This window comes from Arachis ipaensis, chromosome B2 (genome assembly GCF_059453495.1).
Source record: "Arachis ipaensis isolate K30076 ecotype BB chromosome B2, ASM5945349v1, whole genome shotgun sequence".
Taxonomy (NCBI): Eukaryota; Viridiplantae; Streptophyta; class Magnoliopsida; order Fabales; family Fabaceae; genus Arachis; species Arachis ipaensis.
The window spans coordinates 19,407,462-19,479,550 of NC_142437.1; the positions used below are offsets into that span (position 1 = coordinate 19,407,462).

Consider the following 72,089-nt stretch of genomic DNA (forward strand, 5'->3'; position numbering starts at 1 on the left):
AAGGGACTTTTGTCTTGATATAGTCTTGTGGTACTATCCATTGGAACAGAGGCAGGTTTAGCACCTAATAAACCAGAATCCTCCAAAAGATCAAGACAATATTTTCTCTGAGATAAGCAAATTCCCTTCTCTGATTGAGCAACTTCAATACCCAAAAAATATTTTAATGAGCCCAAGTCTTTAATTCGGAAGTGTTGGTGTAAAATAGACTTAATGGCAGCAAGTTCAGAAATGGAATTACCAGTGAGAATAATGTCGTCAACATAGACTAAAAGGATAGAAATTTGATCACCAATGAATTTGACAAATAAACTATAATCAGATGAGGTCTGCTGATATCCATGAGATAGCAAAAGATGAGAAAGTTTGTCATACCACATACGACTAGATTGTCGTAAACCATACAGTGACTTTAGTAGCTTACAGCATTGATTCGGTTGAGGAGATATAAATCCGGGTGGTAGAGTCATATAAACATCCTCAGAAAGATCCCCATGTAAGAAAGCATTATTGACATCCAACTGATGTATAGGCCAATGCTTCATAGAGGCCAATGCCAAAACTAATCTGATAGTGGCAGGCTTGACAACAGGGGAGAAAGTTTCCAAGAAATCAACACCTTCAGTTTAAGTGAACCCTTTAGCCACAAGGCGTGCTTTATATCGATCAACTGAACCATCAGGCTTGCGTTTGATGCGATAGACCCATTTACAGCCAACCGGCTTAACCCCTGCAGGGCAATCAACAAGACGCCAAGTTTTGTTCATCTCAAGAGCATCCAACTTATCTTTCATAGCACTACGCCAATTAGAGTGTTGATTGGCGTCCTTAAAAGACTTTGGCTCAACGTTAGAATGTAGAGATAAAAGAAACTTTTTATGTGAAGATGAAAGAGAAGAAAAAGACATGACTGAAGATAAAGGATACTTGCACTTTGAGGGAGATTGATTTGTAGAGATGAGAGAGGAATTACACAAGTAATCAGAGAGATATGTTGGAGGTCGGTGAGGCCGGTCGGAATGACGAGGATGGGGTTGCTCAGGTGGTGAAGAAGATGACGGGAGATGAGAAGGTGATGGTGGACTGGTGTCTAGTGTTGAAAGTGATTCGGTAGTCGTGGGTTCAACTTGGTTAGGAAACGATAGTGAGGAAGAAGGAGAGGTTGTTGGAGAAAATAAAGAACTAGGTGGAGTTGGGTCAATGGGTATAGGTGAGGGTTCAACTGGAAGACTAACTGAATCTTGTTTTTGAGAAGGTGTGTTTGGCAATGTTGGGCTGAGTGTCTGGAATTGGACATTTTTTGTGACTAAGGACAAGATCTTTTCATAAAAAATCACGTTTCTAGAAATCTCAATTCTTTTATCTTTTAAAACATAAACAATATACCCTTTAAAACCAGATTGAAAGCCAATAAATACAGCCTTTTTGGCTCTTGGATCAAATTTTGATCTATTTGCCATTTGGGTAGAAACAAAACATAAGCATCCAAAAATTTTAATGTCATGATAATTTGGTGGATGATTGAATAAAATCTCAAATGGTGTTTTAAAATTAATTGCGGATGATGGAACTCTATTAAGTAAATAAACAGCATGTCTAACAGCATAAGATCAAAAAGATGATGGTAAATTAGATTGAAACATAAGAGCACGAGCTATATTCAAAATATGTTGATGCTTGCGTTCTACCCTTCCATTTTGTTGAGGAGTTTCAACACAACTACGTTGATGAATAATACCCTTTGAAGCATAAAAATCAGGTAAAATAAATTCTGGTCAATTATCGGAACGAATAGTTTTGACTTTAGAGTTGAATTGTGTTTCAATTAAAGTAATAAAAATTTTTTATTTGATTCTGTACTTCTCCTTTTGATTTTAATAAAGTAACCCATGTAAAGCGGCTAAAATCATCAACAATAGTAAAAAAATATTTATGATTATGAATAGAATTTTGTCGAAACGGACCCCAAATATCAAAGTGTAATAAATCAAAACTTGCATTGGCTTTGTTAAAACTTTGAGAAAATGAAAGTTTCTTTTGTTTAGAAAGAACAAGCCTCATCATGATGCATAGAGATAAAAGGAAATTGTTTATGTAAATGATTAAGTCTTTGCCCAGAAAGGTGTCCTAAACGAAAATGCCATATATTGGAAGGTGTAATGGGTGGAGATTGGATGGAATTTATGGAGTGTGTAGTGGATGAATTTTTACCGAAATTGGGTTCAAAGACATATAATCCCTCTCTCATTCTGGCCAAATCAATTGTCTCCAAATTATTGCTCTGTAGAGTGCAAGAAGAAGATGAAAAAGTGAGTTCACATATGAGTACTGAAGTAATTTTTGAAACAGAGATAATATTAAAGTTGAAATGAGGTAAATAAAGAACATTATGAAGAACCAAGGATGGTGAAAATTGAACGATGCCTTTATAAGAAACAGAAGTTCGAGAACTATTTGGTAAATGAACAATAATAGGAGAAATTTGTGTGTAAGAAATAAACCAAGACAAATTTGATGCAATGTGAAATTGTGAAAGAATAGGAAAATAAAAGAATTGTGAAAGAAAAAGATGAAGAAATTTTATTGATTGTTGATTGAATGAATTGTAAACTATGAAGGTAAAATTAAGTATATATAGAGTATTGACCTATGAAAGATAAAAGTAGATAAAAATAAGATATAGATAAAGATAAAGATAACTATAAGATAAGATAAAGACTAAATTATCATTTAATTTGTGTATTCTGTTGGGCTGAATTTGTGGGTCGTGAGACGTCTTTATTGTTGTCATGGGCTAAGGTGAAAGAGTGGTTTAATACATATATTAGGATGGAATTTTGCTATTAAACTAAATTGATAGTATTAACACTTTTTGAGAATATATAGTAAAGAAGAGTGAGGAGTTTATAAGATAAAAGATCTATTAACTTACTACCTTAAGGTTTTGAATTGAAAACTTACGAAGAGTATTTAAGGTGAAGCATCAAAAGTCTTTTCGACAAAAATTGTCTGAATGACGTGTCCCGCGATATTTTATAACGATGTGATAGACGAATACTCGTACACAAGAGGAGAATAAAATTAGTTTCACATTAAAAAAAATAAAAATTTATAAAATAAAAAATCTATTAATTTACTATCTTAAAATTTTAAATCAAATCTGATATCTTTATAAAATATTTTATATAATATTAAATAATTAGATATACATATGCATTAAAATTAAATCCATCTATATATGGCAAGTTGGCAACTCCCTCATAGGGAAAACCAATGCATTGAATCTGTTTAGAACGATTGGAGAGTGCAATAGGGGGGCCCACAGAATTTGGAATATTTTTTGGGAATCTTAATTGTTTCTTCTCCTTTAGACACATATGAAAAGCAGTAGCCTTAGGAGACAGAAATCATGAGCAGTGAGAGAGGGAAGAAGCAACACGAAAATCAAAGTGATCCATTTCATGCTCATCTGCACCATTCTTCGCATTACACATTGCCCAATAATCGTTGAACGCTTTAACTTGTACTCATTTACAACGTAACGCTTGTTTCAATGATTAGTTGACTTGCTACTATAAACACCTCGTCTTTTTCATATGATTATAACACTTAGAGATAAGAATTACTTTGAGCAATTATTTACATCAAACATATACTTATTTTAAAAGCTAGTTTAATTGTTAGTGATATATTTATTCTTATCTATAAGTTCCCGATAAACACACCACCCACCATTCATGTGTAGTTTTTTTTTTTTTTTCTATTTTAGGAATATCCGAAAACTGGAAGTAACAAAATGGGCCCAAGATACCCAATCTCAATGATTTTTCACATAATAGACCTTTAGCCCAATTAAATATATCCATGACACATATGACCAAAAATATGGAGAAAAGAAAACTCGCATCTTAAAATAAATAGTTAAATTATCCATTACCTTGTAGGCTTGTACCCAAAACAAAAATGATCGATTATCCATTACTCGCATCTTAAAGAAGTCCCTAACTATTTCAACACATTGAAAGATCCTGACCAATATATATATATATATATATATATATAAAGGTCCGCTCAATGATTAGTTTACTAATATGTATATAAAATATCCTATCTTATTAATAACTATGAGAAAAATTTAAACGCCAATAATTTTAATTTATATTGATTATGGATAAGTATGATGATGTAGATGATGGGCGGTTCACTTTTTTCAGGAATGAGAATTCACTTTCTCAACACAGAATGAAATTAATAGACAACGCTCTTGTACGCCTATAAATAGGCATGATTTAATGCAAAAGGAATACACACAGAAACAATCAATAAAATTCTCTCTTCTCTCTCTTTTATATACGCTACTATATATATATTGAGATATTAATTGTGATGAATATTAATACTAGAGTCTTCTACTTATACTTCTTTATTTCATATATATTTTTTATTTATTTATTCTACAACACGTTATCAGTACGAGATTCTGATCAAATTTTAGGAAGACTCAGGTAATAAATTTTCATTATGTCGAAGCTCTCTCATCTTGAATTTAATGCTCTTGATATATATGGAAACAACTATTTATCATGGATACTAGATACTGAAATCCATCTTGATTCAATGGATCTTGGAGATACCATTAAGGCTAAAAATAATGTATCCCAGAAGGATAAAGCCAAAGCCATGATCTTCCTTCGTCGTCATCTTGACGAAGAATTGAAAAATGAATATCTCACATTAAAAGATCCTGTAGATCTGTGGAAAGACCTTGAAGAAAGGTACAATCATCAAAAGACGATGATACTTTCTCAAGCCCGATATGAATGGACGCACTTGCGTCTACAAGATTTTAAATCCATAAATGAATATAATTCAGCAATGTTTCGAATCACCTCACGAATGAAATTATGTGGGAAAAAGATAACTGATAATGACATGTTAGAGAAAACTTTCTCGACCTTCCATGCCTCGAATGTGCTCCTACAGCAGCAGTATCAAGAAAAAGGATTTAAAAAATATTCTGAGTTAATTTCTTGCCTTATTGTTGCTGAACGCAACAATAAATTGCTTTTAAGAAATCATGAAGCGCGCCCAACTGGCACCGTCCCATTTTCTGAAGCAAATGCGGCAAATCATTACCCAAAAGAGGTAAATGGCAAGATTTGGATAACAAGAAAAATTATGGAAGGAAGAAGAATTATGTTCATAAGAAATGATCTCACTAGAAGTGGGATAAAGAAAGAAATATTGGAAAAAATAAATCAACAGAGGATAAATGTTTCTGTTGTGGTGGAAAGGGCCATTGGTCGCGTACCTGTCGTACCCAAGACATCTAGTTGATCTTTATCAAGTATCTTTGAAAAAGGATGACAAAGGAAATGAAACAAATTTTGTTTCAAATGATGTTGAAAATCTCACCACTCATTATGATGTATCTAATTTCTTTGAGGATCCTGAAAGAAATAATGGTCATTTGATCAATGATTGAATAGTTTAATATGTGTGTTTGTTAAGTATTCATGTGAATAAATAATGTAAGAAACTTCTTGTTAAGTTTTATGCATTTGAATTTCAAGTGTGATATATATGAATAATATTTGATAAAATATTTATGTTTAAGAATTTCAAAATTACTAAATGTGCCAAGATAATAATAATAAAATTTTTAGTATATACTATACTTCTTAGAAAAATATTTTCAATCAAGGAAATAATTTTATTGCGTAGATATTTCTACTCATTTTATTATTATTTGTCTTTAAAGAGAATGGTAAGGACATATAGAGAAGATATTTGCCTTGCGGATAGTACAAGTTTGCACACTATTCTCAAAAGTAATATATATTTTACCCATCTTGTGCCAAAAGAAGAATATGTTAATACTATTATTGGCTCAGACAATGTGATAGAAGGCTCCGGAAGAGTTATAATCTTATTTCCTAGAGGAACAAAATTTATAATAAATAATGCACTATTGTCTACTAAGTCCCTAAGGAACTTATTGAGTTTCAAAGATATTTGTCGAAATGGATATCATATTGAAACAATGAATGAGGGAAATCATGAGTACTTATGTGTCACAACTCATGATTTAAATAAAAAGGTTATATTAGAAAAGTTACCCTCACTTTCATCTGGGTTATATTATACCAAGATTAGTGCAATTGAATTACATGCCATTATAAACCAGAAGTTTACTAGTCCAAATGAATTTATAACTTGGCACGACCGATTGGGTCATCCGGGGAACAACCATGATGCGGAGAATTATTGAAAACTCCCATGGACATTCACTAAAGAACCAGAAGATTCTTAAATCTAGTGAATTTTGTTGTGCTGCATGTTCTCAAGGGAAGTTAATTTTAAGACCATCACCAGTAAAGATTGGATTTGAGTCTCCTGAATTCCTAGAAAGGATTCAAGGCGATATATGTAGACCTATTCATCCACCATGTGGATCTTTTAGATATTTTATGGTCCTAATAGACGCATCTTCGAGATGGTCACATGTGTGCTTATTGTCTTCTCGCAATCTGGCGTTTGCGAGATTACTGGCTCGAATTATTCTATTAAAAGCACAGTTTCCAAAAAATCCAATCAAAGAAATTTGTCTTGATAATGCTAGTGAATTTACTCTCAAGCCTTTGATGCTTATTGTATGGCTAATGGAATAAGTGTTGAACATCCAGTAGCTTATGTTCACACACAAAATGGGTTAGTAGAATCACTTATTAAGCACTTCCAATTAATTGCTAGACCCTTATTTATGAGAACAAATCTCCCAACTTCGGCTTGGGGCATGCTATTTTACATACCGCAGCACTTATTCGTTTGAGGCCAACGAGTTACCATCAGTTCTCTCCTATGCAATTAGCCTTTGGCCAGTAGCCAAATATTTTCCATTTAAGAATATTTGGGTGTGCGATATATATTCCCATTGCACCACCTTCTCGCACCAAAATGGGACTCCAAAGAAAATTGGGGATATATGTTAGATATGATTCTTCCTCCATAGTGAGGTATCTTGAGATACAAACTGGAGATGTATTTAAATTCCAGTTTGCGGATTGTCATTTTGATGAATCAAAATTCCCAAGGGGGAGAGAATAAGCTTCCTAAAAAGGAACTTAATTAGAATGCATCATCTTTGATGCATTTGGATCCTCGATCAGGGCAATGTGAACTAAAAGTTCAAAAGATTATACATTTGCAAAGAATAGCAAATGAATTGCCTGATGCATTTTCCGATAAAAAGAGGATAACCAAATTTTATATACCAGCGAAAAATGCCTCAATTCGAATTGATGCCCCAGTCGGACAAATTGCCACTGAAACAAATTCATGCCAAAAGCGTGGCAGGCCTGTCAGTTCCAAAGACAAAAATTATCGAAAAAGAAAAGAGGTAAATACTATTCCTGCTGAAAAAGACATAGTAAAGACACCTGCAGTTGTCCAAAATTCTGATATAGTTTTAACGCCAGAAGATGTTCAGGTACCTGAAAATTGTGAAAATGACGAGATTTCGATAAATTATGTCTTTACAGGAGAGAAATGGAACCGAAATAAGACAATTATCAATGAAATATTTGCATATAATGTGGCATTAAATATCATGCATGAAAGTAAGGATTTTGAGCCAAGATCAGTCGAAAAATGTCGACAAAGAAATGATTGGCCAAAATGGGAAGAAGCCATAAAGTCTAAGTTAGACTCACTTGCAAAACGTGAAGTCTTTGGACCTGTAGTTCATACACCAGAAGATATAAAACCTGTTGGATACATGTGGGTATTTGTGAGAAAACGAAATGAGAAAAATAAAGTTGTACACTATAAAGCTCGACTTGTAGCACAAGGTTTTTCACAAAGGCCCGGTATAGATTATGAAGAAACATATTCCCCTGTAGTGGATGCAATAACATTGCGTTATTTTGTTAGTTTATCCGCATATCATAAACTACATATGCATTTAATGGATGTGGTAACAACCTATTTATACGGATTATTAGATCGTGATATCTATATGAAAGTCCTTAAAGGACTAAAGATATCTAAACCATCCAATGAATATTCATAGGGATTATACTCAGTTAAATTGCAAAGATCTTTATGTGGTCTGAAGCAATCTGGACGAATGTGGTATAATCGTCTTACTGAGTATCTGGCCAAAAACGGATTCAAGAATGATGATATCTGCCCATGTGTTTTCATAAAGAAATCTCCATCTAAGATCATTATAATTGCTGTGTACGTTGATGATTTAAATATCATTGGAACTCTTGAAGAGATTCCAACAATTATAAAAACTCTTAAAGAAGAGTTTGAGATGAAAGATCTTGGAAATATTAAATTTTGTCTCGACCTGTAGATCGAGCATACAAAAAAATGGGATCTTCTTTCATCAAACAACATACACAGAAAATATCTTGAAGAGATTTTATATGGATAAGTCACATCAATTAAGTACTCCAACGATCGTAAGGTCTTTGGATGTGGAAAAGGATCAATTCCATCCTAAAGAAGAAAATGAAGATATCCTTGGTCCTGAAGTATCATATCTTAGTGCCGTTGGAGCGCTAATGTATCTTGCTAATAATCCACAACCCGATATATCATTTGCTGTGAATTTACTAGCAAGGTATAGTTCCTCTCCAACCAAAAGACATTGGAATGTAATCAAACAAATCTTTCGATATCTTCATGGAATGGTTGATATGGGATTGTTTTATTCATATGAATCCAAGTCACAATTAGTTGACTATGCAGATACTGGATACTTGTCTGATTGACATAAAGGGAGATCTTAAACAGGATACCTATTCACATATGGTGGTACAGCTATATCATGGAGGTCCACAAAACAGACAATTGCGGTAATATCCTCTAATCATGCTGAAATACTAGCGATACATGAAGCTAGTCGCGAGTCTTTTTGGCTCAAGAGTTTGATCCAATATATTCTGTCATCATGTGGACTGATTAATCATAAAATAGCTCCAACTGTCCTAATTGAAGATAATACATCATGCATTGCTCAACTTAAGGGTGGATACATCAAAGCAGATAGAACAAAGTATATTTCTCCCAAATTCTTCTTTACTCACGATCTTCAAAATCAAGGGACAATTGATATCCAACAGATCCGATCAAGTGATAATCTGACATATTTATTTACAAAGTCACTCTTAAAATCTTCCTTTGAAAGATTGGTACATAAGATTGGGATGCGCCAATTTTGAGAAATTAAATGATGTCGACAAGAGGGGGAGATTGTACTCTTTTTTCCTTGGTCAGGTTTTTTCTCATTAGATTTTTCTTGACAAGGTTTTTAATGAGGCAGTTCCGATCACAAAGGATATTGTACTCTTTTTCCTTCACTAAGGTTTTTTCCCACTAGGTTTTTCTTTAGTAAGATTTTAATGAGGCATATTCCTAAATGGTCATCCAAGGGGGAGTGTTGAGATAAGCATGATGATGTAGATGCCCATTTAATGGGTGGTTCACTCTTTTCAGGGATGAGAATTCACTTTCTCAATCCTAAATGGTCATCCAAGGAGGAGTGTTGAGATAAGCATGATGATGTAGATGCCCATTCAATGGGCGGTTCACTCTTTTCAGGGATGAGAATTCACTTTCTCAATACATAATGAAATTAATAGACAATGCTCTTGTACGCCTATAAATAGGCATGATCTGATGCAAAAAGAATACACACAGAAACAATCAATAAAATTCTCTCTTCTCTCTCTTTTATATACGCTCTATATATATATATATATATATATATATATAATTTATATTATATTGAGATATTAATTGTGGTGAATATTAATACTAGAATCTTCTACTTATACTTCCTTATTTCATATATCTTCTTTATTTATTTATTCTACAACAGATCAGTACTTTTAGTTAATAGTTTAGCATCATTTTTCTAGTCAATATTTTCTAGTAATATTGCTTTGTAACTATAATTTGTTCAAATAGTTAGTTTACTATTCCAAAGTTAGATAAAAGAAAAAAAAAAAACTAAGTCTCCAAAACTCGGAAGGGTAATGTATACTCCCTTCTAAGAAAAACTTTTTAATCTCAGACTTCGAATAAAGTTCCCTCAACTTAGCCCACTTCCATTAAGCTAACTCCCTTTGGGTCATTAATATTTTAATAATTGTGCTTAGAATGTACTCAGAAGATAAAATAAAAAAAATGAAACAAATACTCATGTGACAATAAAATGAACTAAAACTTTCTACCTCTAACATCATGTTAAACTACAGAATGTGAGTAATAATTGTTTGATCATTGAACAATTTGAATCGACTATTATTAGTGCTTATTAATCCAACTTTTTTATAAATTAAACAATAATAACAATAATAATAATATATGTAAATTTAATTAATTAATATAGTAATTATTTTGTGCTTTAATTAAAAGCTTTTTGAGTATGAATTTTAGAAATAAAAAAAAATATTTTTTATAGGTTATATATGATGAGGGTTATTTTTGAAAAAAAAAATATGAACCAAACCCTTTATATATGACTACTATATGCACCCTATTACGGACCTGACTCTCGAGTCCCGCACCTGGAACGGCCTCCGACCCGAATACCCAGGGTTGACCCCACCCCCTCTCTCTAGAAGGCCCATATCGGCCTCTACATCTTCTAACCAACATTCAAATTCAAATACCTCTCTTATCTTAACTAAATAAGATAAGATGAGATAACTTTTACTAGCTATATAAAGGGGAGTCAAAGGCCCCCTCAGGTACGTCATTCGTTCCACACATTTTATACCTCTCAGATCCATTCTGACTTGAGCGTCGGCGTGTCTTTGCAGGTACCACCCCCTATTGCTCCAATTAGATGATCCGTCAACCGCCTCGACTCGCCAGTTCCCGATCCATCTCACAACCCGTACTGGAGACTTCTTGTACATTGGCGTCGTCTGTGGGAACTGCAACGTTGTGGCAGTATGGTGGATAACCCTAAGGAGCAATCCCCAAGCCACCACCACAACTCACACACACGAAGCCCAACTCCCGAACACCGGGAGACCACCCTTCCCACCCATGGGAAGATAACAAGCGCTGTACATCGCCAACTAGCCCCACCCCAGCAACAACCAAAAGAAGACAACCGTCCACCCTCTGGAACCCCCGCCCCCGACGGCCTAGAGAAAAGGCAGTCCAAATAATCCAAGAACTGTGCCTCCGGGTGCAAGACCTCAAAGGCCGGGTTACGACCAAGGAACGGTATCACGCGGAACACGAAAGCCATGCGACTTCCAAAATCCGATGTCATCGTGAAATCAGAAACAACAGGTCACCCAAACAGCGACACAACAAGAGACACGACCGCAGCGTTTTCCGAGACCTGGAACGCCGATGTGAAGAAGACGACCGACGGCACCACCAGAAAACCAAGCGAGTGATAAACTCCAATTTTGTGGTTTATATTGTGTAGAATTTGGGGAATTTTATCAATATTTTTCACACTTATTTACAAAAATTGTATGCTTTTGTGTTCTCTTCCTAATTTTGCTCCATGATAGAAAACATGCTTCTTTTGCCTTAAAAATGCCATATTTGATCCTCTTCCATTACCATTAGATGCCGTGATATGTTTGTTGAGTGTTTCAGAGTTTATAGGATAACAATGACCTAGAAGAGAGAAAGGAAGTATGCTCAAATGGAAGGAACATGAAGAATTGAGCTTTGGAGAATTGGCTGCGACGCGCACGCGTGGCCCACGTGCACGCTGGGTGCAAGAAGCTAGTGATGGCGCGCGAGAGTGACACATTTGCGTCGATTGGCGAAATCTCCATCGACGCGTACGCATGCCTGACGCGTACGCGTGACACGCAGCACGTGACCTCATTAATGAAATCGTGGCTGGCGGTTTCTGAGGAGCTCCAGGCCCAAATTCAGCTGGATTCTGCATGGAAAAGACCCAGGAACTCTAAGGGGAAAGAGGGGGAACATTCATTGTACACTTTACACATATTTTGAGCTAGTTTTTAGGTTCTCATGTTCTAGAGAAAGAAACTCCTACTCTTCTCTAGATCTAGTTTGATTTGATCTTTCCTTGTTGAATTCTGAATTGGTTTTGCTAATTTTAGTTTTAATTGTTCAATTTGAATTCTCTAGTATAATTTTGTTTAGATCTGGTGTTTGAATTTTGATGTTCTTGTTCATTTCCCATTTTCTTCTCACTTTATGAATTTTGTAGATCTTGAATTCTTACTAGTGCATTGATGTTTTCTATGATTAATAGTGTTGTTTGAGTTGTTTCCTAGTGATAATTGTTAGTGGGTACTTGTAGTTTTCAATTAATTTGCAAATTGAATATGTCTTTTATTAATGCATACTATGTGTTTGATGAAATGTTTCCTTTGATTATGGAGTAGTTTTCTTTACTCTTGGCCTAGGCTAAGGGGATTGGGTAAATTTGAGTCATTGGGTCTAATTGATTTGGTGATTTGAGAACCCTTGGTGGCCAAGTTGATATCCATTGACACTAATCTACTACTAACCCAATTGGTAGTTGGATTAGGATTTATGAGTTGAGATTGGTCAAGCCACTTGACGTACCTTAAGCGTTTAAGTAGACATTAAACGTACTTCAAGCATAGAGGTAGACTTAGTGAGTTTGGTTCCTCATAATTATCAAGATATGGTTATTAGACAAGGATGGTGACCCCAATTCTTTTGCCTAGCCAAGAGTCCCTTTTATTATTCATATTTTAAAATCGAAAATCACAATTGCTTGATTCTTGTTATAGTTAATTGCTTAGTTTTAGAGTAGAAATAGATTACATGTTCTCTTGTTATATTGGATTTTCTCATACTTAGTTTTAGTTACTTGATTTAGTTCCTTGCACTTTAAGATTTCTTGCATGTTAAGTCTAGTGATTTAATTTCTTGCTTATGACTCCCAACCCTGGAATTCTAACCAATATCGATGCACATGTTTGCCCATTCCTTGTGAGACGATCCGAGGTTTGAATACTTCGGTTTACTTTTATTGCGTTTGAATTTTGTGACAACCATCTATTAAAATTTGGTTTGAGGATTGTTGTTGGTTAAGAACTATACTTACAATGGAATTTCATTGGGAAACTCTTTACCGACGATAATCCTTGCATCAAATTTTTGGCGCCGTTGCCGGAGAACGGTTGCAACGTATGCCTTGATATTGGTTATGTGAATATGTGAATAGTGTAGATAGTTCACCTGTTTTCAATATTTTGTTTTTAGTTTAGATTTCTTTTCACGCATGAGCCATGACTCCCAAGTTTGATGACTCGGTCTCAACCAAACTCTAGCTTATCCGAGCTTGATCTTGAGATTGAAAGATCTTTGTTACGCACTCGGCAAGCTAGGCAGCGGTTGGACTATACGGCTAGTGCTTCGGCCTCTCTTGAGGAACCCTCCGAATCACTAGACAGAACCAAGAGTGACTTGGAGTCTGCTACTTCTTATTCTTCTGTTGGCACCACTAATACATCTTTGCATCCCACCGATGATAATTTCATGGCGGAGTGAAGAGAGAACTTTTTCGTGGTCTAGAAATTTACAGATAAATCCTCGTTGTAGGTATAGCTTCTAAACCAACAAAAGTCCTTTCTTACAAAAGTTTTGGTTGTCACAAGTAACAAACCCCTTTAAAATTTATAAACCGAAGTATTCAAACCTCGGGTCGTCTTCTCAAGGAATTGCAGGGAGGTATGTTCTTATTATTGGTTATGAGTTTTGTAAATTGGGGGTTTTGAAAGTAAGGAACAAGTAATTTAAGTGACAAGTAAAATAAATAAATAACTATAAAATAAACTCTTGGCAAGGTATGAAAATTCGGAAGTCCTATCCTAGTTATTCTTATGAGAATTGAGTTTAACCTCACTTAGTTAACCAAAAGCAAAGGAAAGTCAAGTGGACTAATTAGTTAGATTCCTAAGTCCTAGCCAACTCCTAAGGAAAGACTAGAGTTAGTGGAATTCCAGTCAATTAGAGGAATTAATCAACAATCACAATAAGTTTAATAACTCAAGAGCCTCCAGTTAATCAATTAAAGCCAAGAATATAAAAAGACTAAACAAGAATCATAAATCTGAAATACCTCAATTGCATTAATAAGAGAAATTCAATCTAAACATAAGGAGTTCATAAGCCACTTTGGCAACACAAGTAATTAAAGAAAAGCATTGAAGTATCTGAAAGTAAAAGAGAAATATAAAGTAAAAGAAATATTGAACCTGAGAGGAAGTTGAAATCCTAAATCCTTTAAGAGAAATCCTAATCCTAAAACCTAAGAGAGAGGAGAGAACCTCTCCCTCTAAAAACTACATCTAAACTATGAAAAGTGAATAATCGAAGACCTCCCTTGAATGGATGCATTCCCCCACTTTATAACCTCTAATCTGTACTTTTTGGACTTGGATCTGGGCAAAAAAGGGTTTTAGAAATCGCTGGGAGCGTTTTCTGCAGTTTCTGGTGCGTGGCGTCTGTCACGCGTCCGCGTGGGTCACGTGGTCGCGTCATCTGGAGTTTTCCTTATCATGCATTCGCTTCGGTCACGCGTATGCGTCATCTGTGTTCTGCTCAAGGCACGCGTCCGCGTCAGTCACGCGTTCGCGTTACTGCCTTTTCGCACTAGGCATGCGGCCGGGTCGTCCATGCGTTCGCGTCGATGCCAGTTTCTTCAAAAACTCCATTTTGTACTTTCCTTCCATTTTTGTATGTTTCCTTTCCATCCTTTAAATCATTCCTGCCTTAGGAGATCTGAAAATACTTAACACACAAATCACGGCATCGAATGGTAATAAAAAATATTTAAAATAAATATTTTTAAAGCATAGGAAACATGTTTTTCACATATATCACATAATAAGGAAGGGAAAGTAAAACCATGCAATTTCACATGAATAAGTGGGTGAAGGATTGAATAAATCACTTGAATGGAGCACAAAATATATCATAAAATATGGGTTTATCAACCTCCCCACACTTAAACAATAGCATGTCCTCATGCTAAATCCAAGATAAAGAGTAAGGTAAAGTGGTGGAATTTCATGCAATACATTCTATTCTAAATGCAAACTACCTAAATGCATCATGCAATTCTAATTATTATTCACTTGTATATAAAGCTTACATGTAGTTAAATTAATTCATATTCTCAAGGAATCATATATGCATAGCCAAACCTTAGATAATGTTAAAGCACTTTTACAGTTGAGATGGGTAAAAATATTTCACAAACTTGCAAGACAATTAACAATTTAAGCAGAGATATATGGTGATGAGCTATTGAACCTCACTGGATTTTGTGTTTACTCTCTAGTCACTCAGTGTTTATTGGGTTAATCACTCTATTCTTTTTCTATTCTTACTTTCTATAACTTTGTTCTTCATCTAACCAATCAACAATTATAGAATACAGACATACAAAAATCATGAGGTCTTTTTTAAGGTTGTAATGGGGCCAGGGTAAAGGTAAGGGTATACGTATAAGGCTAAGTGAACTAATAAGTGAATCCTTGATTAGTCTAAGATCTTACCTAACATACATACTTTATATAATTAAACAATATATGAGCTTTTCAAAGTTCCTTAACCTAATTGCCTAAATTTTTCTACTTTGTATTGCAAACTCATGCATTAAATTTAATTTTATCCCATGTACATTGATTCTCTTTATTTTGCAATCGGAAAATTTTTATATATTCCCTTATTTAAATACTGAAAATGTAAAAATAATAAATTTTTTTTTAATCAATGCACATGGTAATTCAATTGTTTTGATTTCACATGAGCATGCTTCCCAAATTTTTGTTTTTGGAACAACTTATTCTTTTTAAATTCCTACTTTGTTTTTATCATCCCATGTTCCTATAAAATTCCATATTCTTAAATTGTACACAATATCTATCTTAAGCTAACCAAGGATTCAACTTGGGATTTTTATTTTGTTTTTCTACTTAAGGCTAGTAATGTGGTTTATAGAACAAGAGGGGATTAAAAAACTCAAAGGAGGCTAACAAGGGTGATGCACAAGGTAGGCTAATTTGGGATAAGTGAGGAAAAATTTAAATGATGGACTCAATCATCTCTTGGTATGTATCTATATTCTATATTGGACATATAGATTAAAACAAAGTAAAGAACATCAGAATGAAAAAGAAGGGTAAAACACACAGGAATGAAAATTATGGTTTGAATGTAACCATACAATTAAGCTCAAAACTCACGGGCTGTGTGTTCTCTAGCTCAATAATCATATATCAGTTATACATGTCATGCAATTAGAATTCAAGAGTTCCCATTATTCTCAATGTAAATATCAGGGTGGCTTTTAAAATCTTAGTGTTCCTCCTTGATGAAATGTTGTTAACTAACTAACATGTAATGCTATATATACAAGGTGTGTGGATTGTTTTCATTTACTAAAGTCTCTGGTTTACTCTTTTTATTTTCAATTAAACTAAACTATCATATGCTAAAGGGGTAAACTATACTAATTAATCCACATATTCTATAACTAATAAGTTTAGAATTGCAAACTAAACTAAATGTCTAAGATATAAACTAAAGTGAAAAATTCAGAAATAAAGTAAAAATATAGCAAAAGAACACTGTATAAGTACTGAAAAATAAAAATAAAGATAAAAATACAGAAAAAATAAACAAAATAAGATAAAAAAGAGTCTGTAGTGGTTCACCAAAAAGATACGCCAGGGATGGCGACCTCCCCACACTTAAAATATAGCATCGTCCTTGATGCTCACTCAAGCTGGGTGTGAAGGAGTGTCATCATTGGAAGGATGGGCTGCTGGAGTCTCTGTGGTGGCCTGAGGGTCTGAAGACAGGATAAGGGTAGGAGGATCTGTCTGCTGCAGTGGAGGTACTGACTGGAGAGGGATCTCTGGGTCTGCGGCCTGAATCTGATGTGGCTCCTCATGCTGTGGTGCAGCCTGCTTTGGTCCTGCCTGCTCAGCCTCTCTGTGTGCATGTGTTTCATCCTCATGCTCGTCCGCCTCCTCCTCAGATGGCTCTGATGGTGTGTTAGGCTCGGAGGGGATGTCGCCGCCAAAACGGATCATCAACTTGAGGTGCTCATAGCGTCGCTTGTTGCGACGCTCAGATCTCTCATATCGCCACCGGTTGCGGCGCTCCATCTGGTCCAGCTGCTGAAATAAGCGATGCACGAGGTGGTAAACGGGCTCTGAGGCAGGTGGAGGTACAGTGGTGGTAGCTGGGGCAGCAGTAGATGAAGAAGGGGCAGCTGAAGGTGTGGCTGTCTCATCAGAAGTGGTGAGGAATGGGGGTCTGTAACCCAAAGCCTGAAACTTTCTGCTGTGAGGAATAATCTTCTTGCAGTCTGCAGCAGGTGGCTTCTCATCAGCAAGCTCCCAAGGCACGTCAGTTCGACGGCCGAGCTGGGTAATCAGATAAGGAAAAGGGAGAGTGCCTCGGACATGGACCCTGGCCATGTAATACCGAATGAATCGTGGAAGATACAGGTCCTTACCCTCCATCACACACCAGATGAGGGTGATCATAGCAGCAGGCAGCTCCGTCTCGTGAGTGCTCGGCATAACAAAGTTGCTCAGGATCTGGTGCCAGAGCCGAGCCTCATCATTCAGATACATCAGCTTGATTCCCTTAGGCATTGCTGTGTTCTTTCCCATGACCCATGGGACAGTAGGATCAAAGGCTATCCTCTGTTTGACAGCATCCCAGTCAAATCTCATAAAGCGCATATCCTCTTCAGCCTTTTGGTAACCGTCAGGCTGATCTGATTTAGGCTGAAGGCGGAGGATGTCCTCAATGGCTTCCTCAGTGACCAATATCTGTTTCTCTCTGAGGTGCACTGCATCCAGGGAAGTCTTGAAATAGTTGCAGTAAAACTTTCTGACCCTGGAAGCATTGACCTCTGTCAGGTTTCTCTCCAAGAAGAACCATCCTCTCTGTTTTATCTGATCGGAGGTGTGCTGCTGTAGTTCTTCTGGAATTTTTAGAGTTCTCTCCAGGTACAGGTTCTTGGAGGTGGCAAACACTGGATACTTCAGCTTACAGTATCTATTTGCAAATTTTACCGGATCATTGGCAGGGAGGAGCTGGTCAGCCTTCTCCTGCGGGGTAAAGTGCTTTTCCCGCCAGGAGTCATCATGCATAATGTCCAGGATAGACATAGAGGATTCGCCTCTTTTCCTTTTGCCAGTGGTTGCTTTGCCCTTTCCTTTGCGTTGAGGGTCAGACATCCTGAAAAAGCAGAAATTCCAGGATATAATTGAAGAACAAAGCAGGAAAACAAGTAAGCAAATAGAATAATAACAATATAAGCACATAGTGGCAAAAGAGCAGTAGAATTATGAAATGAGTTAAGTAGATGTGCATTATGGATTGTATTTGAGTTAGAAATCTGAGATGAAAAATCACAATCCAAAATGTAATATAAGTAGAAATCATGTTAATTAGGAAAAACAATAATCATGCCTTGAGTTAGAAAGTTAAAGTAAATAGTTAAAAACCAAAAATAGAAGTTTGAAAGTTAGATCGGTTAGAATTGAAAAATAGGTGAGAAAGTGGAAATCAGTGAGTTAGGAGAAAGAAAATTAAAGTGAGTGGCATGATAAATGTTCCCTAGGTAACAAGAAATTCACAAATTTAAAGAATGAGAAACTCATATTCAAGCAAAAAATTCAGTGTATTGATGATAAGTCAGAAGGATAGAAAAGTTGCAGAACTAACATGAAATCATCAATAGTGCAAGTTATTAACTAAGGGATCAAAAGGAATAAGAATGCTAGCCCGGTTAGGCATGAATTAGTTTGGTTGTAGCCAAGTAAGGCAAAATAGTAAATTACCAAACTCAATACATGAAAATAATTTGCAGAAAATCGGGCAGCATTCCGGCTAAAATTGGATGATCCCGGGAATAAACAGCATGAAAAAGTAGTTCATATCAATTAAAATAAAGCTGCAAATAGACACAAATAATAGGAACATGAAAGAACAGTCTCAACAGCAGCATGAGCAGTAAGAACAGCATATGAACAATACGATCATCACAGCAAAATCAGAATTGCAAAATTGATAAAACAAGTAGCAAGAACAGCATAATTATCAGGCCTAAATTTACTAACCACATCCTAGCTACCTAACCACCTAGAATCCACTACAAACATGCATCTCTAACTAGCCTAATTTGAATATAATCGGAAAAATAAGCAACTAGCTATGAAGGAAAGAGAAATTGGCGTTCGGCGGAACCTGGTATGCGTTTGAGCAGAGGTGAGGGCAGAGAGAGATGGTGGTGGTGAAGCGGCGGCGCTGGGGGGCACGGCGGCGCGGTGGCGGAGCAGGGTCGGGTTGGGGGTTGGGGTTTGGGTTAGGCGAGGGGGAGAGGAAAGAAGGGGGTGAGGGTCGTGGGTTTAGGGGGGGTGGTAATAGTGGGAGGCGACGCTTGTGGCGTGGTGGTGGTTGGCTGGCCGCGGTGGGGGTGGGGGGCAGTGGTGGTTGACGGGAGGGGAGAAGAGAAAGAAAAAGAAGGGGAGAAAGAAGAGAGGGGAGTGTCGGTGGTGTGGTGCGGTGGTGGCCGGTGGTGGTGGTCGGGGCTGGGTGGTTGGGTGCAGTGGTGGTGGTTGGGGAGGGTGGGTTGCAGAGAAGAAAGGAAGAAGAAGGGGGTATGGGGGTGCGACAGGTAGGGTTTCGCGTGATAGGGTGTTAGTGATTTTGAATCCACGCGAACACATGGAGCATGCGATCGCGTGGCTAGGGTGAAATGGGATTGACGCGGTCGCGTAATTGATGTGACCGTGTGGGTTGGGTAAAAGACAAATGACACGGTCGCGTGAGGCACGCGACCGCGTCGCTGAAATTTGTGCTAGACACACACTTCCAGCGTCGTTTCAGCGCAACTCTCTGTCTTCATTTAGGGGGCCATAATATCCATGCGACGCGGACGCGTCGCTCACGCTTTCGCGTGGGATGGGTGTTTTGCAAGAGATGCGTTCGCGTCAAGGATGTGAACGCGTGGGCTGTTTTGTGCTAAACGCACACCAGCCGCACGATTCCAGCCCAACTTTCTGGGCGTTGGATCTTTACGCCGATTTCCAGATCATGCGTTCGTGTGAATGACGTGGACGCGTGGGAGGTATTTTTCGCAACTGACGCAAACGCGTTAGCGACGCGGTCGCGTGGAACAATTTGTGCCAAAGGCACGCCTCCTGCCACGCTTTTGCGTGACTTTCTGTTCACTTTCCTTTTCTTCCTAATGCACTTTGTGACGCGGACGCGTCAGCAACGCTTACGCGTCGCGTGCATTTTTTTTTTAGTAATTATGCAGTATGTAATGCTGATGCAAATGCTATGAATAATATTCAGGTTCAATGAAAATAATATAACATAAAAACAAATAACACAAAATAAAAATTGAAAAAGAAACGACCATACCATGGTGGGTTGTCTCCCACCTAGCACTTTTAGTTAAAGTCCTTAAGTTGGATATTTGATGAGCTTCCTGTTATGGTGGCTTGTGCTTAAATTCATCCAGAAATCTCCACCAATGTTTGGAATGCCAACAGCCTCCGGGGTCCCAAACTAGGCATGTGAAGCTTCTGAGCAGCTTCAAACAAATTCTCAAGCTCCCGGGGTAACGAATGTCAGAATATTTTTCAGAATCCCAAACTTTGCTTTTAAATCCGCCTTTGTCTTGATCTATATTCTTCCATCTGGGCGGTTTAGAGATTGTATTCTTACCAAGATGACCAAACGTCTTTCGAGACCCATTCGATTGAACTTGGTACCAATCCGTGCACTTCGAATTGAAGCGCGGAGCTTTATTAAACCTTGCACACCAGTTCTGAGTACGAGACATTTTCCTCTTACTCTTAAAGCTGTAGAGAGCTCTAAGCTGGCCATCTGTTTCAAGCAAACCATATTCAAGTGGAAAAGTAAAGATAAAGGTTAAGGATTGTACCCACTTGAAGCTTGTGTTAGGTGGTAATGGCCTTGGGATAGGTGTTTTCAGTGGTTTTGTAAGATCTACTCCCTTGTATTCTTCTGTGAATTCCTCCACTTCTTTGCAAAATTTTTCAACTGCAACTGCGTCCTGATCAAAGTCTTCTATGTCTTCCTCGTCACTCAAGTCATACGTTGGAGGTTGAGAGAAATCTACCGTGACGTCATCTTCATATTCACTTGGATAAGGTTCTTCATGCTCAAGGAATTCAGTTGCGGATGTGAGTTCGTGACTAGGAGAGCTTGATTCATGATCATCACTGCCTATGGAATCAACTTCTTAGTCTGTTCCGTCCAAGTTTTCACAAGGTGTATACTTTGGAGGTTGTGCACTATCCTCCTTGGCATCAAATTCGAACTTCTCAGCGGAATCCTTTACGGTTCTCGATTCCCATGGAGGTTCAGCATCTCCTAAATCTTCAACCACTTCTTCCTCTACAATTATCATGGCTTCCTCCACTTGTTCCAATATAAAGCCATGCTCCTCATTGTCCACCGAAGTTTCTAGTGTCTCCTTCATGTTACGCTCTTCTTCAGATTCTCCACATGTAGCCATGGGGTACTTTGAGTTCTCAGATGTCGGGAGGCTATTATATTTACTACCTCGGTTAAGGCAGTAGTGAATTCCAGTACGCCATTTTGCATCCTCGCTTGCCCTTGAAGAAGAACACGAAGTTTTTCATTCATTGGAGGTTAGGGTGGGTGTGAGGGTTCATTGGTTGGGAGAGAGGGTTCATAATAAGAATGTGGTGGTTCCTGGGAGTAATTTGATTGGATTTGTGGTGGATAAGAGTCATACGGTGGTGAATGGTGAAAAGGAACTTGTGAGTGTGGTGGTGGAAAGCTATGTTGAGAGGGTGGTCTATAAGCACAGGGTGGGGCTTGTTGGTAATTACAAGGGGGTCCACCATATCTATCAGCTTGGTATGCATTGTAGAGTGGTCCTTGTCCATGATATCTTGGAGGGTGTTGTTGCCTAAAGGGTTGATCAGATCCTCTTGGCTCCATCCATCTTTGACTGCTTAGACCTTGATGCATATTCCTGTTATAGCTTCCACTACTTTCAACAAATTTAGAACCAAACTCAAAGCGAGAGGGGTGAGAATTCATAGTAGCTAATAGGAATAAAAGGGAAAAACAAAAACAAATAAACAAGTAAAAGAAAAAATATTTACAATAACCAATAATAAGGCACACGTTTGCAATTCCCCGGCAACGGCGCCATTTTGAAGAGAGAACTTTTGCGTGGTCTAGAAATTCGCAGATAAATCCTCGTTGTAGGTATAGCTTCTAAACCAACAAAAGTCCTTTCTTACAAAGTTTTGGTTGTCACAAGTAACAAACCCCTTTAAAATTTATAAACCGAAGTATTCAAACCTCGGGTCGTCTTCTCAAGGAATTGCAGGGAGGTATGTTCTTATTATTGGTTATGAGTTTTGTAAATTGGGGGTTTTGAAAGTAAGGAACAAGTAATTTAAGTGACAAGTAAAATAAATAAATAACTATAAAATAAACTCTTGGCAATGTATGAAAATTCGGAAGTCCTATCCTAGTTATTCTTATGAGAATTGAGTTTAACCCCACTTAGTTAACCTAAAGCAAAGGAAAGTCAAGTGGACTAATTAGTTAGATTCCCAAGTCCTAGCCAACTCCTAAGGAAAGACTAGAGTTAGTGGAATTCCAGTTAATTAGAGGAATTAATCAACAATCACGATAAGTTTAATAACTCAAGAGCCTCCAATTAATCAATTAAAGCCAAGAATATAAAAAGGCTAAACAAGAATCATAAATCTGAAATACCTCAATTACATTAATAAGAGAAAATCAATCTAAACATAAGGAGTTCATAAGCCACTTTGGCAACACAAGTAATTAAAGAAAAGCATTGAAGTATCTGAAAGTAAAAGAAATATTGAACCTGAGAGGAAGTTGAAATCCTAAATCCTTTAAGAGGAATCCTAATCCTAAAACCTAAGAGAGAGGAGAGAACCTCTCCCTCTAAAAACTACATCTAAACTATGAAAAGTGAATAATCAAAGACCTCCCTTGAATGGATGCATTCTCCCACTTTATAACCTCTAATTTGTGCTTTCTGGACTTAGATCTAGGCAAAAAAGGGTTTTAGAAATCGTTGGGAGCATTTTCTGCAGTTTCTGGTGCGTGGCGTCTGTCACGCGTTCGCGTGGGTCACGCGGTCGCGTCATCTGGAGTTTTCCTTATCACGCGTTCGCTTCGGTCACGCGTACGCGTCATCTGTGTTCTGCTCAAGGCACGTGTCCGCGTCAGTCACGCGTTTGCGTCACTGCCTTTTCGCGCTAGGCATGCGGCCGCGTCGTCCATGCGTTTGCGTCGATGCCAGTTTCTTCAAAAACTCCATTTTGTACTTTCCTTCCATTTTTGTATGTTTCCTTTCCATCCTTTAAATCATTCCTGCCTTAGGATATCTGAAAATACTTAACACACAAATCACGACATCAAATGGTAATAAAAAATATTTAAAATAAATATTTTTAAAGCATAGGAAACATGTTTTTCACATATATCACATAATAAGGAAGGGAAAGTAAAACCATGCAATTTCACATGAATAAGTGGGTGAAGGATTGAATAAATCACTTGAATGGAGCACAAAATATATCATAAAATATGGGTTTATCACGGAGCCACGTAGAATCACTTTGCACGAACAAGGGGCTCCGGATCTTATTCTTCAACCATTGCAAGCGAGGTATCCAAATCTTGATCCAAACTTTGAGTTGAAGAACAGTTTGATAAATCTGCTTCCCAAGTATTATGGGCTTCCGGGACAAGACCCCATTAGACATCTGAGAGATTTTCAAGTTGCTTGTTCTACGGCTCGAAGGCATGGGGCCGATGAGATTGCCATTATGGTTTTTGCTTTCTCCTTCTCTCTTGAAGGGCAAGCGAAATAGTGGTTGTATTCCCAACTCGATGATGTAGTGACCGAATGGGATTTGTTGAGAAGAGAGTTTCTAGACAAGTTCTTTCCACCGGAGAAGACCGACTATATCCAGAAAGAAATCTCTGGTATAATGCAAAAGGACAAAGAGACCCTATATGAGTATTGGATTCGATTCAAGAAGCTCTTGGAATCTTGCCCACACCATGGATTGAACACTCACCTGCTCATTAGTTACTTTACCAGAGGTCTTTGCGCGAAAGACAAGAGATTGCTCACCGCTTCTAGTGGTGGTTCCTCGTGCACGAAATTGTGATCATCAACAATGGCGCCAAAGACTTGGAGCTCTCAAACGTGAATCACACTTTGTCACAATTCCGCACAACTAATCAGCAAGTGCACTGGGTCGTCCAAGTAATACCTTACGTGAGTAAGGGTCGATCCCACGGAGACTGTCAGCTTGAAGCAAGCTATGGTCACCTTATAAATCTCAGTCAGGCGAATTCAGATGGTGATGGAGAATTGATAATTAAAAGATAAATAAAACATAAAATAAAGATAGAGATACTTATGTAATTCTTTGGTTGGAATTTCAGATAAGCGTATGAAGATGCTTTGTTCCCCCTGAACCTCTGCTTTTCTATTGCCTTCTTCCAATCATTCATACTCCTTTCCATGGCAAGCTTTATGTTGGGCATCACCGTTGTCAATGGCTACTTCCCGTCCTCTCAGTGAAAACATTCCAAATGCGATGTCACCGCACGGCTAATCATCTGTCGATTCTCGATCATGCTGGAATAGGATCCATTGATCCTTTTACGTCTGTCACACGCCCAACAATCGCGAGTTTGAAGCTCGTCACAGTCATCCCTTCCCAGATCCTACTCAGAATATCACAAATAAGGTTTAGACATTCCGGATCTCAGGAATGGCCGCCAATAATTCTAGCCTATACCACGAAGGTTCCAATCTTAGATTAGAAACCCAAGAGATACGCATTCAAGCCATTGCTAGTAGAACAGAGGTGGTTGTCAGGAACATGTTCATAGGTGAGAATCATGATGAGTGTCACGGATCATCACATTCATCAAGTTGAAGAATGAATGAATATCTTGGAGAAGAAATAGACTTGAGTTGAATAGAAAAATAATAGTACTTTGTATTAATTCATGAAGAACAGCAGAGCTCCACACCTTAATCTATGGTGTGTAGAAACTCTACCGTTGAAAATACATAAGAACAAGGTCTAGGCATGGCCGAATGGCCAGCCTTCAAATGTGTCTAAGATAGCATAAGACTTATCAAAGATGAAAATACAATAGTATAAGGTCCTATTTATAGAGAACTAGTAGCCTAGGGTTTACAGAAATCAATAATTAATGCAGAAATCTTCTTCCAGGCCCACTTGGTGTGTGCTTGGGCTGAGCATTGAAGCTTCCATGTGTTAGAGACTTTTCTTGGAGTTAAACGCCAGCTTTTGTGCCAGTTTGGGCGTTTAACTCCAGCTTTTGTGCCAGTTTTGGAGTTAAACGCCAGAATTCTTAAGCTGACTTGGAACGCCTGTTTGGGCCATCAAATCTCGGGCAAAGTATAGACTTTTATATATTGCTGGAAAGCCCAGGATGTCTACTTTCCAGCGCAATTGAGAGCGTGCCAATTGGGCTTTTGTAGCTCCAGAAAATCTACTTTGAGTTCAGGGAGGTCAGAATCCAACAGCATCTGCAGTCCTTTTTCAACCTCTGAATAAGATTTTTGCTCAAGTCCCTCAATTTCAGCCAGAAAATACCTGAAATCACAGAAAAACACACAAACTCATAGTAAAGTCCAGAAGAGTGATTTTTATATAAAAACTAATAAAAATATAATAAAAACTAATTAAAATATACTAAAAACATACTAAAAACAATGCCTAAAAGCGTATAAATTATCCGCTCATCACAACACCAAACTTAAATTGTTGCTTGTCCCCAAGCAACTGAAAATCAAATAGGATCAAAAGAAGAGAATATACAATGAATTCCAAAAACATCTATGAAAATCAGTATTAATTAGATGAGCGGGGCTTTTGTCTTTTTGCTTCTGAATAGTTTTGGCATCTCACTTTATCCTTTGAAGTTCAGAATGATTGGCATCTATAGGAACTCAGAATCCAGATAGTGTTATTGATTCTCCTAGTTAAGTATGTTGATTCTTGAACACAGCTACTTTATGAGTCTTGGCCGTGGCCCTAAGCACTTTGTTTTCCAGTATTACCACCGGATACATAAATGCCACAGACACATAACTGGGTGAACCTTTTCAGATTGTGACTCAGCTTTGCTAGAGTCCCCAATTAGAGGTGTCCAGCGCTCTTAAGCACACTCTTTTTGCTTTTGGACCACGACTTTAACCGCTCAGTCTCAAGTTTTCACTTGACACCTTCACGCCACAAGCACATGGTTAGGGACAGCTTGGTTTAGCCGCTTAGGCCAGGATTTTATTCCTGTGGGCCCTCCTATCCACTGATGCTCAAAGCCTTGGATCCTTTTTATCACCCTTGCCTTTTGGTTTAAAGGGGTATTGGCTTTTTCTGCTTGCTTTTCTTTTTCTTTCTTTTTCTTTTCTCTCTTTTTTTTCGAATATATCCTTTTTTTCTGCAAGCTTTTCACTGCTTTTTCTTGCTTCAAGAATCAATTTTATGATTTTTCAGATCATCAGATAACATTTCTCCTTTTCCCATCATTCTTTCAAGAGCCAACAATTTTAACATTCATAAACAATCAAATTCAAAAATATGCACTGTTCAAGCATTCATTCAGAAAAACAATAGTATTGCCACCACATCAAAATAATTAAACTGTTTTAAAATTTGAAATTCATGCACTTCTTTTTCTTTTTCAATTAAAAATATTTTTCATTTAAGAAAGGTGATGGATTCATTTTCATGGCTTTAAGGCATAGACACTAAGACACTAATGATCATGTAATAAAGACACAAATATAAATAAACATAAAGCATAATTTTCGAAAAACAGAAAATAAAGAACAAGGAGATTAAAGAACAGGTCCACTTTAGTGATGGCGGCTTGTTCTTCCTCTTGAAGATCTAATGGAGTGCTTGAGCTCCTCAATGTCTCTTCCTTGCCTTTGTTGCTCCTCTCTCATGAGTCTTTGGTCTTCTCTAATTTCATGGAGGAGGATGGAATGCTCTTGGTGCTCCACCCTTAGTTGTCCCATGTTGGAACTTAATTCTCCTAGGGAGGTGTTGATTTGCTCCCAATAGTTTTGTGGAGGAAAATGCATCCCTTGAGGCATCTCAGGGATTTTATGATGAGGAAATTCCTCATGCTCTTGGTGAGGTTCTCTCACTTGCTCCATCCTTTTCTTAGTGATGGGCTTGTCCTCATCAATGAGGATGTCTTCCTCTATGTCAATTCCAGCTGAATTGCAGAGGTGACAAATGAGATGAGGGAAGGCTAACCTTGCCACAGTGGAGGACTTGTCCGCCACATTGTAGAGTTCTTGGGATATAACCTCATGAACTTCTACTTCCTCTCTAATCATGATGCTGTGAATCATGATAGCCCGGTCTATAGTAACTTCAGATCGGTTGCTAGTAGGAATGATTGAGCGTTGGATGAACTCCAACCATCCCCTAGCCACGGGCTTGAGGTCATGCCTTCTTAGTTGAACCGGCTTTCCTCTTGAATCACTCTTCCATTGAGCACCCTCTTCACATATGTCCATGAGGACTTGGTCCAACCTTTGATCAAAGTTGACCCTTCTAGTGTATGGGTGTACATCTCCTTGCATCATGGGCAAGTTGAATGCCAAACTTACATTTTTCGGACTAAAGTCTAAGTATTTTCCTCGGACCATTGTAAGCCAATTCTTAGGGTTCGGGTTCACACTTTGATCATGGTTCTTGGTGATCCATGCATTGGCATAGAACTCTTGAACCATTAAGATTTCGACTTGTTGAATGGGGTTGGTGAGAACTTCCCAACCTCTTCTTCGGATCTCATGTCGGATCTCCAGATATTCGCCCTTTTTGAGCTTAAAAGGGACCTCGGAGATCACCTTCTTCTTGGCCACAACTTCATAGAAGTGGTCTTGATGCACCCTTGAGAAGAATCTCTCCATCTCCCATGACTCGGAGGTGGAAGCTTTTGCCTTCCCTTTCCTCTTTCTAGAGATTTCTCCGGCCTTTGGTGCCATAAATGGTTATGGAAAAATAAAAAGCTTTAGCTTTTACTACACCAAACTTAGAAGGATGCTCGTCCTCAAGCAAAAGAAGAAAGAAGAGAGTAGAAGAAGAAGAAATAGAGGAGATGGAGGGGGCATTGTGTTTCGGCCAAGGGGGATGGGTAGTGTGTATGTTGTGTGAAAATGAAGGAGTGAAGATGGGTTTATATAGGAGTGGAGAGGGGGTATGGTTCGGCCATTATGGGTGGGTTTGGGAGGGAAAGTGGTTTGAATTTGAATGGTGAGGTAGGTGGGGATTTATGAAGGATGGATGTGAGTGGTAAAGAGAATGGTGGGATTTGATAGGTGAGGGGGTTTTTGGGGAAGAGGTATTGAGGTGATTGGTGAATGGGTGAAGAAGAGAGAGAGAGGTGGGGTAGGTGGGGATCCTGTGGGATCCACAGATCCTGAGGTGTCAAGGATTTCTCATCCCTGCACCATGTGGCGTGCAAAACGCCCCCTTGCTGCCAATCCTGGCGTTAAACGCCAGGCTGCTGCCTATTTCTAGCATTTAATGCCAGCTTCTTGCCCATTCCTTGCGTTAAACGTCAGTCTGGTGCCCATTTCTGGCATTAAACGCCCAGAATGGTGCCAGACTGGGCGTTAACGCCCATTCTGCTACCCTTATTGGCGTTTAAACGCCAGTAAGTTTCTCCTCCAGGGTGTTCTATTTTTCATTCTGCTTTTCCTTCTGTTTTTACTTTTTCAATTGTTTTTGTGACTTCACATGATCATCAACCTACAGAAAACATAAAATAACAAAAGAAAATAGAAATTTAACATAAATAAGTAAAATTGGGTTGTCTCCCAACAAGAGCTTTTTTTAATGTCAATAGCTTGACAATGGCTCTCATGGAGCCTCACAGATGTTCAGTGCAATGTTGGAACCTCCCAACACCAAACTTAGAGTTTGAATGTGGGGGTTAAACACCAGACTTAAAGTTCGGTTGTGGCCTCCCAACTTTTGACTGTGTGGGCTCTGTTTGACTCTGTATTGAGAGAAGCTCTTCATGCTTCCTCTCCATGGTGACAGAGGGATATCCTTGAGCTTTAAACACAAGGGAGTCTCCATTCACTTGAATGATCAATTCTCCTCTGTCAACATCAATCACAGCTTTTGCTGTGGCTAGGAAGGGTCTGCCAAGGATGATGGATTCATCCATACACTTCCCAGTCTCTAGGATTATGAAGTCAGCAGAGATGTAGTGGCCTTCAACCTTTACCAAGACATCCTCTACAAGTCCATAAGCCTGTTTCTTTGAATTGTCTGTCATCTCCAGTGAGATTCTTGCAGCTTGTACCTCAATGATCCCTAGCTTCTCCATTACAGAGAGAGGCATGAGGTTTATACTTGACCCTAGGTCACACAGAGCCTTCTCAAAGGTCATGGTGCCTATGGTACAAGGGATTGAGAATTTTCCAGGGTCTTATCTTTTTAGAGGTAATTTCTGCCTAGTCAAGTCATTCATTTCTTTGATAAGCAATGGAGGTTCATCCTCCCAAGTCTCATTACCAAACAACTTGGTATTTAGCTTCATGATTGCTCCAAGGTACTTAGCAACTTACTTTTCAGTAACCTCTTCATCCTCTTCAGAGGAAGAATACTCATCAGAGCTCATGAATGGCAGAAGTAAATTCAATGGAATCTCTATGGTCTCAGTGTGAGCCTCAGATTCCCATGGTTCCTCATTAGGAAACTCCTTGAAGGCCAGTGGGCGTCCATTGAGGTCTTCCTCAGTGGAGATTACTGCCTCTTCCTCCTCTCCAGGTTCGGCCATGTGAGACGTGTTTATGGCCTTGCACTCTCTCTTTGGATTCTCTTCTGTATTGCTTGGGAGAGTACTGGGAGGGAGCTCAGTAATTTTCTTACTCAGCTAACCCACTTGTGCCTCCAAATTTCTAATGGAGGACCTTGTTTCAGTCATGAAACTTTGAGTGGTTTTGATTAGATCAGAGACAATGGTTGCTAAGTTAGAGTGGCTTTGCGTATAATTCTCTGTCTGTTACTGAGAAGATGATGGAAAAGGCTTGCTATTGCTAAACCTATTTTTTCCACCATTATTGTTATTGAAACCTTGTTGAGGTCTCTGTTGATCCTTCCATGAGAGATTTGGATGATTTCTCTATGAAGGATTATAGGTGTTTCCATAGGGTTCTCCCATGTAATTCACCTCTTCCATTGCTGGGTTCTCAGGATCATAAGCTTCTTCTTCAGAGGAAGCTTCCTTAGTACTGCCTGTTGCTACTTGCATTCCAGAAAGACTCTGAGAAATCATATTGACTTGCTGAGTCAATATTTTATTCTGAGCCAATATGGCATTCAGAGTATCAATCTCAAGAACTCCTTTCTTCTGAGTTGTCCCATTATTCACAGGGTTCCTTTCAGAAGTGTACATGAATTGGTTATTTGCAACCATTTCAATGAGTTCCTGAGCTTCTGCAGGCGTCTTCTTCAGATGAAGAGATCCTCCAGCAGAGCTATCCAATGACATCTTGGATAGTTCAGACAGACCATTATAGAAAATACATATGATGCTCCATTCTGAAAGCATGTCAGAAGGGCACCTTCTGATCAATTGCTTGTATCTTTCCCAAGCTTCATAGAGGGATTCTCCTTCCTTCTGTCTGAAGGTTTGGACTTCCACTCTAAGCTTGCTCAATTTTTGAGGTGGAAAGAACTTTGCCAAGAAGGCATTAACTAGCTTTTCCCAAGAGTTCAGGCTTTCTTTAGGTTGTGAATCTAACCATGTCCTAGCTCTATCTCTTACAGAAAAAGGAAAAAGCATAAGTCTGTAGACTTCAGGGTCAACCCCATTGGTCTTGACAGTGTCACAGATTTACAAGAATTCAGCTAAGAACTGATGAGGATCTTCCAATAGAAGTCCATGAAACTTGCAATTCTGTTGCATTAGAGAAACTAATTGAGGCTTAAGCTCAAAGTTGTTTGCTCCAATGGCAGAGATTGAGATGCTTCTCCCATAGAAGTCGGGAGTAGGTGCAGTAAAGTCACCAAGCACCTTCCTTGCATTGTTGGCATTGTTGTTTTCGGCTGTCATGGTTTCTTCTTCCTTGAAAAGCTCTATTAAGCCATCTAAAGAGAATTGTGCTTTAGCTTCTCTTAGCTTTCTCTTCAAGGTCCTTTCAGGTTCAGGATCAGCTTGAACAAGTATGCCTTTATCTTTGCTTCTGCTCATATGAAAGAAAAGAGAACAAGAACGTAGGGAATCCTCTATGTCACAGTATAGAGATTTCTTGAGGTGTCAGAGGAAAAGAAGAACAGAAGGAGGAGGTAGATGGAAGAGAATTCGAACATATAAAGAAGGAGGGAGTTCGAATTGTACCTTGAGGAGGAGTGTTAGTCCTTTAAATAGAAGGATGTGAGAAGAGGGGAAGAATTTTCAAAAATAAATTAAAAAATTTTTGAAATAATTAAAAAGAAATTTGAAATTTTGATTGAGATTTTCGAAATTAAGATTAGGAAAGAAATTAAGTGATTTTTGAAAAGAGTTTGAAATTAGAAATTAAAAAGATATGATTGAGAGTTAATTTTGAAAAAGATGTGATTGAAAAGATATGATTGAGAAGATATGATTGAAAATCAATTTAGAAAAAGAAAGTTTTTAAAATTAAAGTTGATTACTTGACTAACAAGAAATTAAAAGATATGATTCTAAAATTTAAAGTTTGATCATTTCTTAATAGGCAAGTAACAACTTGAAAATTTTAAAGTAAATCTTTAATTTAACAAGGATTTTCGAAAATAAAAAAAATGGAAAGAAATTGATTTTGAAGAGATATGATTGATAAGATATGATTTGAAAAAGATTTGATTTTGAAAAATTATGAAGATTTGAAAAAAAAATTTTGAATTAAAAACAAAATCTTCCCTCTAGTATCCTTCTGGCGTTAAAAGCCCAGAATGACATCCATTCTGGCGTTTAACGCCCAAAATGCTACCCTTTTGGGCGTTAAACGCCCAGCCAGGTACCCTGGCTGGCGTTTAAACGCTAGTTTTCCTTCTTCACTGGGCGTTTTGAACGCCCAGCTTTTTATGTTTGATTCCTCTGCTGAATGTTCTGAATCTTCAATTCTTTGTATTATTGACTTGAAAAGACACAATTTTGAAAATATTTTTGAATTTTTAATGATGAGAAATAACAAAAAAAATTCAACTAAGATAAAATAAACAATGCATGCAGGACACCAAACTTAAAAATTTTCATATAGGAGACACTAACAAATTGAGAATGCATATGAGAAACAACAAAACACACAAAACAAGAGAATTTAAAGATCAGAGCAATGAAATCATCAAGAACAACTTGAAGATTAACGAAGAACATATTGCATGTTTTCGAAAAATGCAAGAAGAATGCAATTGACACCAAACTTAAAAATTGATACTAGACTCAAACAAGAAACATAAAATATTTTTGATTTTTATGATTTTATAAATTTTTTTTTTGTAATTTTTTCGAAAATTATATGGAAAATAAAATAAAGAGATTCAAAACTTTTAATAAGAATTCCATGAATCATGCAATGTTAGTCTAAAGCTTCAGTCTAAAAGGATTAGACATGGTTGGCCAAGCTTCAGCAGGACATTACATTCAGTAGCTAAATTGATGAGAATCAATCAGCTTTTGTGATGATAAGAACATCACCTTGAAACTCTAGAATTCATTCTTAAAAATTCTGAAAAATAAAAAGAAAAGTACCTAATCTAAGCAACAAGATGAACCGTCAGTTGTCCAAACTTGAACAATCCCCGGCAACGGCGCCAAAAACTTGGTGCACGAAATTGTGATCATCAACAATGGTGCCAAAGACTTGGAGCTCTCAAACGTGAATCACACTTTGTCACAATTCCACACAACTAACCAGCAAGTGCACTGGGTCGTCCAAGTAATACCTTACGTGAGTAAGGGTCGATCCCACGGAGACTGTCGGCTTGAAGCAAGCTATTGTCACCTTGTAAATCTCAGTCAGGCGAATTCAGATGGTGATGGAGAATTGATAATTAAAAGATAAATAAAACATAAAATAAAGATAGAGATACTTATGTAATTCTTTGGTTGAAATTTCAGATAAGCGTATGAAGATGCTTTGTTCCCCCTGAACCTCTGCTTTCCTATTGCCTTCTTCCAATCATTCATACTCCTTTCCATGGCAAGCTTTATGTTGGGCATCACCGTTGTCAATGGCTACTTCCCGTCCTCTCAGTGAAAACGTTCCAAATGCGCTGTCACCGCACGGCTAATCATCTGTCGGTTCTCGATCATGTTGGAATAGGATCCATTGATCCTTTTGCGTCTGTCACACGCCCAACAATCGCGGGTTTGAAGCTCGTCACAGTCATCCCTTCCCAGATCCTACTCAGAATACCACAGACAAGGTTTAGATGTTTCGGATCTCAGGAATGGTCGCCAATAATTCTAGCCTATACCACGAAGGTTCCAATCTTAGATTAGAAACCCAAGAGATACGCATTCAAGCCATTGCTAGTAGAACAGAGGTGGTTGTCAGGCACATGTTCATAGGTGAGAATGATGATGAGTGTCACGGATCATCACATTCATCAAGTTGAAGAACGAATGAATATCTTGGAGAAGAAATAAACTTGAGTTGAATAGAAAAATAATAGTACTTTGTATTAATTCATGAAGAATAGTAGAGCTCCACACCTTAATCTATGGTGTGTAGAAACTCCACCGTTGAAAATACATAAGAACAAGGTCTAGGCATGGCCGAATGGCTAGCCTTCAAACGTGTCTAAGATAGCATAAGACTTATCAAAGATGAAAATACAATAGTATAAGGTCCTATTTATAGAGAACTAGTAGCCTAGGGTTTACAGAAATCAGTAATTAATGCAGAAATCTTCTTCCGGGCCCACTTGGTGTATGCTTGGGCTGAGCATTGAAGCTTCCATGTGTAGAGACTTTTCTTGGAGTTAAACGCCAGCTTTTGTGCCAGTTTGGGCGTTTAACTCTAGCTTTTGTGCCAGTTTTGGAGTTAAACGCCAGAATTCTTGAGCTGACTTGGAACGCTTGTTTGGGCCATCAAATCTCGGGCAAAGTATGGACTATTATATATTCTGGAAAGCCCAGGATGTCTACTTTCTAGCGCAATTGAGAGCACGCCAATTGGGCTTCTGTAGCTCCAGAAAATCCACTTTGAGTGCAGGGAGGTCAGAATCCAACAGCATCTGCAGTCCTTTTTCAGCATCTGAATCAGATTTTTGCTCAAGTCCCTCAATTTCAGCCAGAAAATACCTGAAATCACAGAAAAACACACAAACTCATAGTAAAGTCCAGAAGAGTGATTTTTATTTAAAAACTAATTAAAATATACTAAAAACATACTAAAAACAATGCCTAAAAGCGTATAAATTATCCGCTCATCAGTTCCCTCTCCAAAAATAAGACGACGGCGGAAGCTTGGAGCTTGATAAAGGATGTCGCCGAGGCTACACAACATGTAAGGGCAAGGAGCAATCCCCTCAAGGGTGTAGTGGAAGCATCCCCTTCCGAATCAAGTTTGACCAAGGTGCTTGGGGACATGACTACTCTCCTCATGGAGATGCGCAAGGAATAAAAGACATTTTATTTTATCCAAGCCATCCAAGCACCACCCCAACTTGAAGGGCCTCCTAGAATATGTGGTTTATGCTCTAACACCGCACATTACACCGATCAATGCCACCAAGCTCAAGAGGACTATACCCTTGCAGTAGCCAATGTGAACTATAACAACTGTCCGCCCTATCAATCTCAAGGTCAAAACAACTACTCTCATGGAAATAATTCCAACCAAGGGTGGAGGGACAATGCACAAGGGAACAATCGAAATCAAAGATGGAACAACTCCTCTTCTCATCACAACAACAACCACCAAAACCAAAATGACTACCCTAGATACCAAGCACCACATCATAGACAACAATCCAACCAATCCTCTTCTTCTTCTACCACCCAAGGTGATGATCCCAACCGTGCACTCACCCAAGAGCAAGAGAGAATTAAAATTGTGGTAGAAAAACACGAGGCTCAATTTGGTACCAGAACTGCTCAATTGTCCAACATCACCGAGATACTTTCAAGGTTGTCTTTACCTTCCTCGAATAACACCAACCAACCTTTAAGCTCTTCTAGCCTTCCATCCCAACCTCTTCCAAACCCAAAGGGTGTCCTCAACGCTATTACTCTACGGACTACATTGGAGGAGATACCTCCTAGGGTCATGGAAGACATTCATGAGGAGGAAGTGGTTGTTGAAACTCCATATGAAGAAGAGGAGATATGCACAAGGCAAGAGGAAGAAGAAGTGAGCCTTAAGGAGCCCAGCAGGAAGGCTATAATGGAGGAACCCATTCCTATCCCATTCTCTTCCATGATAAAGAAGGCCAAGAAAACTCCGGAGTTTGATTTAAACATGCTTCAAGTATTCAAGAAGGTTGAGGTAACCATCCCACTTCTTGATGCCATTCAACAAATTCCAAAGTATGCTAAGTTTTTGAAGGACTTGTGCACACACAAAGATAGGATTGGTAAGTTGGAAACATTGTCATTGGGTAGTTCTATTTCTTCATTGATGAAGCCTATTCCAGAAAAGTGTGGTGACCCCGGACCATGTTTGATGTCTTGTCGTATTGGTGGAGTTACTTTTCATGACTGTATGTGTGATTTAGGGGCCTGTGTGAGTATCATGACACTTTCTATATTCGCAAGGTTGAATTTAGCTCCATTAAAGAGGTCGGCCGCAAAATTTGTTTTAGCCGACAAGAGTGTGATCACCGTAATGGGGATAGCAGAAGATGTGCTTGTGGAAATCAAGGATTTGGTGTTTCCGGTTGATTTCTATATCCTTGAAATGCCTCCAACAGATAATAGAAGTTCTTCTTCCGTTTTGCTTGGTAGACCATTTTTGAAGACCTCTAAATTCAAATTGGATGCCTTTACCGGCACATACTCTTTTGAGGTAGGCAACAAGACCATCAAGTTTAACTTAGAAGAAGCCATGAGACACCCACCCGAAGAGCACTCCGTTCTCCGATGTGATGTGATTGATGAGGTAGTAGCGGAGGTACAAAGAGAAGATCACAACAAGTTGTGCTACCTTATTGTTGAAGAGAAGGATGAACAAGAGAAGGTTGATGAGAATGAGCTTCATGAACTTAGTGAAAAAGAACCTCAACTTGAAGCAAAGAATGAATTGAAGCCTCTACCTTCTCATTTGAAGTATGCATTCCTTGAGGATAACCAAAGATTTTCGGTCATTATTGCTAGTGTGCTTTCGAGTCAAGAAGAAGGAAAGCTCCTAGAGGTCCTAAGGAAGCACAAGAAAGTAATCGGTTGGAGCTTAGCCGACATTGTAGGGATTGACCCCCGCATGTGTATGCATCGTATTTTTCTCCAAGAGGGAGCTCAGCCAGTTAGACAACCCCAAAGGAGGCTCAACCCTATGATTCTCGATGTGGTAAAAAAGGAAGTCACACGGCTACTTGATGCGGGTATTATATACCTGATTTCTGATAGTGAATGGGTGAGCCCGGTCCAAGTTTTTCCAAAGAAATCAGGAATTACTGCTGTTAAGAAGGATGATGGTGAAGTGGTCACCACAAGAGTGCAAAATGTTTGGCGAGTATGCATTGATTATAGGAAGTTGAACACCGCAACAAGGAAAGACCACTACCCTTTGCCCTTCATTGACCAGATGTTGGACCGACTTGCAGGTAAATCTCATTATTGCTTTCTTGATGGATTTACTGGCTATTTCTAGATACATATTGCTCCTGAGGATCAGGAAAAGACCACCTTTACTTGTCCCTTTGGCACATTTGCTTACAAAAGAATGCCATTTAGGTTATGCAATGCACCCGCCACTTTCAGCGGTGCATGACTAGTGTCTTTTCTGATCTTATGGAGACTTGTCTGGAAGTCTTTATGGATGATTTTAGCGTATATGGTACTTCTTTTGATAGTTGTTTGGAGAACTTGGCCAAGGTCTTGGAAAGATGTGTCAACACTAACCTTGTCCTCAATTTCGAAAAATATCACTTCATGGTGAGACAAGATATAGTGTTAGGACACATAGTTTCTGGCAAGAGCATTTTTGTGGACCTAGCCAAAGTTGATGTTATCACCAGTTTACATCACCCCTCTTCTGTGAGGGAGGTCTGTTCCTTTTTGGAGCATGCAGGATTCTATAGGCGCTTTATCAAGAATTTCGGCAAGATTGCATTGCCATTAGCGTGCCTACTCCAAAAGGATGTGGACTTTTAGTTTGATAGTGCTTGTGCGGATGCATTTGAGGAGTTGAGGAGAGCTCTTACCATGGCACAAATTGTGAAGGGCCCTGACTGGATGCAGCCATTCGAGATCATGTGCGACGCGTCAAATCATGCCGTAGGTGCCGCGCTTGCATAGCGCGATGGTAAGCTCCCTTACATCATTGCTTATTCCTAAAAAATATTGAATGCGGCACAATCCAACTATACCACTATGAAAAAAGAGCTCTTAGCCATTGTTCATGCATTGGATAGATTTTGATCTTACTTGCTAGGCTCCAAAATAGTGGTATACACGGATCATGCAGCTTTAAAATATTTGTTGACAAAGAATGAGTCGAAACCTAGGCTCATATGTTAGATCTTGCTCTTGCAAGAGTTTGACATTGAGATTAGGGATCAAAGTGGGTCTCAAAATTTAGTTGCGGATCATCTAAACCGCCTTGAAAATCTTAAATATGACCCATTTCTGATTGACAACTCGTTCTCTTTGGATAATTTGCATGCTGTTTCGGATAGTTTTCCTGGGTTTGTACCAATGGCAAACTACTTGGTTGCTAAGATTTTCCCTCCCAACTTTTCAAAATAAGGGATAAGTTGAGGAGTGATTCCAAATATTACATTTGGGATGATCCTCACTTGTGGAAAAGGGGAGTAGACCAAGTAATTCATAGATGTGTCCCAGAATCTGAATTCCGACCCATTCTTGAAGCTTGCCATTCATCCGAGTGTGGTGGCCACTTTGGCCCACAGCGGACAACAAAAAAAGTTTTGGATTGTGGATTCTGGTGGCCAACACTGTTCAAGGATGCTAACCGATTCTGTGTGTCATGTCACCAATGTCAGAAGTCTGGAAATGTATCCCAAAAGGATGAAATGCCTCAATAACCTATGTTGTTCTGTGAAATTTTTGATGTATAGTGCATCAAATTTATGGGACCATTTCCTAACTTAAGTGGATATATGTACATTCTGTTGGCGGTTGATTACGTATCAAAGTGGGTAGAAGTGATACCTACCTGCCTTGATGACGCTAATACTGTAGTTTCTTTCATTAGAAACAATATTGTATGCCACTATGGGTCGCCACGAGCAATCGTGAGCGACCAAGGTTCCCACTTTTGTAATAGAAAGGTAGAAGCATTACTCAAGCGGTATGGGATACTACACAAGGTTGAAACCGCTTATCACCCCCAAACAAATAGGCAAGTGGAGGTATCCAACCGAGAGATTAAGTGAATTTCGGAGAAAGTGGTGAGTCCACAAAGGAAGGACTGGAGCTCTCGGTTGGGAGATGCATTGTGGGCATATAGGACGGCCTATAAGACCCCGTTAGGGATGAGTCCCTTTCGGATCGTCTATGGAAAAGCATGCTACCTCCTGGTTGAAATTGAGCATAGGGCCTATTGGGTGGTTAAGCAGTGTAACATGGATATTACCAATGCGGGTATAGCTAGGAAATTGCAACTATAGGAGCTTGAATGTCGTAGGATGGAGGCGTATGAGAATGCTCGGATCTACAAGGAAAAGACTGGCATTTCATGATCACCAGATCCGGAAGAAAGATTTCCAAGAAGGTGACGAAGTTCTCCTTTACAACTCGAGGCTCAGATTCATGCCTGGAAAGCTCCGTTCGAGATGGGAGGGACCCTTTAGAGTGAAGGAGGTAAAACCCTATGGTGTGATCGAATTACTCGATCCTCAGAGTAATGCAACATTCAGAGTAAACGGCCATAGAGTGAAAAAGTATCATGGCTACAAACTACCCAGAGAAGTGGAGGTGTTCCTACTTGAGGATGCACCAGAAGGAGGAAAAGCTTAAGCTCATGACCGTCTAACTTAAGGACGTAAAAGAAAAGTGCTAGGTGGGAGACACCCACCATGGTATGATCTTCCTTTGTATATAATTTCTTGCATAGTTTTAGAGCTTTTGATTGATTTTGTGATTGCTTGATGTTGTTGCATTTGTTTAGGTTTGCTAGATTTTGTTAATGTTGTGACTTGTTATGACATTCATGTAGATTTCATTGATCTTGGTATGGATGAATTGGTAACGTTAGAGAAAATACTTCATTTTGAATAGTGCATGAATTTGTGAGTGTTTTCTTGACCATCTAGCTTGAATGTCTGCCAAGAATGTGTTAACATTGCCTTTCTTAATGTTGTTAAAAAAAAAAGTGTCGATCCACGCGCAAGCGTGGACGACGCGTACGCGTCGTTGCGTTTTCCCAACTCCTGGTACAAAAACCACAGAGTTGGGCTAGGTCTGTGCCAATTATATGCTGGGAGCACAACGCTTCCCACGTGTGCATGTCTACGATGCGAACGCGTCGACTACCCAAAACGCAACCCACGCGTACGCGTTGATTGCCGATTTCGCCCCCTCTAGTACATTTTTCAAAGACTTGTGCGAGCTTCATGCACCTTTTGTGCGAGGGGCACAACGTTGCCTCACGCTTGCGCGTCTTCGTCGCTTACGTATCGCTGAAACTTTGGCACACCCACCCGCAAGCGTGGGCAACGCGTACGCGTCGATTGCTATTTTTGCAATCTCTGGTAAATTTTCCAGAGATTTGTGCCACTTCTGTGCCACTTTTGTGCGCGTCGCACAACTGGTTCCACGCGTGCGCGTCCCCTGACGCGTACGCGTCCCTCCTCCTTTCTTCCACCCACGCGTAAGTGTGGGCGATGCTTACGCGTTGCTCTTCTTTTCTGATCATCCACGCGTACGCAAGGATGACGCGCGCGCATCGAACCTCCAACGTAGTTTTACTATAGCGCGCCCTGTTTTTAACACTCATTCATTCTTCTTCTTCTACTCCTTCCTCCTCCCTTCTCTACCCTTTCTACCACCTTTTCTCGCCCATAATCACCGACGACTTCATTCACCGGTGACCACCACCTCCAATGGTCCCACACTCTATTCTTTCTCTTCTTTCTCTTCTCATATCTTCACTTGCACAGTACCCTACTTTCTTCTTCTTTTCTCAAGGTTTTCACCTCTCCTTCTTCTCTTTTATCCTTGTTCATATTTCTTTTATTAGTTGCATTTAATTACTTTCTTTCATTTCTTCTTAGTTGCATTTTGTTTTATTTGCTCTTGTTTATTTGCTTTCTCTTTCTTTATATTTTCCATGGGTGATTGAACTTTGAACTCTCTCTTGCATTGATAGTTTATTTGTGATATTTCTTGATTTCTTTTTTATTATGTGGTCTTGTTTTGTTGTTTAGAATTTCATTTTGGGATGATACTTGTTTGAATTTTTCCTACTTGCTCATTATTTGAATATTGCACACCAAGTGTTTGTTGAAAAGCACCTTTGCCATTTTGGTTCCTTTTTGACATTTTGCTTTCAACTTGATGCTTCTCTTCATACACTTGCCTTTCTCTGTGTACATTGAGCACATTATGTTTCATATTACCATTCTTATGCTCATTAACCATGACTTGCTTTTTCATAGCATATTGCGAGATTAGCGGTCCCACTTTCTTTAACTCCGCCTTATACCATTACATGCTTCTTCTCTCAGAGTTAGATTAGGTGCATGATTTTCTTGTGTTTCTTCTTTTTCTTGCATGTGCCACTTGGTATGATTATTGATGCTTGAGTTTATTCTTCTCATGCCTTTTAATTGCATGCTTATCACACCCTTGCATCTCATGCTAGTGTTATGCCCCATGATTATTTTGTTGCCTTGTTTACATGTTACAGCTGGCATGTCTTCAAGACGCACTATCCCTTTGTGGCATTTCTTTTCACTTGCATGTCATTCTCTACTTGTTGTTCCTTTGAGAGTAATGTTTCCTCTTTTCCTTCCTTTTTCAGGATGGCCACCAAAAAAGGCAAGGAAAAGGCGTCGAACAACCCGACCACAAAAAGGGCACCTCAACGGTCAACCACCAAGGCGCGCCCTACACCACAAGCTAAACCCCTCTCCAAGAGGGTACAAAAAATTATCCATATTGATAAGCAAGAGAAGGGTAATCCTGCAAGGGACCCCACGAGGTTTTCCAACCGCTTCTGTGAGCTCATGTTTCCGGCTATGATTGAAAGGAGCTATCATTCTGAGTATCTCCTCGCCCCTCCAGAGCACATTGTTCAATTCGTGATGCCCCGCATTGAACGGCGACAATGGGATTTCTAATACAGAGACCACAAGAGGCCAACCTTTCTTGGGTGGTGGAGTTTTACTCCAACTACCACTCCCCTTCTCTTCACTCAGTGTATGTGTGCCGGAAGCAAGTTCTAGTTTTGGAGGAAGCTATTCAAGGGTGCTTAATGTTTTACTGGTACCGGAGGAAATGGACGGCTACCAAGAGGTCCTACGTCAGCGCGATGGATTTGGGTTTGATTGGGATTCGATCCTTTGGGTCATTGCCCAACCAGAGAATCATTGGACCCAAGGGAGACTCAGGATGAGGCCTAAGTGCCTTGACTCACAAGCGCTCATAGTAGAGGCCCGGGTATGGGCCCAGATCTTATCCCTTTACGTGCTTCCAAGCACCCATGAGTCGTCCATCACGGCAGACTTAGCCCTCCTTGTTTGGTGCATACTCACGGAGAGGGCAGTCAACATCCCTCTCGTCATCCGACAAGCGATGGATCGGGTCCATGTCAAGGGTAATCTCTCATTTCCTGCCTTGGTATCAGATTTAGTTGCTACTGCTGGTGTCCCCCGAGAGGCCAAGGACATGAAAGCGATGATTCCGGCAGAGGGCCACATTGTCCTGAGCGGAAGATATCTTAAGCCTCCCACGGACACCACGAGCCTTGATATAGCTCCCCCTTCTACCATGCCTACCACTTCATCCGCACCACCAAAGTCAACCCATCAACTTCTTGTAGAGCTTCATGAGAAAATTGATCGATATGAGAGGTGGAACCAACGCCGATTTGCTTACATGAAGAAGCTTTGGAGTTGCATCAAACCGCCTATGGAAGAACCGAACATTTCCACATCCACTTCAGCCCAAAGTGACTCGAACTCTCAAGAGATGGATGGTGGAGGTGGCGACCCTAATCCCACTTTGCGTATCACAAATGGCACGGAGGACCGTGCAAACTTCTAAGTGTGGGGAGGTTAGTTACCGACTTTCGTAAGTAACATCCCTTTTCTTTTCAACACCCATGATTTTGATTTTTCTTGCATTAGTTAGGATAAATTGCATGGTTAGTTTTGTATTTGAACATTTTTTGCATGTTAGGACTACTTGGTTAGGGTGATAACCTCTTTTCCAAGAAAATCATCTTTAGGGCACCCTACCAATTTAAAAAAAAAATTTTGTGTTAAACTTGCTTGAAGAATTTGTTTTGGAACATGATTTTTGAGCTAAGAACACAAGCATGTGAGTTTTGAGCCTGATTGTGTGGTTACATCTTATAACCACTTACTTCCATTCTTGTGTGCATCATTCTCTTTCTATGATTGTAATCTGTGATTTGTTTGATTCTTTATATCCATTGTTCCATGTATACATGTATTTATATGATTGAGGCCATCATTTCACTTAACTCACCTACCCAAATAGCCTACCTTTCATTAACCATCGTTAGCCAATTTTGAGCCCATTTAATCCCTTTTGTTCTTAATACTAGCACATCACTCCCCTAAGTGAAAAATAATAAATATTCCTTAATTTGGATCTTTAATTAGCTTAGGCTAGTGAGGGTGTGTATCGTTTGGGTATGGGAAACTTGGGACATTGGTTGAGGTAAAAGTGTATTTTGTATCTTTGTTGAAAATCATGGGATTGGGTACGTGCTTATGCATTAAATATGTAAAACCATATGCATTGATACATTTGTATGTACTTTGTTGTGAAAAAAACAACAACAACAACAAAAGAAATGCAATAAAAATGGGACAAAAATGCCCCAAAGTAAAGTAATAATAACAATGTATATAGAATGTGAATTAGAGAAAATGCATGAGTATGTGAAAAAGTGGGAATCATGGGTAGCTAGGTATTGTATTAGAATTGTATAGGTGTTATATGTGTTTGGTGAGAGCTTAGGTTAATCAAAGATTCAAATTTCAAGCTCACTTGACCATATGCATCTATCCTTACCTTTACCCTAGCCCCATTACAACCTATGAATAAGACCTCATGATAGATGTGTGCATGCATTGAATAGTTGTTGATTGTTAGATGAAAAACAAATCATGGAAAGCATGATTAGAAGAGAACTGAGCGGATCGACCCTATACACTTGAGCGACTAGAGCGGATACACATCTGGTGAGGGTTCGATGCTCAAACCATTGTTCCCAACTTTCACGAGCTTTCTTCATGCAAGTTATATGCCCTCCATTTTTATGTTTGAATTGGTAGGATTCGTAATTTATCTTGCCATTTTGGCCCAATGTGCTCATACTTGTTCTTGGAAGGTTGAGTCACTTCTGACCAAGTAGGTAGATACATTTGCATTAGTTGCATGCATTCATTTAGGTAATTTACACTTCATGAACCATATTCTCCTTTAGTCTTTGGTCTTTTTATTTTTAGCATGAGGACATGCTTGGTTTAAGTGTGGGGAGGTTTGTTAAACCCCAATTTTGTGGTTTATATTGTGTAGAATTTTGGGGGTTTTGTCAATATTTTCCACACTTATTTACAGAAATTGCATGGTTTTGTGTTCTCTTCCTAATTTTGCTCCATGATGGAAAACATGCTTCTTTTGCCTTAAAAATGCCATATTTTGATCTTCTTCCATTGCCATTAGATGCCGTGATATGTTTGTTGAGTGTTTCAGAGTTTATAGGGTAAGAATGGCCTAGAAGAGAGAAAGGAAGCATGCTCAAATGGAAGAAACATGAAGAATTGAGCTTTGGAGAATTGGCTGCGACGCGCACGCATGGCCTACGCGCACGCGTGGGTGTGAGAAGCTAGAGATGGCGAGCGAGAGTGACGCATTTGCGTGGATTGGCGAAATCTCCATCGATGCGTACACATGCCTAACGTGTACACGTGGATCGCAAAACGCAGGCGACGCGCAGCACGTGACCTCATTAATGAAATCGTGGCTGGCGATTTCTGAGGAGCTCCAGACCCAAATTCAGCTGGATTCTGCATGGAAAAGACCCAAGAACTCTAAGGGGAAAGGGGGGGAGGGATCATTCATTGTACACTTTACACACATTTTGAGCTAGTTTTTGGGTTCTCATGTTCTAGAGAAAGAAACTCCTACTCTTCTCTAGATCTAGTTTGATTTGATCTTCTCTTGTTGAATTCTGAATTGGTTTTGCTAATTTTAGTTTTAATTGTTCAATTTGAATTCTCTAGTATAATTTTGTTTAGATCTGGTGTTTGAATTTTGATGTTCTTGTTCATTTCCCATTTTCTTCTCACTTTATGAATTTTGTAGATCTTGAATTCTTACTAGTGCATTGATGTTTTCTATGGTTAATAGTGTTGTTTGAGTTGTTTCCTAGTGATAATTGTTAGTGGGTACTTATAGTTTTCAATTAATTTGCAAATTGAATATGTCTTTTATTAATGCATACTATGTGTTTGATGAAATGTTTCCTTTGATTATGGAGTAGTTTTCTTTACTCTTGGCCTAGGCTAAGGGGATTGGGTAAACTTGAGTCATTGGATCTAATTGATTTGGTGATTTGAGAACCCTTGGTGGCCAAGTTGATATCCATTGACACTAATCTACTACTAACCCAATTGGTAGTTGGATTAGGATTTATGAGTTGAGATTGGTCAAGCCACTTGACATACCTTAAGCGTTGAAGTAGACATTAAACGTACTTCAAGAATAGAGGTAGACTTAGTGAATTTGGTTCCTCATAATTGTCAAGATATGGTTATTAGACAAGAATGGTGACCCCAATTCTTTTGCCTAGCCAAGAGTCCCTTTTATTATTCATATTTGAAAACCAAAAATCACAATTGCTTGATTCTTGTTATAGTTAATTGCTTAGTTTTAGAGTAGAAATAGATTACATGTTCTCTTGTTATATTGGATTTACTCATAATTAGTTTTAGTTACTTGATTTAGTTCCTTGCACTTTAAGATTTCTTGCATATTAAGTCTAGTGATTTAATTTCTTGCTTATGACTCACAACTCCGGAATTCTAACTAATATCGATGCACATGTTTGTCCATTCCTTGTGAGATGACCCGAAGTTTGAATACTTTGGTTTACTTTTATTGGGGTTGAATTTTGTGACAACCATCTATTAAAATTTGGTTCGAGGATTGTTGTTGGTTAAGAACTATACTTACAATGGAATTTCATTGGGAAAATCTTTACCGACGATAATCCTTGCATCAGCGAGCAAGAAGCGAACATGTGATAATGGGAGCCACCCCTTTCACAAAAGGAATTCTAAGAGCCAAGCTTCCAAAGGGCTTTGACAAGCCCACGGACATGAAATACGACGGGACCAAAGATCCCCAAGAAGACCTAATGTCTTTTGAGGCCAGGATGAACTTGGAAGAAGCCGCCGACGCGGTCCGGTGCAGGGCCTTCCCAGTAATCCTAGCTGGCCCCGTAATCAAATGGTTCAATGCCCTTCCAAATGGCTCCATAGCCAACTTTCATGACATCTCTAGGAAGTTTATGGCCCAATTCACCACCAGAATCACCAAAGCCAAGCACCCCGTCAGCTTACTCAGAATCACCCAGAGAAAAGACGAATCTACGAGAAAATACCTCAATAGATTCAACAATGAGTGCCTCTCGGTTGATGGGCTCATAAACTCGGTCGCCAGTCTCTGCCTGACCAACGGCCTCATGAACGAAGACTTTCGAAAATAACTCACCACCAAACCGGTTTGGACTATGCACAAAATTCAAAGCGTCGCAAGGGAATGCATCAACGACAAAGAGGTGAGTGAAGTTGTGTCCACCAATAAATGGCAGCACAGCAAACACGGCACCTCGCAATAACCCGCCATCAAAAGAAACCCAGAAAGAGCACTCCAAAGAGCAGAACGGGGCATCACAGAAATCTACCACCAAATAGCAGAACGGGGCATCCTTTCGAAAGAACGACAACTGAAAGAGCAGACAGGCTATAACAAAAGCCTGTATTACGACTATCACCGAGGATACGGGCATAAAACCCAAGACTGCATTGATCTGAAGGGCACCCTCGAACAAGCCATTCGAGATGGCAAACTCTCCAAGTTTGCCAAAATCATCCGGGAACCCAGAAGAATAGAACGGGAAAGATCCCCAGACCGCGAAGGCTGCAACCCAAGGATATTACGACAAACACCACAGGAAAATTCCGAGTCCAAACCCACCATAGTCGTAAACATCATCACCGGTAAGGACGCGCCAGAAAAGTCAAAATTGGCATTGAAAAAGGACCTTAAAGTCTTGGCCGTAAGAAACCAAGCTCCAACACCCCCGGCCATAGAGGCAATTACCTTCTCCCCTGATGACTGCCAACACGGCACCTCGGCGGAAAACGCCCCATTCGTCATCTCGGCCAGAGTCGGGACCGGACTCGTAAAGAGAATACTGGTTAACACCAAAGCAGACTCCAACATCCTCTTCAGAGGAGCATTCGACAAGCTGGGCCTCCAAACCGAAAATTTGCAAACCCACCGCAGCGGAGTAACCAGAGTTGGGGACAACTTCTTGAAACCAAACGGATTCATAGTGTTACCACTCACTATCAGAACCAGGAACCGGAGGAAGACCATCCTCCCCGAGTTTGTAGTCCTCAAAGACTCCACTGCCTACAATATCTTCCTCGGAAGGAAAACAATCAACGACCTTTCCGCTGTTATTTTCACCAAATTCCTCCTCATGAAGTTCCAAGCCAATAATGACACCAACGAAACAATTCATGAGGACCGGGAAGTCGCGGTAGAGTGCGACAACACCAGCCTGGCCCTTCGCAAGAGGTCCCGTGATGCGGCCGGCATCTTCCTCGCCGATGTCGACGTGCGCCAACACGGTCAGCCCCGACCAGAACCAGAAGGAGGCATGAAAAAATTACGAATAGGGCAAACTAAAGAAGAATACACGTTTATCAACAAGAACTTGCCCTATGACCTGAAAGGGGACCTAATCAAACTCCTAAAGCAGAACAAGGACATGTTCGCGTTCACTCCGGCCGACATGCCAATCATAAACCCCAATCTAATGTCCCATCGTTTGGCCGTGGATCCAAAGGCCAAGCCCGTGACCCAAAGAAGAAGAAAAATGTCACCAGACCGGGCAGCCAAGGTCAGGAAACAAGTCAAAGCCCTGCTCAAAACAGGCTTCATCCGAGAATTACCTTATGTGACTTGGCTAGCCAACGTCGTATTAGTCAAGAAAGCAAATGACAAATGGCGAATGTGAGTCGATTACACTGACTTGAACAAAGCTTGCCCCAAAGACGACTTTCCCCTCCCGAACATCTACGGACTTGTCGACGCCACTTCAGGGCATCAATATCTCATTTTTATGGATTCCTACTTGGGGTATAATCAAATACCTATGCATCGGCCCGACGAAGACAAGACATCCTTTGTAACTCCCGACGGCACGTACTGCTACATAGTCATGCCATTCGAACTAAAGAATGCGGGAGCCACCTACCAAAGGCTCGTCACCAAGATTTTCCAAGACCTCTCCGGAACCAAGTTGGAGGTCTACATTGATGACATGCTCGCCAAAGCATAAACTGGCGAAGAGCTCATCGGTAACCTTGAACTTGTGTTAAATACCTTAAGGAAACACCGAATGAGCCTAAATCCAACAAAGTGCACGTTTGGGATGGAAGCCAAAAAATTGTTGGGCTTCATGATCACCCAACGAAGGGTCAAAGCAAACCCAGAAAAGTGCAGAGCCATCCTTGAGATGCACAGCCCGGCAAATCTTAAAGACGTCCAAAGACTAACTGGACGACTAACCGCCTTCTCCCGAATCTTCGGAGCCTCGGACCAAAGGGTCATCCCTTTCTTCAAACTCATGAAAAAGGACATCAATTTTAAGTGGAAAACTGAGTGCAAAGAAGCCTTTCGACACTTCAAAAAAGTACTAGCAGAACCCCCCATACTCTCCAAACCCAAAACATGGGAAACACTTTATCTCTACCTAACCATAATAGAAGAGACACTAGCCACGGCACTTGTCTGAGAAAATGAGCATAAGGTACAAGAGCCAATATACTTCATAAGCAAGGTCCTCCAAAGCACGGAGACACGCTATTTTCGACTCGAAAAACTTGCCTTTGCGCTACTCACGGCCTCGCGACGCCTCTAACAATACTTTCAGGCCTATCCCATTACAGTCCAAACTGACCAGGTGGTCAGGCAGGTACTACAAAAGCCGGAACTAGCAGGAAGGATGCTCGCGTGGTCCGTCGAACTATCACAATGCTAGATCAGACTCGAATCCCGAAACACCATCAAAACACAAGCTATATCCGACTTCATCGCCGAAATGACCCCGGGAAACAAACCCATAGAACTCTGGAAACTACATGTGGATGGCTTGTCTAACACCAGTTCAGGAGGAGCAGAAGTGATACTAGAAAATAAAAACGGAATCGTCATCAAACAGTCCATTCGATACGAATTTCCGATATCTAACAATCTAGCCGGATACGAGGCCCTCCTGGCCAGACTGACATTATCCAAAGAAGTTGGGGTGAAACCATTAGAAATCTGCAGCGACTCCCAAGTAGTCAGCTCCCAAATTAATGGAGACTACCAAACACGGGATCCCCTGCTACAATAATACCTAGCAAAAGTAAAAGAGCTGACGGCCAAGTTCGAGCGAATAACCATCCAACACGTTCCCAGAGAATGGAACACAAGGGCAGACTTACTCTCGAAGCTAGCAAGCATCAAGTTAGGCTAGGCCAGGGAAACCGGTCACTGATCCAGGAGGTCGTCAAAACACCATCCATCTCGGTCACAACTACAGTTGACCTCCCAATCTCAAGCTAAAACTCATGGACCTCCCCAATTCTTCAATACCTCATGAACAAAAAATTACCCAAGGATTCCAAGGAAGCAAAATGCTTGAAATGGGAAGCTGCGAACTACACCACGATAGCAGGACAGCTTTATAAGCACGGACTCTCACAACCCCTCCTCAAGTGCATAGAACCTAGCGACACGGACTACATACTTTGTGAAATTCATGAAGGACGTTGTGGCCACCACATAGGAGGAAAAACCCTGGCCCAAAAAGTCACTCGGGCAGGCTACTTCTGGCCTTCCATCATAAAACACTCCCTCAAACTAGTCAAAAGTTGCGGCAAGTGCCAAATCCATTCTAATTTCCACCAAGCCGCCCCACACCAGCTCAGCACTATAACGGCAGATCGGCCCTTCGAAACATGGGGAATTGACCTCATCGGCCCCTTCTCTACGGCTCCTAGGCAACTCTGATACCGCATTGTCGTCACCGACTACTACACTAAGTGGATCAAAGCCAAACCTTTGGCCTCCATCACGGCTACCCAATGCCGGAAATTCTTCTGGAGACACGTCATAACCCAATTTAGGATTCTCGAGGTCGTAATCTCAGACAATAGAACCCAATTCCCAGACAAGCGAATTAGAGAATTCCTAGAAGGACTCCACATCTCCCACCGATTTAGTTCAGTGGAACACCCATAGACAAACGGACAAGTAGAATCAGTCAACAAAATAATAGTAAAAGGCCTTAAGAAGTGGCTCGACGAAGCAAAAGGACTCTGGGCCGACGAGCTCAGATCGGTACTCTGGTCGTACCGAACCTCCCCCCAAACTTCAACCGGAGAAACTCCCTTCCGGCTAACTTACAGCCAGGAAGCCGTAATCCCGGTTGAAGTCAGGGACCCAGCCCACAAGGAACCGTCGGAGGAAACGATGAAGAAGCAAAACAGGACCTCACAGACGAGGTCAGAAACATAGCTCACCTGTGAGAGTTAGCCTTAAAACAAAGAATAAGCCTAAGGTACAATCGCAGCCTAATCTGACGGGACTTCAGACCAGACGACCTCGTCCTACGACAGAACAACATCAGCCCCTTACTCCCGGGGAAGGAAAACTCACTCCCAACTGGGAAGGTCCCTACCGAATAAAAAAGGTAATCGGGAAAGGAGCCTACAAACTCGAACGACTTGACGAAACCAAAATACCGAGAACTTGGAATGCCATCAATCTATGGCGCTACTACACCTAGGAATATTAAATCTCAAGTTGAAAGCACTGTATTTTAATTTTCTTTTCCTTGTTTTTTCTTTTTTTTTTCTTGTTCATTTTTTCTCATTATCGAGTACTCATTCCTACCCATCTCGGGAGGTTTTAACGAGGCCCAACATCTTAATGAAAAGCTCATTTTCCCTTTTTTTAATACTGCCTTAACCGACGACACGAACCACACACGGCTACTCCCGGGGACCGATCACCCCCGAGGCCAAAACAAACACGGATATCTATCAAAATAAACAAGTCACAAAATCGGCTTAATCATGGCCCGAACAGCTCCATCAAAATAAACAACTCACAAAACCGGCTTCACGTGGGCCGAACGACCCTATCAATATAAACAAGTCACAAAAATATGGCCCAGACGACCCTGACGAACGGATTTTTGCTAGTTAAGAATTCACAAATAAGTTCTCGTTGCCAGTATAGTTTCTAAACCAACAAAGAATCCTTTCGTACAAAAACTTGTTTGTCACTTAAGCAAACCCAATAAAAATAAACCGAAGTATTTAAACCTCGAGTCGTCTCTCAAGGAATTACAGGGAGGTGTATTTATTATTGGTTATGGAAGATTATCTTTTTGGGATTTTTGAATAATGAACAAGAAAAATAAATTACAAGAAAGTAAATTAATAATTAAGAAAACTCTTAGCAAAGTATGAAAACTGGACGTCCTATCCTAGTTATCCTTATCAATTGTGATGAGAATTGTTCATTGCTCCCACTTAGTTATCCTCTAACTATGAAGGAAGGTCAAGTGGATGAATCAATATGAATCCTCAAGTCCTAGTCAACTCCCAAGGAAAGACTAGAGTTAGTGGAATTCAAGTCAATTAGCAACTCTCAATTATCAATCAACAAAGGAGTTTGATAACTCAAGCGTCTCCAATTAATCAATTCAAGCTAAGAATGTAAAAAGCTAAATTAAAATCATAAATATAAAATACCTCAAATTGCATTAATTATAAAGAAATCAAGTCTAACATGGAAAAGTTCATAAGCCAAATTGGATAAGAAGAGAATCAACAAGAGAAATAGATAAACCAAAGTACTAGAATAAATAAAAATAGAAGAGAAACCAAATTAAAGGAACATTAAACCTGGAATTGAGAAGAAATAAACCTAAAACTAAGAGAAATCCTAAATCCTAAAACCTAGAGAGAGGAGAGAGCATCCCTCTCTAGAAACTACATCTAAAACCTAAATTGTGAATGAATATAAAGTGTTCTGAATGAATGAATGGATTCCCCCACTCTGTAGCCTCTAATCTGTGTTTTCTGGGCCGAAAACTGGGTCGAAAATAGCCCAAAAATTGCCCCCAGCAATTTCTGCAGTTGCAGTACGTCGCGCGTACGCGCCAGGTGCACGTGCGCGCCGATGGACTTTTCGCCAATGTGCGCGTGCGCGTTGCCTAGCTGCATGGCCACTATGGCAAATTATATGTCATTTCAAAGCCCCAGATGATAGCTTTCCAACGCAACTAAAACCGCCTCATTTGAACTGCTGTAGCTCAAGTTATGATCGATTGAATGCGAAGAGGTCAGGGCTAACAGCTTTGCAGTTCCTTCAATTTCTTGTATTCCTTCCATCCACTTTTGCATGCTTCATTTCCATCCTCTAAGCCATTCCTGTCCTGTAATCTCTGAAAACACTTAACACGCATATCATGGCATCGAATGGTAATAAAAGAGGATTAAAATTAGCTAAATTACGACCAAAGAAACATGTTTTCAATCATAGCGCAAAATCAGGAAGGAAAATGTAAAACATGCAATTTACATGAATAAGTGAGCAGAGAGTTGATAAAAACCACTCAAATTAGCACAAGATAACCATAAAATAGTGGTTTATCAGACCCCATCATAAAATATGCAAGGCAAAAAATCGGCTTAAAAACATGAAAAAACAAGTATCACATAAACGGCCAAACGGCCCACCATAAACGAAGGCTTACAAAATGAAATTGTTGAGCTGAGAAAATGGCCTAAAAACTTACAAACATTAGAAAATAAGAAAACACTCTACTCCAAATCGAAGATCTGGTCATCCCGGACGGTCTTAAACTCCCCCATCAAGGACACATCTGCATCTGGCGCAAGAACCAAAGCTTGGGCCCTCATCATCTCCTCGGTAGCAGATACTACACCCTTCACATCAGCCAACAACTTTCCCTTCTTGTTCCTTAAGCTGGCCACCTCAGCCCACAGAGCCTCCTCTTCGGCAAGCAAAACGACAACCTGGGAACATCTGAAGCCCACTTCCGCTCACTCCCCAGCTGGAACAGAAGCGAAGTCTCTACCTCAGAAAGATGGAACAGCTCAGCCCCCGAATCCTCAGCATCCTCGACAGCCTTTAGTCGAGCTATCTCTAACACTTTCAGCTACTCCTTCAGCTTGCCAACGTCAGCGTGGGCCTGACGCAGCTTTGCGTCCAGCAAGCTCACTTGGGCCATCACCGGCTCCACCTTCTGAACTATCACGGCGGAGCGGAGGAGGGCGCGGTACACCGACTTCGCCTGTCTGGCAATATCGCAATCTGCAAAAATATTTTCAGTACCCAAGAGGAGATGCTAATCAATGAAAACCGGTGCATTAAAGCTCTGATCCATCACAGAGGGCACTGGACCCTCCTCTTCGAAGTTCTCGTTGTTGCCCTCCATCGGCCTCTTCCGCTTATGAGATGCTTTGGCAGCTGAAACCACAATCACCTCCTCCTCGGTACCCACAACCACCGGATCAGCAGAAACTGGACCCCCACCCCCAGCCGAGACCACCTCCTAAGAGACAGTCCAGGAGTCCTCCTGAGGTCGGGTAGAAAGAGTGGAAGGGGAGGCATCTGAACCCGCCTCCTGGTCCATGGCGTCCTTCAATCTCGCCAAGGTACCCAGACCACCGGCCATTCGAACTGAAAAAATCAAAAGGAAAAACGTAAGCCACAAGCCCGGAAAAATAAAGAAAAATAAAGGAGTTACACACTAATATAAGTTCGGCACATCGCCGGATCTCCCATGACATCCTGAGGGTTCAAAGGACGCTCCCCAAAATCGTGCCAAAGGACATCAACGATGTCCTTGTTTTCCGGAGATAGCCCCTCATAGGTGACCCGCGTCAAATATGACTCCCCGACACCAAAGTTTCAAACGTCGCAAACCGATGCTCTCCTTCCAAAGTCAAACAGAAGGGATGGTGCCCCCGAGAAGGGAAAACCTTAAAATACTCCCTCTTGAACCCGTGAAAAGAGTCCTCAAACAAGCCAAATATATGTTGATTAGGTTGAGCCCTAAACAACATATATCCCTTGTTATGTTTCCCCTCCTTAGTCGGAAGGGTGCATTGGAAATAAAACAGAAACACATCAACCAAAACCGGGAGCTCGAGATACTTGCACAGGTGAACATCGACTCGTATACCCACATCCAATCCGGCACGGTGGGCGAGTTTGGGTTTATATAACAAATCCTGTCATCAACCCAAAGAGCACGAGCTCGTATTGACGCTCGGTGTTGCCACTCCCACTTATCGCTCCCTGGTCATGAAGCCGCCGGAGATCCGCCTCCGTCATTCGAGACAGCGTCCCGCAAACATCGGAAGTCACCCAGTAGTTCGTCGAGGGGATGCTACCGGCCGAGACTATTGGAGCACCAACACCCTCACTCCTCCGCCGAGACATACCTAAAAAAGGAGGGAGCACCACCGTCAACCTACCAGAACCATATGGTGGAAAAACACAAAACGCCAAATCTACCATCTACCATAATCTAAAACTACACCTAAAAACAGTGGTGCTCATCCCCTCCAAACAAAACCACTACCCTTATCCGAAATTCAATCCCAACATAAGAGAAAAATGCAAAGCACAAGTGGAACGAACAAAAAAAGCAAAAAACCAAAAGGTAAAGAGAATAGCACCACCTGATAGAAACAGAGAGTCAAAAAGCGGCGCAAAGCACAGAACAAACGCCTAGAGTATTCGAGCGAAAGAGAAAAATTCAAAAATGTCCATAGAGAATGTGAAGCAAAAGAGAGAGCAAAGAAGAGAAAGAGAAGCGGTTTTCCAAATGCTTTCAAAAAAGGAAAAGACAAAAGGCAAAAATTGGAGGGAAGACCAAAATGTCCCCTCGCATTAAATGCCATCATGACGCTTGGAAAAACGTAACTAACAAACTCCCCTTCGGGAAGAACAACGGACATATCATAAGACGCCCAAACCAACCAAAAGTCGAACTGGTCTCCAACACTGAACCACAGAGCAACCGGAAAACTCCCGCGGCTCCTGACCTTGACCGGCAAAATCGGATTACGAGTCTCCCAAATCACGACTACGGAGAGCGACAACCCCAAACCCACTCTCTCCCTCACTTACGGGCCCAATTCTCAGGCCCCACACCGAAACAGCCTCTCAACCGACCATCCGGACTCAAGCTCCTCTTCCAGCGGCCTAAAATAAAGCCACAAACGGCAAACACCAATCTTCCAGCAACGAGACCGACCTTGCTCGCTCTACCGCTGCGGGGGCAACTGTTACGGACCCGACCCTCGGGTCCCGCATTCGGAACAGCCTCTAACCCGAATACCCAGGGTTGGCCCCACCCTCTCTCCCTAGAAGGCCTAAACCGACCTCCACATCTTCTAACCAACATTCAAATTTAAATACCTCCCCTTATCTTAGCTAAATAAGATAAGATGAGATAACTTCCACTAGCTATATAAAGGGGAGTCAAAGGCCCTCTCAGGTATGTCATTCGTCCCACACACTTTATACCTCTCAAATCCATTCTGACTTAGACGTTGGAGTGTCTTTGCAGGTACCACCCTCCATTGCTCTTGTCAGACAATCCGTTAACCGCCTCAACCCGTCAATTCCCAATCTATCTCACAATCCATACCGAAGGCTTCTTGTACACACCCCAAATTCGTTGTTAATCCATGAAAAAATTTTCATGTCACTAGAAAAATATTTGGTTTTAAAAAAAGTAAAAGCATTTGGAACAAATGATAGACAAATTTATAAAATAAATAATATTTCTACACTAAATTTTAGAATTTTTCAATGGCCGTTCAAAATCTACTATATGGAACATGATGCACATTCAAATAAAATTCACACATATTGTTATTTCATCTCAAATCTCTGGAAAATATATATTTTGCGCTATTATCAAGGGATAGTTAGAATTAGTATAATAAAAAAGGTCAGACTAACTAGACAAATTTAGGTTAAAAGATAATTTTCAAAATACGTTTTAAATTTGTGTGAAACTTTTGTGTATATTCAGATAAAATACGAACGAATTCTAGTTTTTTATCCAAAATTTTTTAGAAATCTATTTAAAATTTAATCATAAAAAAAATTGGTGCCAAATTTTGGATGAATTTATAATAGAATATATTTTTCGTAACCTCTACCAAAAATTATTCAAAATCTATTTTAAATTCATCTAAAATTAAAAACTTATTCAAATAGAATAAAATTTATTTAAAATTTTTATCTGAAACATACATATTTTTTATTAGTGAGTGTAGAAAGAATAGTATCAAAAATAAAATGAGAAATTTTAAGTTGATCAAATACATATATCTCATTTTCAGTTATCAATATATTTATCAAAATATCCTACCTTATTAATAACGATGACAAAAATTCAAGGTACAATAAGTTTAATTTATATTAATCAGTATTTTTAATTAATAGTCTAATATTTTTAGCTTAGCTTTATTTTTTTAGTCAATTTTTTTGCATATTACTAACTAATTTCTAACCAAAAATAATAAATTATATAATAATTATTTTAATATTTCAAAGTCAGATAAAAAAAATCTTAAGTCTCCAAAACTCGAAAGGATACGATAATGTATCTTTCTAAGAAAAATTTTTTCGGCCTATTTAAAAATATTTAATGGTATAGAATTGAATTAAATTTTTCAATATTGAATCGAATTCCAATATTTAAGATGTTTATCAAATAAATTAAAATTTTGTAGTAGACAACTTTATCCTTTGTTAACATAATATCATATTTAAATAATAAATATACTTATTTATTAAATTATATAAAATAATTAAAAATTTTGTATTTTTTAACTAAATTTTTTTCAACTAAAATTTGTTTACCTCTTTTAAAAAAATTGACTTTCACTAAATTAATCTCTTCACGAAAAAACAAAAGAAAGAATAAACTATAAATGCAAATTCTAGTTATTTTGCAACTTCATTAAATTAAAAACATCATTAGAAAAATATTTTAATACCACTAGAAGTTTAAAAAGTCTCAGATGATCTTCGAATTATCACTTGGACATGAATATCCAGAATTTATAATTCTATATATAAATTGTACCATAAAAATTAATAAATATGCAAAAAAAAAATAAAAGATAATTGTCTTTGTTTTACATTATTTTTTTTTATTCCTCTCAAACAGGTTAAAGAAGAATAGGTTCACAATTTGACCAATAGCTGTAAAAACAAATTTCTCTATTAATACTAAACTATAATACTAAATAATAGACTAAGTTTATTCTTTTCTACGGTACAAGTAATTGAATAAATGTATTCAACTTCAACTAAAATTTGAAAAAACACGCATACAAAATTAATATTTAAATTTATAAAATATATAAATTTAAAGGTAAATAGTTTTTAAATTTGCAAATTAAAAATTTAATTAACAATTAAAACTCATATTCTAACGTTATCAAAATATATATAAAAAAAAAGAGAATGTGTTAAAGAATAGGAGGCATTATTGAAAAAAAAAGTGAGGGAAGGAGTTTAAGAAGAAATAGTTAAATTATAAAAAAAATTTAGACAATTTAAATTTTAAGTGAAATTTCAATGAAATAAATTTTAAATTAGACCTATTTGAATTGAGATTGATTTTAAAAGAAAACATTAAAATTAAATTAAATTCTATCTAAGCTAATTTTATTATTTTTATTTTAAATATTAAAATTAAATTCAATTCCCATTTCAAGGAGTTCCAACCACCCTGTTTAAGATTTGAATGTGAGACTTTGCGAGTAAAGTCCCTCCACTCTTAGCCCATTAAGCCAACTCCCTTTGGGTCATCATTAATATTTTAATCATTTTAATTAGAATGTCTCAGAAGATATAACAAAAGCACCGCAAGGTTTAGTTTAGTGGCAACTATGGTTGCCTTGCAAAAGGGTGTATCAGGTTCAAATTCCAGTTGAAGTTGGATGTTGTTTAAGAACCCATATTATCTATGATAATGTGTGTGACTGTGTTGTGTGGGTGTAATATTCTATCACATTAAATTTTATGTTTAAGTAGTAAAACGAAGGTGGTGTGGTATTATGACTTCTAAAATAAAATGAGTACATATAATAGCAGAAGAATTATAATATACTAGGAGCCTTGAAGAATAGGGGAAATAAAAATCGCGAGATAAAAGCGCAACGCTCAAAGAACAAGTTAACTTGCGTGCTAAGAAAACCATAACTATCAAATATAAGATAACAGAAGTAGGAATAGAGTGCCAAAGATACAAAATAACAAGCTCCTAACTCAGCCTGCGAAGTCAAGACTGGCCGGAGAATATTTACACATATATACATACATATCCAAAACCCAAAAGGACATATACACAATCCTGGCTCTCCATAAACATCTAAGAGGATCAAAAAGGACAAGTTATGCAGAAAGAAAGCTAAGTACATATATATACATCACTGTACAACAAAACTATACAACAATACTATCCAGTAACCCCTCCGCTTTAAGAGTCCAGACGCCTAACGAGATGGCTCCCGACCTGCATCTGAAAACAACAACATAGTATGGAATGAGAGCCGGAGGTTCTCAGTATGGTAAAGGTGCCACACACATAAGATATAAGGTCCTATGCATAGCTTTTTCTCAAATAATCAATATTACTCAATGGGGGTAACATTCCCGAGAATTTATATAGTGCCCGGTCACACTTACGTCGTAGGGTCAACAGAGTATCGAGTTTTCAACCTGGTACACGTGATGGCAAGCCACGGCACTTTATCCAGGGAATCTCGTATCTCAGATTATTCAAATTCATAAGCCATATAAATAATTCAATTATAATTCATCAACATCCACATCATTCTCAATCGCTTCTCATTCATCATTATACGTCAATCATATTCAATCCTTATCCTTCATTATCACACCTCCCATTCCGTCCATCAATAGTTCCAATTCAAAACATAATTCATTCTTTTCTAAATGAATCAAATTTAAAACATGCTCATTTTCTTAATAACTCTAAATCAAACCATATAACCTTTGAATATAAATCTTTTTAGATAATCATATAAACAAAATCTCTAATTTTTATAAAATTTCGGCAGCATCTCCTCTAAAACTCGGACTTTGCCACCCTTTTCGGGTCCAAACCTGCTTTCTTTTCAATTCAACATACCCTTCATCATCATCATAACAGTCACCACAATAAATCTACCTTAGATCAACAATTATACTCATACAATATTCAAATCCAACAACCAAAATTCAACTAAGGACCATAGTTCACTAATCCTAGGCTTCTAACATAAAATACCTCAAATCAATAATTCACCAAATCATTAGTTAATCAACAAGCACCATACCAACCCTGTTCATAAACAATAACATTCAACCATAATTCTCTCCAAATTAACATAACAACATTCACCATCCAAAATTAATAACTAATTATCCAATAAACTTCAACCAAGTATATTCATCGACAAATTACTAAACATTAAATATACACCTGCATTCCAACTTATCCTATGGTCATCTAGCCTAAGTTTTCACAGAACATTATATATTAAATGCAAGAAACCTAAACCATACCTTAGCCGATTTCCAAGTATTATTCCAAGACAATTTTTCTAAAAGAACACAGCCCTCAAAACCTCAACTAATCCGCTTCCTCCAAGTTCCAGTATTCACAATTTCAAGCTCCAATTATTTATTCACAACCTAATACACATTCATAACACATATATATCTAATTTAATACTCAAAGCTCAAATTCAATGAAATTAAAATAAAATTATCGTATCCTCGCCTTACCCAAGCTTCACATAAGCAAGAGTGAACATTTTCCTCAAGCTAATTGGATCCTAAAACATCAGAAATCAAAGAAATTCAACCTTCTCATTAAAAATTTGAAAATTGGGGGAAAAAAAGGCTGAGAGTGATTAAACAAGTTACCAGTAAAATTGTTCCGGTAGAAATATAGAGCTCGATGCAGTAAACGCGTGGCCGCAAATGGTGCGGCGATTGGAGCTCGGATGGAGAAGTTACGGGATTTTGAAATTCACCGTAAAGGTTCGGGAACTTTCGTCGCTATTCTCCCCTCCCTGGAAGCGATTCACGCTGCTGCAGCCAAATGAGGGAGAGAAAGGAGTTTGGCTTCATTTAATGAGTTGGTCCGGTTGGACCGACGGTCCGGTTCGGGTCTGGTTCAATCGGTTCGGTCCGTTCGGTCCAATCTTAGACCGTTTTCTTTGAAATTGGTGTCAAAATTCTCGTTTCGTCGAGCTCTATCATAATTTGATATAATTTTTACATTTCTAATCTTTCTTATTAAAAATTAATTTATTAACTAATTATCTACTAATTTAACCGAGGTTTACAGTGGGTGTATAAAATATGAGTGTACTGTCTAGGACTTTCTACCTAACATAATGTTAAACTAGAGAATGTGAATAATAATTGTTTGATCATTTGAACAATTTAAATTGGGTATGTCTAAAACGAGTACAATAATTATGTATTTATTGGATGTGCCATATTTATATAGACCATTAAATTTGATTAGATGAAAATTAAAGGCTAACATGAAAGAAGAGCATTGATGGACTTTAATAAATATAGAATATTCTAGTACATAAATAAATGCTTTAAATGGCAATACTTTAATACACAATGCTTTAAAGGGTAACATAGTCTTTTATTCTTAAATAATTAAATATAAAACATATAAATACAAAAATATGAGTATTCTTTATTCAATAAGATTAATTATTATGAAAAAAAATTTATGATATTAAAAAAGTATATTAAAATAAAATTTTAAACTGTAACATAAAAATATAAAATAATTAAAATTTTATTTTATATTACTTGACAAATAATTAGATTATTATATTCAAAATTTATTAACTAACTAATTTTATTAAAGATATTATTATATAATATAATTTTTCATCAAAATATTTTAAAAATATAATTTATTTAAAATATTATATATAATACATGAAAATATTAACCTTTTTATTTTTTTTATTTTTTTTAAAACAGAATAAATAATATAATTCTAAAAACATGTATATTATATTACATATTTACTTATATTAGTAAGACCTAAACTAATCAAGCTTATGTAATTAAAAATATAAAACATATAAATACAAAAAAAAAGTATTTTAGAAATATTATGACATTTACACTAATTTTTCATATATATATATATATATATACAAATTTGGTCGAGTTAGAGAATAAAAAATTTAACTAAAACAATAAAAAATTTGAAAATAATAAAAATAAAAAATAATCTTATTATAAATATATAATTTTAAATATTATATATATGAAACTTTAAATGGTAATTTTAATAAATAAAAAATATTTATTTTTTTGTATTTATATGTTTTATATTTTTAATTATGTAAGTTTGATTAGTTTAAGTCTTATTAATATAAGTAAATATATAATGTGATAGACATGTATTTAGAATTATATTATTTTTATTCTGTTTTTTAAAAAAAAAACTGAAAAAAATGAAAAAGGTTAATATTTTCATGTATTATATATAATATTTTAAATAAATTATATTTTTGAAATATTTTAATGAAAAATTATTTTATATAATAATATCTTTAACAAAATTAGTTAATTAATAAATTTTTGAATATAATAATTTAATTATTTATCAAGTGATATAAAATAAAATTTTAATTATTTTATATTTTTATGTTATAGTTTAAAATTTTATTTTAATATAATTTTTAATATTATAAAATTTATTGTATAATAATTAATTTTATTAAATAAAAAATATTCATATTTTTGTATTTATATGTTTTATATTTAATTATTTAAAAATAAAAAATTTTGTTGTCATTTAAAGTATTACGTATTAAAATATTATCATCTAAAGTATTTATTTATATATTAAAATATTCTATATTTATTAAAATTTATTAATACTCTATTTTTATATTAACTCTTAATTTTTATCTAATTAAATCTAATGATCTATATAAATATGACAATGCAATAAGCACATCCCTGCAGTGCCATCAAATAAGTGTACGAAAGAGAGAGTTCATAGACCCTATTTTCGGAGTGGAAAGTAGTGTATGCGTCTTTCTACTTAAGCAACCACATATACATGCACACCCATATATATATATAATTGGGTAAAGTATATTTTTTGTCCCTAAAGTTTTATAAAAGTTTCAAAAATACCCCTAAGTTTTATTTTGTTTTAATTTTGTCCCAAAAGTTTTCGATTTGCATTAAATATACCCCTAACGGCTAATTTTTCAAAAAATTTAAGACCAATTTAACAACAATTTCATAAAAATAATTCTCAATACAAGCAAATCAAGCATAATTTTCATGTATTATTGTTAGATTGGTCTTAAATTTTTTTAAAAATTTAGCCGTCAAGGGTATATTTGATGCAAATCGAAAACTTTTGGGACAAAATTGAAACAAAATAAAACTTAGGGGTATTTTTAAAACTTTTATTAAACTTTAAGGACAAAAAGTATACTTTACCCTATATAATTATATATCATATTATGAAACCTTAAGCAACCTTTTTAATCGACAACCAAGTTTCTTTATGCGCTTCAATTTAGATGAGTTGTGCACTCTTGGCTCAAGACCCAATTATTTGCAAAGTATGCATCAATGTGATTTTTTTTTTCTCGAATTTAAAGTTTTTTCACATAAAATTTTATATTGTAATTGTGCTTTTTTATATTTATAGTAAAAACTTTAATTACAATTATACTATATATACACAAAAAATTAACAATTAAATTAGTTATTTGTATAAAATACACATTAAAAATAAATTAAATAACACAAATACTTATATAAATAATTATATTAGATATATATTAAAATTTGTCAGTAAAATCAGTCATTAATACAAATACATGTTAAAATATAAAATACATATTGAAAATAAATTTTATAATACATATATTTATACACAAATATATAGTAATAATTGATTTTAGTGTATAAATAATATTTTATTGTATAAAATACATAATAACTGATTTAGTAGCTTATACAGCGTGGACATAATATTTTTGCTCAAATTATTTGTCCTCATTCCTCAAGCTCTTTTAGAGTAACTTTAGTCCCAAATATTTGTTTATTAGCCGTTAATCTTTCAACTTTTAGAAAAGTTTGGGAAAGTTCATTTCAGTAACACAAATAATAAATGGAAGGCACGTCTGAATTAATTTTGAGTAACAATATTTTTTGAAGGAGGAAGGAACATGAATGGAGGACGGGCGAGAGCGGGGCTCTGATGAGGGATGAGAGTGGGAAACACAGTGAGATTTTCGGCCATGTCGAAAGTAGTAATAAGGGGGAGTGTGTGGGGTTGGGTGCATTCGGTGTTCAAGGAGGATATATATCAAAAAATACGGTTAAGCTGGGTGAGAATACAAAGCATAGAAATTCAGACACTTGTATCTAAAGTCTCTTTTAGAGACAAAGTGGTGGGATCCAAAGTCTCTAAGGTATATGAGATAGCGAAATCTCTGTCAGGGGAGAAGATGGTCGTTGTGTCAAATGGTCAAGGGGATGATGTGCCACCGTGTGTAACTTTCATTGATGAAGCACTTAAAGCACTTACGAAACCTTACATGGAAGTCATTATTATTAAGGTCTTGGACAAGCACGATAGTTATACAGCCTTGAACCACAAACTTTCAGCAATTTGGAGGATTAAAAGGGGATATGAACTTCTAGACGTGGGTTTTGATTATTTTCTTGTCAAATTTGATTCCTTGGAAGACCGTGAGGAAGTTTTGCTTGGAGAGCCATGGTTGATTGCTAGAAGCTATATTGCAGTGAAGCCATGGACACCTGAATTCCATTATGGAGAGAGCTCCTTCGGATCTACGCTTGTATGGATTCGAATGGGACTCCCTATCTGGTGTTATCAAAAAGAGGCTATGCTTCACGTTGCATCTGCTATAGGTAAACCTATCAAAGTGGATTTTGCTACCAAATATGCAAAAAGAGGAAAATTTGCATGGGCATGCATTCAGATTAATCTTGATCGGCCAGTTATTAAGAAAATTGCGGTGAACGATGTTGAATATTGAGTTGAATTTGAGAGTATTCATCTTATATGTGAAGTTTGTTTCTGTTATGGATATAATAAGCATGAATGCATGAAGAAAGTTAATATGGAATCTAAGTCGTCTCCAGTTGTTGATGAAGTGGAGATCGGAAATAAGGGAGAACATGGTGGTGATAGAATGAAGCATGTTTTGTTAGAAGAAAATTAAAAAAAAAAAATCGACGACTCAAAAACAGAAAGATTTTGAATTTGGCCAAAATCATGGGACGGTTATTGAAGATAAGCCAATCCCTGATTTTGTGGAGAAAGTTTTGCATGAAAATCATGAAGTGAATCACGTAGGCAATGTTGTGAATGATCACGAAGAAGGATGGACTAATGTGATAAGAAAGTGCAAAAAGAAGGTGGGCTTTAAAGTTGGCTTGAGTGCTTCAGCCTAAAAAAAAAAACAAGCAACAACTCTTGAGAAGTCCAATTCTCATGTTAAGAAAGGCTCTATCTTTTGCCTCAAACTAAAGCCACACAAGTTCGAATCACTAGGTTAGAGTATGTATGTGAGTGGGTGTGTGAGTGTGTTTGTATGACCACAAAGAAAAAAAAGAAAGGCTCTATCTTGCAAGCCTTTTTAAAGACAAATTGCAATAACAAGTACTCCCCTGCTCTTGAGGGGGCTTCGGTACAAAGAGCAGCTCCTTTTTAGCACGTTCTCCATTTTAAGGTGTGGTCAGAAAACGGCGTCGACCAACCTCTCTTCAAGCTTCACCGAAAATTAAAAATAATGGTGGTGGGACGAATGCAAGCGTACAAGGTTGGGGCTTCAAGCCCGTGATGAAGACATCAAAAAGTCCTCAATAGATTATTGAGGAAAGGGTTTTCTCTCTAATTTTCTTTTGGGTATTTATGTATAGCTTTAACATTATAGCTTGGACTGTAAGGAGTGCATCAAACAAGATGGCTTGAGTTCATTGCAAAAATTTGGTAAGAATTTATCAACCGTCTTTTTTTATTCTTGTAGAGACTCATACATTGTTAAAAAATCTGAAAAATTTTTGGAATGGTTTCAGATTTCATGCGGTGGGTATTATGGAGGCAGTAGGTCATAAAAGAGGGAATTTGATTTCTTTCTTCTGTTTCTAATATTATTTGTAATATAATTGAGTTGTATGATCAATGTGTTACTGTGGATGTTGTTTAGGGAAGTTCATCTTGGAGATGCATTGCCATTTATGGGGGTCCTCAATTCAACATGAGAACTCATCTTTGGGATCACTTATCTCATCTTGCATCTCTTTATGAAGGACCTTGGTTAGCTTTAGAAGACTACAATGAAATTTTAAGCCCTACGGAGAGCAATAGTTGTGTTTTTTTAAATAATAGAGCTGATCTCTTTGCTTCGGTGGTGGATGATTATGATTTTATGGAAATAAAGACTACTGAAAGAAATTATACTTGGTATAGATAGGTTCAAAATGGAAGAGATGTTGCCAAAAAACTGGATATGATTTTCATTAATGAATTTTAGCTTACTCAATTTCCTAAAGTTTATTCAGAAATTCTTAGCAAGCTACATTCGGATCGTTGCCTTCTTCTAGTAAGATGTTTAGGTGCTCCTAAATAGAAAAGTGCTTGCCCTTTTCGTATGATTCAAAAAGTCTCGTCAGATTTTTAACTCTAAGACTTTTGGTAATATTTTTGTGAAGAAAAGAACTCTTGGGGCTCAGATTAATAATATCAAAGACAATTAGAAGTTAATGATGTTCTTTTCTTTGGTTGAAGGAAAAGAAGATGAATGATGATTATAACAGAATTTTGATGCAAGAAGAATTATATGGTACCAAAAATCAAGAGAGAAGTGGGTCAAACATGGAGACAGGAACAATAGATTTTTTCACCTTCAGACCTAGGTCAAAAGAAAGCATAATATAATTCATGGTCTCTTTGTAAGGGATGGTACTTGGGAAATGGATCTAACTACTCTTCAACATGAGACTCAAGATTTTCTCAAAAAGCTTTTGTGTGATAATGAGAATATAGATGTTGATTGTCTTGGTGATTTTTAGTTACCCCAGCTTAGTGGGAAAGCTTGTAGGAAGCTCACTACTCCTATCATGTTTGAAGAAGTAAATCTGCAATCTTTAATATGAGCCTTCTTAAAGCGCCTGGTTCTGATGGGTTTCAAGCTTTCTTTTTCAAAGAATACTGGAAATTTAACCGAGCTGATGTTTGGAAAGTAGTTCAAAGAGCCTTCTCCGGTAAACTGATGAGCGGATAATTTATACGCTTTTTGACATTGTTTTTAGTATGTTTTTAGTAGGATCTAGTTACTTTTAGGGATGTTTTCATTAGTTTTTATGTTAAATTAAAATTTTTAGACTTTACTATGAGTTTGTGTGTTTTTTTGTGATTTCAAGTATTTTCTGGCTAAAATTGAGGGACTTGAGCAGAAATCAGATTCAGAGGTTAAAGAAGGACTGCTGATGCTGTTGGATTCTGACCTCCCTGCACTCAAAGTAAATTTTCTGGAGCTACAGAACTCGAAATGGCGCGATTCCAATTGCGTTGGAAAGTAGACATCCAGGGCTTTCCAGAAATATATAATAGTCTATACTTTGGCCAAGAATAGACGACAAAAACTGGCGTTCAACGCCAGCTCTCTGCCCAAATCTGGCGTCCAGCGCCAGAAAAGGATCCAAAACCAGAGTTGAACGCCCAAACTGGCACAAAAACTGGCGTTCAACTCCACAAATAGCCTCTGCACGTGGAAAGTTAAGGCTCAGCCCAAGCACACACCAAGTGGGCCCCAGAAGTGGATTTATGCATCAATTACTTACTTATGTAAACCCTAGTGACTAGTTTATTATAAATAGGACCTCTTACTATTGTATTAGACGTCTTTTTGACCATCTTTGGTCTCAGTTTTAATCCATTGTTCATCTTAGGAGACTATTGATAAAAAACTTGGTGCACGAAATTGTGATCTCCAGGCTCGAACAAATCCTGGTAATGGCTCCAAAGCTTGGTGCTCTGATCTTAATTCATAATTGTCACAACTTCGATACAACTAACCAGCAAGTGCACTGGGTCGTCCAAGTAATACCTTACGTGAGTAAGGGTCGAATCCCACGGAGATTGTTGGTATGAAGCAAGCTATGGTCACCTTGTAAATCTCAGTCAGGCAGATATAAAGTGATAATGGTGTTTTCGAATATTATATAGTAAAATAGGGATAGAGATACTTATGTAATTCATTGGTAGGAATTTCAGATAAGCGACTGGAGATGCTTTTTGTTCCTCTGAACCTCTGCTTTCTTGCTATCTTCATCCAATCAGTCTTACTCCTTTCCATGGCTGGCTTTATGTGATACATCACCACTGTCAATGGCTACTTTCGGTCATCTCACGGGAAAATGATCCAATGCCCTGTCACGGCACGGCTAATCGTCTGGAGGCATCACCCTTGCCAATGGCTTCATCTTATCCTCTCAGTGAATAATATGCTCACGCACCCTGTCACGGCACGGCTATTCATCTGTCGGTTCTCGATCATGCTGGAATAGGATTTACTATCCTTTTGCGTCTGTCACTAACGCCCTGCAATCGCGAGTTAGGAGCTCGTCACAGTCATTCAATCATAGAATCCTACTCGGAATACCACAGACAAGGTTTAGACCTTCCGGATTCTCTTGAATGCCGCCATCATTCTAGCTTACGCCACGAAGATTCTGGTTAGGAGATCTAAGAGATATTCATTCTAGCTTAATTCATGTAGAACAGAAGTGTTTGTCAGGCACGCGTTCATAAGGGAGAAGGATGATGAGCGTCACACATAATCATCACCTTCATCACGTTCTTGGGTGCGAATGGATATCTTAGAAGAGAAATAAGAAGAATTGAATAGAAAACAGTAGTACTTGCATTAATCTTTGAGGAACAGCAGAGCTCCACACCTTAATCTATGGAGTGTAGAAACTCTACCATTAAAAATACATAAGTGAAAGGTCCAGGCATGGCCGAATGGCCAGCCCCTCTGATCTAAGAACCAGGCGTCCAAAGATGGTCCTAAGATCCTAAGATGATCAAAAGATTAAAACTGAGACCAAAGATGGTCAAAAAGACGTCTAATACAATAGTAAGAGGTCCTATTTATAATAAACTAGTCACTAGGGTTTACATAAGTAAGTAATTGATGCATAAATCCACTTCCGGGGCCCACTTGGTGTGTGCTTGGGCTGAGCCTTAACTTTCCACGTGCAGAGGCCATTTGTGGAGTTGAACGCCAATTTTTGTGCCAGTTTGGGCGTTCAACTCTGGTTTTGGATCCTTTTCTGGCGCTGGACGCCAGATTTGGGCAGAGAGCTGGCGTTGAACGCCAGTTTTTGTCGTCTATTCTTGGCCAAAGTATAGACTATTATATATTTCTGGAAAGCCCTGGATGTCTACTTTCCAACGCAATTAGAAGCGCACCATTTCGAGTTCTGTAGCTCCAGAAAATTCACTTTGAGTGCAGGGAGGTCAGAATCCAACAGCATCAGCAGTCCTTCTTTAACCTCTGAATCTGATTTCTGCTCAAGTCCCTCAATTTTAGCCAGAAAATACCTGAAATCACAAAAAAACACACAAACTCATAGTAAAGTCCAGAAATTTGAATTTAACATAAAAACTAATGAAAACATCCCTAAAAGTAACTAGATCCTACTAAAAACATACTAAAAACAATGTCAAAAAGCGTATAAATTATCCGCTCATCACAACACCAAACTTAAATTGTTGCTTGTCCCCAAGCAACTGAAAATCAAATAGGATAAAAAGAAGAGAATATACTATAAATTCCAAACTATCAGTGAAACAGAGCTTCAATCATATGAGCGGGACTTATAGCTTTTTGCCTCTTGAATAGTTTTGGCATCTCACTTTATCCATTGAGGTTCAGAATGATTGGCATCTATAGGAACTTCAGATTTCGAATAGTGTTATTGATTCTCCTAGTTCAGTATGATGATTCTTGAACACAGCTTCTTTATGAGTCTTGGCCGTGGCCCTAAGCACTTTGTTTTCCAGTATTACCACTGGATACATAAATGCCACAGACACATAATTGGGTGAACCTTTTCAGATTGTGACTCAGCTTTGCTAAAGTCCCCAATTAGAGGTGTCCAGGGTTCTTAAGCACACTCTTTTTTTGCTTTGGACCTTGACTTTAACCGCTCAGTCTCAAGTTTTCACTTGACACCTACACGCCACAAGCACATGGTTAGGGACAGCTTAGTTTAGCCGCTTAGACCAGGATTTTATTCCTTTAGGCCCTCCTATCCACTGATGCTCAAATCCTTGGGATCCTTTTTATTTTCCCTTGCCTTTTGGTTTTAAGGGTTATTGGCTTTTTGCTCTTGCCTCTTGGTTTTAAGAGCTTTTGGCTTTTTCTGCTTGCTTTTTCTTTTTCTTTCTATTTTTTTTTCGCCTAATTTTTTTTTTCTGCAAGCTTTGTTCTTTGCTACTTTTTCTTGCTTTAAGAATCATTTTTATGATTTTTCATACTATCAAATAACATGTCTCCTAGTCATCATTCTTTCAAGAGCCAACATATTTAACATTCTTAAACAACAACTTCAAAAGACATATTCACTGTTCAAGCATACATTTAGAAAACAAGAAGCATTGTCACCACATCAATATAATTAAACTAAGTTCAAGGATAAATTCGAAACTCATGTACTTCTTGTTCTTTTGAATTAAAACATTTCTCATTTAAGAGAGGTGATGGATTCATAGGACATTTATAACTTTAAGACAAATTTACTAACTACTAATGATCATGTAATGAAGACACAAACATAGATAAGCACATAACATAGAAAACGAAAAGCAGAAGAAATAAGAACAAGGAATGAATCCACCTTAGTGATGTCCTTGAGCTCTTCTATGTCTCTTCCTTGTCTTTGCTGCTCCTCCTTCATTGCTTTTGGATCTTCTCTGATTTCATGAAGGATGATAGAGTACTCTTGATGTTCCACCCTTAGTTGCTTCCAATAATTGTGTGGAAGAAAATGTATCCCCTGAGGTATCTCAGGGATCTCTTGATTTGCAGTCAAATGTTCTACCACTGAGCTATAGACCCTTGATGGAAGCTTTTTGTCTTCCCTTTCCTCTTTCTAGAGGCTTCTCTGGCCTTAGGTGCCATCAATGGTTATGAAAAAAAACAAAAAAGCTATGCTTTTACCACACCAAACTTAGAATGTTGCTCGCCCTCGAGCAAAAGAAGAAAGAATAGAAGAATAAGAAGAAGATATGGAGGAGATGGATGGAAGTGTGTATTCGGCCATATGGGTGGGATTGGGTGGGAGAGAGATGTTGACTTTTTGAAGGTAGTGGGTGTATGGATGTGAGTGGTAAATGGAAAAAAAGAAGGGATGATCATGAATGGAAAGAGAGATGATGAGGTAGGTGGGGATCCTGTGGGGTCCACAGATCCTGAGATGATCCTGTGGGGTCCACAGATCCTGAGGTGTCAAGGCATTTACATCCATGCACCAATTTAGGCATGTAAAATGCCCTTGCACACAACTCTGGGCGTTCAGCGCCAGGTTGGTGCCCATTTTGGGCGTTCAACGCCCCTTTGCTGCCATTTCTGGCGTTGAACGCCAGAACCATGCTTGTTCTGGGCGTTCAGCGCCAGGATGCTCCCATTCTGGGCGTTCAGCGCCAGAACTATGCTCTGTTCTGGCGTTTGAACGCCAGACAGATGCTCCTCCAGGGTGTGATTTTTCTTCTGCTGTTTTTGATTCCGTTTTTAATTTTTATATTTATTTTGTGACTCCACATGATCATGAACCTACAAAGACATATAACTAAGGAAAATATAGTTAGATAAATAAAAATTGGGTTGCCTCCCAATAAGCACTTCTTTAATGTCAATAGCTTGACAGTGGGCTCTCATGGAGCCTCACAGATGTGCAGAGTTTTGTTGAGACTCTCCAACACCAACTTAGAGTTTGGATATGGGAGTTCAACACCAAACTTAGAGTTTGGTTGTGGCCTCCCAACACCAAACTTAGAGTTTGACTGTGGGGGCTCTGGTTGACTCTGCTTTGAGAGAAGCTTTTTCTGCTTCCTCTCCATGGTTGCAGAGGGAGATCCTTGAGTTTTAAACACAAGGGAGTCCTCATTCCATTGAAGGACTATTTCACCTCTGTCAACATTAATCACAGCTCTTGCTGTGGCCAGGAAAGGTCTTCCTAAGATGATGGATTCATCCTCTTCCTTTCCAGTATCCAGGACTATAAAATCAGTAGGTATGTAAAGGCCCTCAACCTTTACTAATACATCTTCTACTTGTCCATAAGCCTGTTTTCTTGAGCTGTCTACCATCTCTAGTGAGATTTTAGCAGCTTGCACCCCATAGATTCCCAGTTTCTCTATTACAGAGAGGGGCATGAGGTTTATTCCTGAACCAAGGTCACACAGAGCCTTAAAGATCATGGTGCCTATGGTACAGCGTATTATGAACTTTCCAGGATCCTGTCTCTTCTGAGGTAATATCAGTTGATCCAGATCACTTAGTTCATTGATGAACAAGGGAGGTTCAACTTCCCAAGTATCAATGCCAAATAATTTGGCATTCAGCTTCATGATTGCACCAAGAAACTTGGCAGTTTGCTCTTCAGTAACATCCTCATTCTCTTCAGAAGAGGAATACTCATCAGAGCTCATGAAGGGCATAAGGAGGTTCAATGGAATCTCTATGGTCTCTAGATGAGCCTTAGAGTCCTTTGATTCCTCAGAGGGAAGCTCCTTATTGATCACTGAACGTCCCAGGAGGTCTTCCTCCTTGGGATTCACGTCCTCTCCTTCCCTTACAGGTTCGGCCATGGTGCTTATGTCAATGGCCTTGCACTCTCCTTTTGGGTTCTCTTCTGTATTGCTTGGGAGAGTACTAGGAGGGATTTCAGTGATCCTTTTACTCAGCTGGCCCACTTGTGCTTCCAGATTTCTAATGGAAGACCTTGTTTCATTCATGAAACTTATAGTGGCCTTAGATAGATCAGAGACTAGATTTGCTAAATTAGAAGCATTTTGTTCAGAGTTCTCTGTCTGTTGCTGAGTTGATAATGGAAAAGGCTTGCTATTGCTAAACCTGTTTCTTCCACCATTATTA

At 38.4% G+C, this 72,089-nt stretch overlaps 3 protein-coding genes and 2 non-coding genes across 5 annotated transcripts; 3 read left to right on the forward strand and 2 right to left on the reverse strand.

The window, feature by feature from the left end:
• Positions 1-10,872: 10,872 nt before the first annotated feature.
• Positions 10,873-18,260, reverse strand: LOC148573199 (uncharacterized). Its single transcript, XM_088505709.1, has 3 exons — positions 16,909-18,260; positions 11,069-11,282; positions 10,873-10,986 (listed from the first exon to the last, which is right to left on the reverse strand). Exons 1-3 carry the CDS (start codon positions 18,258-18,260, stop codon positions 10,873-10,875), a joined length of 1,680 nt encoding a protein of 559 aa, XP_088361835.1.
• A 5,788-nt stretch (positions 18,261-24,048) lies between these two features.
• Positions 24,049-24,154, reverse strand: LOC148573200 (small nucleolar RNA R71). The gene has a single exon (XR_015906082.1). It is a non-coding gene; the product is annotated as a small nucleolar RNA R71 (small nucleolar RNA).
• Positions 24,155-30,711: 6,557 nt separating this feature from the next.
• On the forward strand, positions 30,712-30,819 carry LOC148573201 (small nucleolar RNA R71). The gene has a single exon (XR_015906163.1). It is a non-coding gene; the product is annotated as a small nucleolar RNA R71 (small nucleolar RNA).
• A 4,588-nt stretch (positions 30,820-35,407) lies between these two features.
• LOC148573202 (uncharacterized) lies at positions 35,408-41,600 on the forward strand. Its single transcript, XM_088505710.1, has 6 exons — positions 35,408-36,899; positions 37,106-37,341; positions 38,376-38,608; positions 38,768-38,901; positions 39,428-39,509; positions 41,282-41,600. Exons 1-6 carry the CDS (start codon positions 35,408-35,410, stop codon positions 41,598-41,600), a joined length of 2,496 nt encoding a protein of 831 aa, XP_088361836.1.
• Positions 41,601-63,194: 21,594 nt separating this feature from the next.
• Positions 63,195-63,959, forward strand: LOC148573203 (uncharacterized). Its single transcript, XM_088505711.1, has one exon. The coding sequence runs from the start codon at positions 63,195-63,197 to the stop codon at positions 63,957-63,959; it is 765 nt and encodes a 254-aa protein (XP_088361837.1).
• Positions 63,960-72,089: the final 8,130 nt, after the last annotated feature.

Bases quoted from the DNA above. Each gene is read 5' to 3' on its own strand.
- LOC148573199 (XM_088505709.1), bottom strand. From the start codon at position 18,260: ATGTCTGACCCTCAACGCAAAGGAAAGGGCAAAGCAACCACTGGCAAA. The intron at 11,283-16,908 runs GTCAGTACCTCC...GGATTTTGGAAG, and splicing joins GACCCAGAGATCCCTCTCCA to TCGCATGGCTTTCGTGTTCC. The intron at 10,987-11,068 runs GTGGGAAGGGTG...ATTGCTCCTTAG, and splicing joins CGCTTGTTATCTTCCCATGG to GGTTATCCACCATACTGCCA.
- LOC148573202 (XM_088505710.1), top strand. From the start codon at position 35,408: ATGGAAGACATTCATGAGGAGGAAGTGGTTGTTGAAACTCCATATGAA. The intron at 36,900-37,105 runs GTAAATCTCATT...CTTGTCTGGAAG, and splicing joins GATGTTGGACCGACTTGCAG to TCTTTATGGATGATTTTAGC. The intron at 39,510-41,281 runs GTTAGAGAAAAT...TTCCTTTTTCAG, and splicing joins GGTATGGATGAATTGGTAAC to GATGGCCACCAAAAAAGGCA.
- LOC148573203 (XM_088505711.1), top strand. From the start codon at position 63,195: ATGTCGAAAGTAGTAATAAGGGGGAGTGTGTGGGGTTGGGTGCATTCG.